The sequence below is a fragment of the Meleagris gallopavo genome, chromosome 2, assembly GCF_905368555.1.
Source record: "Meleagris gallopavo chromosome 2, MGAL_WU_HG_1.1, whole genome shotgun sequence".
NCBI classification, from domain to species: domain Eukaryota; kingdom Metazoa; phylum Chordata; class Aves; order Galliformes; family Phasianidae; genus Meleagris; species Meleagris gallopavo.
This window is the reverse complement of record NC_139405.1, coordinates 3287038-3357006: the sequence shown is the minus strand read 5'-3', so window position 1 is coordinate 3357006 and position 69969 is coordinate 3287038. Positions and strand designations below refer to the sequence as shown.

Below are 69969 nucleotides of genomic sequence, written 5' to 3'. Positions count from 1 at the left end.
ATAACTTTGGCCAAACAAGCTTTTATCTGACTCAGTAATCCCCCTTTTTTTTTTTCTCAGGACACCTGCTCGGGGCGGTGCTCTGCCTGGAAGTGCCCGCCCTCCCCGGGGGACCTCTCCCCCTAAAAATAACCCGTCCCTTCCCACAGCATCCCCGGCCCTTTTTGGGGGAGCACAGCCACAGCAGTGTCCCCGCAGCGTGTCCCAAGTGGCAGACTGCTAAATAAAGCGCATCCCAGGAACTGGTGGAAAGCTCCCCTCCAAATATTTCTCTCCCCTCGCTCTAATCTTTTCCTTTTTCTTTTCGCAGAGGAAACATTGCCCAGATCAACACACGCCCGAGGAGTGATTTTACACGGGTAGGACGGAGCTTGCTGCCTGCTGGAAAAACTTCCAATCAGCAGCATTCACAAGCTGGGTTTATTTTTCGCAGTTTTCTGAGTTGGGTTTTGTTTCGGTGCCAGAGTAAAGAGCTGGAGGTACATATTTCAGCCCAACCTGCAACACCCTCGTCATCGCCGGATTTGAGTGAGGAGAGGGCTGTGACCTACATTTGCAGCCCAGCCTGCATAGGGTTCCCCAAACCCCCCAGCATCGCCCCACTTCGCTTTATGGGCTTTATCACGGGGTCGACTCTCATCTATTGGGAACGCTGCCCCGAACGCCAACCCCAAGCATCCTCCAAAGCCTCAAAGCGGGGACACGGGGCTGGAACAAAATTACCCAGAGCTTTTAAAAGCTCTCCCACCTTCGTCTCCGCTCTTCCTCCGGGTAGGTGTCCCGGCGGCGGCAGAACAAGACGCCTACAGAGGGCTGCTGGAAGCTGTCGGGCCGGAATACACTGGGAGGCCTTTTTGCCTGGAAACTATTTCCTACCCGCAGGCTGCGGTGGCAGCAAGCATTCCTAGGCGGGTTGGCAGGCGGGCGGCGAGCCCCGGCCCGCGGCACGGCACTGATGTCCCCACCACAAAGCCCTTTTATGCTCGTGGGATTGGGGTTTGTTTTCTCCGAGGGGAGACGCGCGGCGTGCCGACGGTGAGCGGGGCGAAGCGTCGCCTCCCCTTGTTTCACGGGGCGAGCGCAGGGAAAAAAGAGAGGTTTGTTGCAAAGAGACCTGAGCCGAAGCTGTTGGGGAGCAAAAACAGCCCATTAAAGTCAGGGCTGCGGCTGTAAATCAATAGAGCTGCTGCTATTTCCATCTGCCAGGCGACGAGTGGGGCAGTGCCCACGTGTCCCCTGCCCACGTGTGCCACGCAGAGGGACGTGTCCCCTTGCCAGGGGATGTGGCAGCACGAGGTGAGACCCCCAGTGGCTGTGGGTCCTGATGGACCCGCATGGCAGCACTCTGAGCCAAACTGCCCCGTAGGGTCTGGATTTTTTTCCCGAAGCCCCAAAGAAGTGAATGAAGATCTGTGATTGATGGAGGAGATGCGATCGAAGAGCTGTGATTGAAGGGACGTGATTTTTGGTTTCCTTTTCCTATGAACACTCAGACGAGCCCACAAGTTGGAAGAGATCAGGAAGAAAGTTTGGCGGTCCCATTGCCTCGTGATTCAATCTGTGTGCAGGAGACAGAGCTCCCCTTGAACGGTGATGGGGACACGGGGCCGCCTGGCAGCTCATCAGCCCTGGCTCCGCGTGCAGGCAGCGCCGGGCCCTTATCTCCCAGATACACATCTGCTGGGTGCACAGCCTTGTCCATCCCTACGTGGATCCCCTCGGCTTTATGCTTTCTGCTTGCCTACAGGCATCCCGAAGGGTCACCCAAAAAAACCAAGTGACAACAGCGCAGCCCACCGCCGTCCCCTTCCCTCCAGGGCATTTCCCCTGCCCGGGGCGCTTCCCGCAGCACGCCTTGCTCACGTCCTCTGATTCGTGCGGTCTGCAGGCGAGCAGCCGGGATCCGGCCGCACAGCGGTGATGTGCAGGAGCCCCTCGCTGCTTGCCCACCCCCCGGTTTCCAAGCCGCGCAGGTGCCGGCAGCCCTCACATTAGCACCTCATCAGCTCCCCGGGGCCCAGCGCAAACACAGCCTGCCCGGCGAGGAAATGCCCGAGGCCTTGAGATGCGGGCGGCGGGAGGATGCTTCCTGCCTTCCTCGTCCTCGGGTGGGCAAACAGCACCTGGGCAGGCGGGCGGGTGTGCGGGGGGGCACGGATGTGGATTCAGGAAGCGGTCCCCCCCGAGCCCCCCGCCATGTACATGTTAATGGCACCCCGTGGCACCGGGCTATTAATTATTCCCATCGGCGGTACCCGCTGCCACGGGGGAGCTTCCCCTCCGCTTCCCACGCCGATGGGGCTTCTCCCCCCGGGAGGAAGCTCCCCGCTGTCGCTGTCGGGGGCCGGCATTGATTCGCGCTGTTGCTCGCTGTAAAGGTGAAAAGGAACAACGTCTTTAGAAATAAATAGAGGCCGGCTCGCCAGCTGAACTTATCAAGTCGGAGAGATGGCAGTCTCGGAAAGGAGAAAATAAACAAATTTGGCAGCCGACTCGCCGAGCAGCGCTCCGGTTATCTCCGAGTCGCAGCCCCGCTGCTCAGGAGCCGGGCGATAGCATCGCGAGGCACGCAGCTCTCAGCAGTGATGCGATCAGGAACAATCCCGAACCCGGCTCCGGGAAGATAAAACCCTTTTCTTGTCTCTGAGACGCTGAGATCTGTGCCCGCTCTGCAGGCATCCCCGGCTCTGGGCTCCTTGTTTGACTGAAATAATTTTATTTGAATACAATACGCTATTTCAACAGTTTTAAGTTGCATGTGATTATTTAAGATGGATTCAGTTTTAATTTAATCAGTTTAATGGGATTTTATGTTTTTAGGTATAGCACTTCCAAATTGTCTGATTAACTTTTCAGAATCAATACGCTTAACTGCAAAGCATACAATTACACAGGCAAATGATCTCCTCCGTGGCCAGAGCACGAGTGATCGTATGGCTTCGGTTTGGGTCACGGGGTGCTGATCTGATCCACTGAGACTGCCCATCCCCTGTGCCAGCCATGGTTGCAGGGCATGGAGGAAGCACGGATGTAGGGATGTGGGGATGCTGAAATGCCAGAATGCTGGGGTGTTGAGATTTGGGGATGCTGGGGTGATGGGATGTTGGGATGTGGGGTGTGGGATGCTGGGACATTGGGATGCTGGGACATTGGGACGCTGGGGTGTTGGGATGCTGGGGTGCTCAGATGCAGGGACACCGGGATGCTGGGATGTTGGGATGCTGAGGTGCTCAGATGTGGGGACACCAGGATGCTGGCTATTTGGGATACTGAGATGTTGGGATGCTGGGATGCTGGAACACCACTGGGATGCTGACCAACTGGGATGCTGAGATGCTGGGACACTGGCATGCTGACCAATTGGGACGCTGAGATGCTGGGATGTTGGCATGCTGAGATGTTGGGAAATGAGATGCTGGGATGTTGGAGCAGGGCTTCTAACTGCTCCTCTTTTCTTCACATGCCATTTTTTAAATTGCAACAGCAATTAATGCCCTAGATATCCAGGCTGGGCTTGCATCAATGGCAGCATCACCCCGGGAGATGACAGCCATCCCCTCGCCCCTCCCTGCCCCGTCCAGCCTCCATCTCCCAGTGTATTCCCCCATCCTTCCGCAACCCCCCACCTTTTGTCAAGTTGCATAATTTTTGAACTTGCATACTTGAAAAATTCTTTTAGAAATGTCAAGGTGACTGGCGTATTAAAAATGAGCCAGAGCAAACAGGAATGACATTATTTTAATTCTTTCGGTGCCAGGTCATTTTTTTTCTGTAATAACACAGCTCAGATAGCAGCCTCCCGCCCCTTGCATCATCTTCCCATTGCTTGCTTGTTGTTTCCATCTGCTAGATAAAAAGACAGGGGGAGGAAAAATACCCACTGCTGCCACAGAAAGCCCTTTCATGGAGATTTTCAAGGGATTTATAGCCCCCAAAGCCACCAAAATGCTCCAGGGTTCCGGAGCACCCCCTGCACACAACCCAGGCAGAGCAGCCAAGGTTAAAGGCAGGATTCTCAGCTCTTGGATGAAATGAATTAAAGTGCACCGGGGCTGCGGCCACGTTGAAAGCGAAGCAGCAGAGATGGAGCTGAGCGGCACTCGGGGGCTAAATCCGTGCTAACTCGTGGTGGGCAATAAACACACGGGCTGAGAGGAAAGAAAATATTTTTTGCAGTGTTTGTCTGCGCAAACAGCAGCTATTTGCAAATGGTTTTGAGGTGGTGGCGGCCTTCCTCTGCGAGTGCCAGAAACTGCAGAAAGCAGAGGGGTGTTTCCTCGGCCGGCGCAGAGCAAACGGTGAGATGTGAAGCAGGTGGCTGGGGTTGCACCGGCTGCTGGTGGGGGTGGGAGTGGGATGGGGGGGAGATGCAGCTGTTCTGCCCATGCAGAAGCAGCAGAGCAGCAGTCTGCAGCACAGGGAGGGTGGCACTGCAGTGCACAGCGATGCAGCAGTGCGTGGTGATGCAGCAGAGCGCAGGGATGCAGCAGCAGTGACTTGGGAGTGCACAGTGATGCAGCAGTGTGTGGGAATGCAGCAGTGCACAGTGGTGTAGCAGCACACGGAGATGCAGCAGTGTGCTGTGATACAAGCATGAAAGGATGAAGCAATGCATGGTGATGCAGCAGCACATGGTGATCCAATAGTGCACAATGGTGCAGCAGAACGCGACAATGCAGTAGTGCATGGTGATGCAACAGTGCACAGTGGTGCAGCAGCGCCCGGTGATGCAACAGTGCACAGTGATGCAGCAGGGCAAAGTGATGCAGCAGTGTACAGTGCAGTGACAATGCAGCAGTGCAAACGTATGCAGCAGTGCGTGGCGATGCAATGCAGCAGAGTGATGCAGCAGCGTGCGGCGATGCAAGCGTGCAGTGATGTGGGAGTACACAGTGATGCAGCAGTGTGTGGCAATGCAGCAGTGCACGGTGTTGCAGCAGTGCGTAGAGATTCAGCAGCATGCTTTGACACACGTGTGACATAATGCTGGCGGTGCGCAGTGATGTAGCAGTGCTCGGCGATACGGCGTTGCACAGTGATGCAGCAATGAACACTGCTGCAGCACACAACAATGCAGCAATGCACATTGATGCAGCAGTGCATGACAATGCAGCAGTGCACGTTGATGCAGCAGTGCGCTGTGATGCAGTAGTGCTCAGTGATGCTGGCAGCACGATGCGTGGCTGCAGCACCAGCAGCTCAGCTCAGACCATGGCTGAAGATGGGGGAGCTGTGGGCCAGCTGGGGGCAATCTGGGGGGCTGGAACCCGTTCCTGTGGCCAGCAGCTTCTGTCCCCACTGGGCCATGTGCTTTCTGCAGCTTGGGCAGAGCAGTTCTGCAAAGGGAGCTGCTCCAGTTTCGCTATTTATGGGCTCTATTCATCTGCCATCGGGTTTCGGTGGTGCCCAGTCATAAAAGTTGCCTGTGTTGGCAGCCAGGAAACGTAAGCTGGCTTTAGGAGACCATAGGAAATGGCAAAACCTCAGGCCCCAGCCCTCCAAAATAAGGTGCAGCTAAATTAATATGGTGTGAGTGAGTGGCTACATGATGTCACCTTAGGGCGAGCAGCGCCGCGGGATAAATGCATCTCTGTGCCGGCTGCGTGCCGCTCTGCCCAGGTTCTGTTTGTTTTTACCAAAGAGAGAAACCCTCCCACAGCAGCCATGGGCTTGACAAGAAGCCCCAGTCTCTCCCATAAGCAGGGCAGCAATGAGGTGCAGGGATTGCAGGCCCTATTTGGGTTCCACCTGCTTTCAGTGCTCCCCTCCCTTCTATTGGCTCTGCCCGTAGCTGAAAGGAGAAATTACAAACATGATCCCCATCATGAAAAGCTCCATGCTGTTGTACCATAGCACACTGATCAGACACCAGAGCTCTCGAGCACTAATTTGGCTGTTCCATTTGTGTATAGCATGACTCGCTGCAATTTCCATCAGCTATTCAAGCTCGTCCATTACCATGCCCACGATTAATCTAGCAGGATTTAGACAAATTCCGCCACGCTGTTTAAATATTAATTAAGCTCTCTCAACCGGTGCATTCTGCATATCCTCTCAAACAGCTTTCATCCCTCCAAAGCTGGGAGGCATTTTCCGAGGAGCTCCATGGCAAACAGGAGGCACAGCCTGGCACATCCCAGTGCCAGAGTGATCCGAGGTGCCTGGCAAAGCCATCTGCTCACTGCTTCCCTCCCCTTGTAATCCACACCTGTGGGCATGAGCCCTGCTGATCCACAGGTTTCCAGGGGCATAACCTCCCTGCTTAATGCCAGGCTATGTCCCTTCCCCACATGGTCAGGGTTGTTTTTCAGGGACCCTTATTCAGCATTGGACGGCCAACCCCAAATGTTCATGGCAAACCCTGGATATTGATGGCAAACAGCACAAGCTGATGGCAAACCCCTAAGATGGATGGCAAAATCTAGACATTGATGGCAATCCCTTTATATTGGTGGCAAACACCAAATATGGATGACAAGATCCAAACATTGATAGCAAACCTCTAATATTGATGGCAAACCCCAAGTATTGATGGCAAGTCCCTAATATGGATTGAAAATCCCTGATATTGATAGCAAACTCCAAATATTCCAAACAAGGAATATTGGTGACAGACCTGAAAAACTTATGTCAAGCCTCAAATATTGATAGCAAACCCCAAATACTGATGGCAAACCCTAAATACTAATGACAAGACCCAAATATTGATAGCTAATGCCATACATTGATGGCAAAACTCAAATACTGCTGGTAAGCCCCAGGTATTGATGACAAGTCCGAAACATGGATGGCAAATCCCTAATATTGATGGCAAGTCCCTAACACTGATGGCATGCCCCAAATAATAATGATAAGCCCCAAATATTGATGGCAAGTCCCAAATACTGATGGCAAGCCCCTAACACTGATGGCAAGCCCCTAACACTGATAGCATGCCCCAATACTCACAGCAAGCTCCAGATATCAATGGGAAACCCTGAATATATATATGACAACCCCCAGACATTGACGGCAAGCCCCAAATATTGATGGCAGATCCTTAATACTGATGGCAAAATCCAGACATGATAGCAATCCCTAAATACTGATGGCCATGCCCTGCAGCCCGCAGTGCCACGTCTGCCCATCCTCTGCAGGGATGTGCCCCGGCACGGGTCCTGTGTACTTTGGCCGCCACCCCACCGCAATCCAGTGGCCAGATATGTGCCACAACCCCATCACCGCAGCTCTGACTCCTCCAAACTGTGGGTATGGAAGGTCGGGGATGACCTCAGCAGGTTTGGGGACCCCCGGTTGCCCCCCACGCTGCGCACCCTACGCTGGCAGCCGCCCATCCCCGGGCGCGAGGCTCCAGAGAGCACAAACAGCAGCATTGAGCGGGGCTGTGAAATGTGGCAGTGTCTGTGCGGCACCGAGGGGCTGCCAGCGCCCAGGAGCTCCTGGGACAGCAGCCAGGGCAGGAATAAGTAACACCACTGTGATGCCCAACCTGAGTAAATAAATACCTGCTCGCTCCTGCTCACCACCTGAAACGCATCCAGCGCCGGCACGAGGTTGCCTGGATAAAGCCTAAGGGATGCGAGCATCACTGCTGCTTGCTTCTTCTTGCAAATGGAGGGGGTGACATGCAGAAGAGAAGGCGGGTTTGGAGGACTCTTAAAATATAAAAATACATACTCATAGAATATTTCTTTTCATTTCTTTCCTTTGCTCAGAATGGCTGCTTTCCTGAATGTTCTTTCCTTGCGAAGCACCTGAAGGCAAAGTCTTAAAAAGAGAGATGAGAGTTTGGGAATGCCAATCTCTGGCAGACAAAATAGCCATAATATACTGAAGAAGGCACTCCCACGGATGCTGATCGTTGCAGGAGAGTTGGAACAGAGGATCTTTAAGGGTCCTTTCCAACTCTAACAATACTATGATCTATGGTTTGATCATACCTTGGGGCACTTCCCTCAGCTGGCCCAAAGCCTCCAGCCAACAAGAAGTTTGGCCAAAGGAGGTCCTCAAGCCACAACCATCGAACTGCCCTTCGTGAAGCCAGGGCTTCAGCCCTGCAGAACAGTGGGATATGGGACAATGGGACATCAGTCGCCACAGCTGTGAGTCACAATACATGGAAAATCATAGAATTGTATCATAGAACCACAGAATGGCCTGCGTTGAAAAGGACCTCAATGCTCATCTAATTTCAACCCCCTGTTGTGTGCAGGGTCTCCAACCAGCAGCCCAGGCTGCCCAGAGCCACATCCAGCCTGGCCTTGAATGCCTCCAGGGATGGGGCATCCACAGCCTCCTTGGGCAACCTGTTCCAGTGCCTCACCACCCTCTGAGTGAAAAACTTCCTCCTAGTATCTAACTTAAACCTCCCCTGTTTCAGTTTAAGACCATTCCCCCTTGTCCTGTCACTATCCAAAATACTTGGAAAATATCGACGGGATGCTAAGTAGCTCTTTCCCTGTTTTGTTTGCAAGCCACACAGGGCCAGAAGCACATTTGCAAGCGCTCTGGACCGTGGAGAAGAGGGTAGGGCTGACGGCTGGGCAAGCGCTGGGTTTAGGACAGAGCTAACAGGAGAGGGCAGCAGAGATTTATTTATCCCTGGGACCTGCGTGCGTCGGACGGAGCCCTGGGAGGCAGCCAGCAGCGGCTCACCCGGCTCAGCGCCGTGCCAAAGGCTCGTCAGCAGGTGACAATGACCAGAAAATGGGTCGCTGCTGGTGCCAGACGAGGGGCTTAGCGACACAGACCTCCCTGGGGTTCGCCAAAGCCGGGGCAGCTCCTACTGGTTTTTGCTTGCGATGAAGCGTGTGCCTCTCAGCGACTCAAACGAGTGCGGGGTTTGCTAAAGCTGAGGCATGCCTGCCTTGAAACAACCCAAATGAAATTGTCGGTCACCAAATCTAAGGCGCAGTTGCATTTAAACGACTCACATAAGCTTGGGGTTTGCAAAGCCGGGCTGCCTGGAATGAAGGCAGCCTGCAGCCACACCTGGGTGGTTTGATGAGGAGGGGGGGGTCAGGGCAGCAGCACGGAGCCCTGCTGCCAGCGGGATGTGTCTGCACCACCGTGCTGCTCTCCTGAGCCGCATCTCAGCGACGGCCAGGAGCTGTTCTGATTCAGCTGAAACCGTTCAGGCTTTTTAATAACTCCAGATATTTGGGAGGGAGGGAGGGCTGCTGGATCCCAGGCGGTTGCTCTTCCTTTCCGCTGAGTGAGAGGAAGGTACTTTGCCCCGTTTAGCAAAGCAAGCACTTTTCAAGGCATTGAACCCTGGCTTTGTTTTGTTCCAGCTTGGCTGGGGCCGAGTGCGTGCGTGCTGTCAGAAGCCCTCAGCACAAGCGAGGCTTTTCTCAATTTCCTTCTCCTTTTTTGACACACTGCTCTCCTGGGGTTCAGATCTTCCTGTTGTGGGGCTGTACTGGGAGACAGTGCAGGGTACATGGGAGAGATGTTTGGGGTCACAAACAGAATTTTGCTGATAGAGGCAGACAGGCATCGCGGAGCCACGTGAACTTCGTTCTTGCAAGCTGGAGGGATGTTAGAATGCAGTCAAACTGTCCATCTGAATTAGTGGTTCAGAATCAGGTCAGAGAAATTGCTGCAGCTTATTTATTTCCTTTTAATCCAGAGCAAACCGAGTATGAAAAGAAAGAAACCCGACCCGCTGCTAAGGAAGATGTGGGAAGGATGAAGCGGATGTGTCTGACACCGCAGAATGGGGGGAGCTCTAGGAAATACTTCTGCCAACAGTTTACTCTCTTAGAAATGTGTGTGTTGGCCAACGGCAAGTGATGAGTGAAGAGTGGCTGTGCCTGATGGATCCGTGCTGCTGTGCAAGCCAGGTTTCAGTCCCAGCACCGTGCTGTGAGCCTGCAGCTGGGGGAGCACACAGCCACCAGTTCCTGCCCCACACACATACACCGTATTGAGGAATGCAGTTGGGATGCTGGGATGCTGGGATATTGGGATGCTGGGATGTTGAAATGTTGGGATGCTGGAATATTGGGATGCTAGGATATTGGGATTCTGAGATGGGATGTTGGAATGCTGGGATATTGGGATGCTTGTGTGTTGGAATGCTGGGGTGTTAGAATGCAAGGGTGTAGGGATATCGGGACTCTAGAATGTTGGGATATTGGGATGGTGGGATGATGGGGTGCTGGTATATTGGAATGCTGGCATGTTGGGATATCAAGATGTTGGGATGCTGGGAAATTGGGATGTTGGCATGTCATGGTGTTGGGATGCTGGGATGCTGGGATATTGGGATGCTGGGATACTGGGATGATGAAATATTGTGATGCTGGTCTGTTGGGATGTTGGGATGCTAGGATATTTGGATGCTGGTCTATTGGGATGTTGGGTTATTGGGATGCTTGTGTGTTGGAATGCTGGGATGTTAGAATGCGAGGGGGTAAGGATATTGGGAAGCTAGTATGATGAGATGTTGGGATGCTGGGATGCTAGGATGTTGGGATGCTGGGATATTGGAATGCTGGCATGTTGGGACACTATGATTTTGGGATATCAAGATGTTGGGATGCTGGAATGTTGGGATGTTGAGCTGCTGGGAAATTGGGATGTTGGGATGTCAAGATGTTGGTATGCTGGGATGCCAGTATGTTGGGATAGGATGCTGGGATTCTGGGATGCTGGGATATTGGGATGCTAGCATGTTGGGATGCTGGGATGCTAGTGTGTTTGGATGCTGAGATGTTGGGATGCTGGGATGTTGAGATGCTTGGAAATTGGGATGTTGGGATACTGGTACACTGAGATGTTGGGAAGCAGGGATACTGGAATGCTGGGGTGTTTGTATGCTGGGACATTGGGATGTCAAGATGTTGGGACGCTGGTGTGTTGGTATGCTGGGAAGTTGGATGTTGGGATGATGGGTAATTGGGGTGTTGGGATGTCAAGGTGTTGGGATGCTGATGTGTTAGAATGCTGGGGTATTGGGGAGCTGGAATGATGAGATATTGCAGTGCTGGGATATTAGGATACTGAGATTTCAGAATGCTGAGGAGTTGCTGTCACACCCTGTTCCCTGGTTTATTTTGCCCAGCAAGAAGACAGTGACAATAGTGCACTTCACTGACACAGATCAGGTTCACCAAAACAATTTATTAAATATATTCCAAGCAAGCCGTTGCACATATGATCTATAATCACATACATTCTAAGCAAACAATGTATTAGCCTATGACTAATCTGTATCCTGGAGCAGAGGGCAGGTAAATGAGAGTAGGTAAAGGTACAATAGGTTGGGCATGGTTATACAAATTCTGAGGAAGGTAAATTAGGGCAGGAAAGGTTATAGAGCCTTTCTCATCAATGCATCTGTCATGAGAAGGGGCCCAAGGTAGTGGAACTTGAAAGCTGGAGAGTCTCAGGATGGCTAAGAGGAGCTTCAAAAGCTCCAGTGTCATGACTTTAAAGCCCTTTTACATGTGGTTTGCCAGAACAAACAGAGGCAGGGGGTGATGAACTTTTACAAGGTATGCAGAGTAAGATATAGGCAGGGATGTGAAAAACACACAACTTTGCAGAAAGGCAGAGAAACTTCCATTGGCTCAGTTTGTTTTCAGTTCCCCAAACCGCGTGGGATTGTTTACATGTTAATCATCTCAAAGTTTTATGGTCTCTGTGTTTCTGCCGAGGAGACACTTTCTCTTTTCTCTGACAACTTCTGGTCATAGCTCAGGCCCTAGATATGAGTACCAGGCCTCACATTGCCAAGCATAAATAAGGTGAGAGGAGTGATGGAGGCATAGCTATGGCCTTACCCGACTGCACAGCTAGGGGCAAGCGTCATTGTCAGCCAGAGGATGGCTAACAAACCTATACCCATCCTCATTCTCCAGTGTTGCAAGACCTCTCCCCAAGCTGCTATGCTTGGGCCACAATCCACAGTTGCAACGCTGGAATGATGGGATACTGGGATCATGGGATATTGGGATGCTGGGACATAGAGAGGCTGAGATGCAGGGATGGTGAGATTTTGAGATGCTGGGTTGTTGGGATGGTGGGATGCTGGGGTGTTGAGATGTTGGGATGGTATGTTGTAGGACACTGAGATGTTGGGATGATGAGATGCTGAGATGCTCCTTGGTGAAGCAGTCTTCACTGAGTTCTTGGAATAGCAGGGCATGTGGAGGCAGCTGATTGCAGAGCATCTATTTAACGAGATCTCACAGGCATCCCTACATCTCCTGCAAGTCTGGGATGGAGGATTTATTGCTTGAAGTAAAAATTACAGCACATAACACTGACCTTGGCTGCCTGGGAGCAGGAGAGCACTCTCCATGTTTGCACTGGCGTTGGGTCTGAAGGGTGGGCTCAGCCGCACTGCTCGTGCACAACCACATCGCTCACGCACAAATCCATCACTTGTGCACAGCTCTGTCACCCTTGCAGAACCCGCACATCTCCGGGCATGTGCTTGGCTGCCTTTAGGATTGCAGACGAGACCCGTTTATGCATTTCTGACATGACGTGCCCGACCTGCTGTCATTCTGCGTCACCAGATGGCACTGCTGCTGTCGGTTGGAAGAAATGACCTGTGCCACACACGTGATGGTGGTGCAGATAAAAGCCGGGGAGCAAGCCCAGGGAGCAAACCTACCACATTAAGCAGCGCAGATAAAGCAGAACCAAAGAATTTTGAAGCGTATTTAACCCACGTTACATTATTTTCCCTGCCAGCCCCTACACAACCCCATGCAACACCACCAAGGTAGCAGCCCCTCACCACGGCACAGCAGCAATGCTGAGCAACCCAGAGAGCACCACATCCCAGCCTCCCCCCAGAGCACCCCTCCATCTCAGTGCCATTTCCTCAAGGCTTTGCAGGCCGTCTCCTTTGCATCAGCACAGGGAAATGCCAAAGGGGAAGCAGCGAGCCATCGTGCCAGGATTTGGCTGGCTCCAGCCTTTTGCACAGATTAATAGCAGACCGACCACGGGGAGACGCAATTTGGTCGTAATTTATGTTGTTTTAAGGGCCTAATAACTTCCAGCTGGTGATTTGTAAATGAACTGGCTCCTTGCAAAAAAAAAAAAAAAAAAAAAAAAGCTCTGAAATGAATCATTTGACACCAAAGCCCGAGTTGCTGAGCCAGGAGGTTAACACTTGCCTCGCAGCACGTCTTTCCAATGCAGGGTATAGAAGTTGCATGTCCACATCCCGCCCCTGGGTATGGCACCAGTCTGATGGACCTGGTTCCTTTCTGACACAGCACAGAGGTGGGGGCACAGCGAGCTGCCCGCCAGCCCTCCCCGCTCCCCATCTCGCTCCATTGTTCCACTGACAGCCCCAGTCCTGGAATTTCCTTTAAAGGTGCAGAACAATATCAGGAAAATCAGGTTTTCTTTTTCTTTTTTTTTTTTTTTTTTTTTTTCCTAAAAAGCCAGTGGGGCTCTGCCTTGGGGAACCACAGCCTCTATCAGGGATCTGTGTTCCACCACTTCCCTCCCCCCCTCCTCACGCTGACCCCATGGGCTCACCTTGACTGTTCCAGGCAGGATTTTGAGCCTCCCTCTCCTGTTTCCCAATATTTGACATAAGGATGGACCCCATCCAAAGCAACATGTGGAAAGATGATGTGATCGGAGCCAACCATCCCCACTGCTAATGTTGATGCTCAGAGCATCGCTGCTGATGCAGGAGGTGCTGTTAAAGCTCTTTGCAACCTCAAGGCTGTGCTGGACTGACCCAAATCCTCACCATCCTCCTCCTGTTACCCACTGTCTCCAGCCCAACCAGGCATCTTGGGTTCAATTCAATGTGAATTGAGTGACATGACTCAGTGGGCACAAATGTGATGGACTGATGGTTGGATTTGATGATCTTAGTGGTCTTTTCCAACCTTAACAATTCTATGATTTTATGAACATTTTGCTTCTAAAACCATCTCCCAGCTTCCAGCTGATTTGCAGCTGTTTCACTTGCAGTCATCTATGTGAACAAGGAGAGCCCCTTGAGCAATACAGCACCTGCTGTTGGCTCTGGTTTTAATTTCTGTGCTTTTAATGCCCCACAGAAGGAAAGAAATCCAGTCTGGAGAGGCTGAGGTTTCCCACAGGACCAGGACCTCACTCTGCTCCAGCTAAAGTAAATATATATAAAGGGAAGTTGGCAATACTGAGGGGGCCACAAAGGAGCGAGGACTTGTAGATACGGGAGGAAAGTTCTAACATAAAGATGTTTTGGAGTAATACCAAAAGTTCAACGTGATTTTCAGGCTGACCACTGAATGCACCCACTCTTTGCTTACAGCAGAGGGTCTGCGGCAAAGAGTTTCCCTAGCTTCAAGCTATGACTTCTGAAGTGAGGGGGGAGAATAAGACACAAGGTGTGACCTGCCCCATGCAAATCGATGTGCCACAGGGAGCTGCACTGCTGCCTGGCCCAGGGCTCCTTGGCAGAAGGAGAGGGCTGAGCTCTACTGCATGGATATCAGACACGGCAAAGTTTTCCCCTTTAGAAACCTCCAACACGTGTCCCTAGGCTGATTTCCGGAGATAACCCAGAGAAAAAAAAAAAAGAAAGAAAGAAAAAGAAAAAGAAAAAAAAAAAGACAGAAAGAAAAAAAGCATTATTTTCTTGCAGCAGGCCCTCGCAACATAGCAGCGAGCTCAGCACGATGCTATCAGCCTTCCCCAGCCCTCCACCCTCAGAAAACAAAGGCAGGATGTGCCATCTGTCATCCCCCTGTGCTGGGGTCGGGGACCCTCCTGGGCGCTCCCTGTGTGTTTCCGCGCCTCCGAGAGCATCTCGATGCACCCAAACATCACAGCCAGGGCTGGGCTGTGTGCCTGGAGGGACCCAAGGGCTTCTCCTGCTCCCCTCTTTCTCCTCCTCATTCTTTTGGGATTGAGATGCCATCTGCTCTAACTTTTGCTTAAGATCCCTTCCAACCTAATCCATTCCACACTCAATAATACATATACAACGCGTTCTACGCATTCTATTTTTAATTTATATTTAATAGATGTAAAAGGTGAGCACGGCGTTGGTTCATTCCATCCAGAAATGGGGAAAAACACAACCTTTTGGCTATTGTTTGAATCCCAAAGGAGGAAGCACAGGAGCTGGAGCCCCGGTACCACACGCACTGGAAGGTGTGGTGCTCTTTGCTGATCCTTGTTTTCAGCAACAAAGGATATGTGAGCTCTGCCAGGAAATCCCAAACCCTGGAGGAGCGGCTCACATCTCCCCGAACTCCATTGTTGCCTTTATGTTCCATGCTTTTTCGTACAAAGGCAATTTGTAGAAATGGCTGCGTGCTGCAGGAGAGTGAAAGGATGAATGATAATGTCCTGTCCCCCGGCAGCAGAGCTTGGCACAGCTTTGCACATTTTTGGAGGGTGACAACCAAACGGCATTCGGTTTCAAGCCTGATGCAAACGGATTTTTCGCATGGTTTGTACTTTGTTCAGGGCAGACTTGAAGCTTTTTTACAAGAGCCACTAGGCACTGGTGGGGGTTTTTAGGGCTCGCCACACCCTCGTGCAGCCTCGTGTCTCAATGTCACCGGTTTCCATTGGCTTCCCACCAGCTCCTTGCACAATTGATAACTGAAGAAAGCACGCATTTGCCTGGGGGACAGGGTGGGATGCACAATGCGATGGTTGCTCCTCCCTGTCATGCAATTGAATGCATCTTAAATCTCTTTTCCTTCTGTGCTTCACTATTCTGCTCCAGTGGTAACAATGTTATCTGATTTTCTGACTATTATATACTTTTTTTTTTTTTTTTAAATAATTTAAATTGTGGCTCTCTGCATGGATTGGCTTGTGAGGACATAGCCAGGGATGGCTTATCTCGTTATCTCACAACCTTATCTCTGAATTGGAGAGATATAGGCCTGGAGCAGGGACTGTTTGGTGGATAAGGAATTGGCTGGATGGTCACAGCCAGAGGGCTGAGGTCAATGTCTCCATGTCCAGGTGCAGGCAGTGAGGTATGGTGTCCCCCAGGGGTCCATCAGCGCTCTTCAACATCTTTATCAGAGACACAGACAGCGGATTCAAGTGTACCTTCAGCAAGTTTGCTGATGACACCAAGCTGAGTGGTGCAATGGGCACAGTGTAAGGAAGGGATGCCATCCAGAGGGACCTGGGCAGGCCTGAGGAGTGAGCCCACGAGGCCAAGAGCAAGATAATTTTCAACACCCCTTCCAACCTAAGCTATTCTATGATTCTGTGGCTTGTGCTTCCCTGAGATTCAAGGACAAATAAATCCCTTGCTGGCCCATGCTGTAGCAGAATCACATGCAAAGTCAACCATGAGTCTTCTTGGGCACACTGGGTACCTTTGGCCATTCCTTTTCCCAGGGCTCCAGCAGTAAGTTGCCACTAACTTATTATTTCATAACTTGTGTGCAACATTATTAGGATCACCGTTATTACTACAGCTTACCACGTCACTGCTGCAGCTGATGCAAGCAAGGACAAATCTCCTCAGCCCCTTGCCACAATTTGTATCCTGAAGGATCCACCCAAATTAATGACAACCAAATGAATGTACTGTTTGCAAGCAAGCTGCAGGTCCTGCCAGGAACCATAAATGCCATCTGGATGCCTGTGCTTCTGCAGAAAGAAAGGGCTCTGCTTGCTCCAGTTTCACATCTACACTAAGAGGAGATGGAAGTGTTGATTTTGTGTGCTGGCTTCCCTCAAGGAACAATGCCTCTGGGGGCTGATGCTGCACTTTATGGCAGGAATTGCACCTTGCTCTCAGTTTCTAGCAGCCTCTGGGTACCTGCATGCAAAAAAAGTGAAAAGAAGTATGCTGGCAATGAAACTGGAAAGAGAATCAGATTAGAAACCAGATGTAAGTCGGTGATAATGATGTAATCAGCCATGGGGACCGTTAGCTGAAGGAAATGATACATACCTTATCATGAGAAGCGTGTGCATCAACGCTGAGCCATGGAAATTGGCCTAATTCAAGGCAATCATGTTGTTACAGCCTGCGTGCACTGCTGCTGGGTGCATCCATGCTGCATCTCCAGGCCCACTCCGGGCTTTGGGTGTTGGGAACCCTCTCTGCACATTTTTCACATCTCATTGAACATTCATTTTGACCGGAGAAGTACAAGATGAGTTCACTTGGGGCTCGCCTGGAAGGATTATTTTGTTTTATTTTCTTTGTTTGTCTTGGCTGCTCACTCAAGGGTTCCGTCTGCCCCGTGCTTGCAGGGGAAGCCAAACCCTGGAAGAATTGGTTGCCATTCTTGTGCTGAATTTGGAGAACTGCTGTGAGCATCATGGAGACCTGAGCCCAATTCTTCTGTGCCCTGCGGGTGGGTTAGCCCGCTCAGTGCCAGCCTGCTCCCTTTTTGCCCGTGCTGTTTGAACAGGAGCACAGGCCAGCATTGGCCATTTCCCCCTCTTTTGGCCGCATTTCAAGATGGATATTCAGTTGCAGCCAGAAAAAAAGACACTGAGTGCCTTTTGTTGGGAGGTCTGGCAGGGCAGGGGGCAAGCTTGGCTTTACAAATATTTAGCTAGCAGCAACTGGAGGGAATATGCCAAGAGTGAGCTTAGGAAAGTGTGTGGTGCTGCATTTACAAGGCTCTAAGTCAATAGGGTGCAGACTGTTGGGTGGGTGCTCAGCATCCAAAAGCCACGTGCAGGCTGAGGCTGCCTGCTCTCCCCATATATCAGATACACATTGGATGTATGCACCCACCAGGAGCTTGATCTGTGTGTTATAGGATCATTAAGGTTGGAAAAGACTTCTAAGATCAACTACTCCGACATCAACACATCCCCACCATGCCCACTGATTATGTTCCTCAGTGTCCTCACCCCAGCCCTCAATCCGTGCCAGCTCCTTCTGTGCTTCTCCACAGCCAGGACATTCAACCGGGATGTCCCAGCCAAAAAATGTTGCCAGCTGCATGATTAATGATGGTCATATATTTAAGCACCAAGAAGACATAGGCACCTGCGTTCCCATGCACACTGAGCCTGTTCTCAGTAACATAATATGTGCATTTATCTATATTGCTGCAGTCCAAACTCCTTCCATATAAAAATTCAGCCAGCTGGTTGCCGGCTGCATCCCAGCAAAACTCCCACAGGCACTGCCCAGTGAGCAGGGAGCAGACTTGCAGACAAGGGAGAGAACCATAAAATCATCGAATCATGAAGGTGAAAAAGACCGCTAAGATCACCTGGTCCAACCATAGCCCATACCTACCGTGCCCACTGCCCACGTCCCTCAGTGCCACATCCCCACGGCTCTGGGACACCTCCAGGTGACCCCACCGCTCCCTGGGCAGCTGTGGCAGTACAGAATCACTTCTGGAGAAGGAATCGTTCCTAACAGCCAACCCGAACCTCCCCTGGCACAACGTGAGGCCATCCCCTCTCGTCCTATGGCCGTTCCCTGGGAGCAGAGGCCGACCCCGCCTCACACGGCCTCCTTTCGGGTCCTCCTTACAGCCCTTCTTGTAAATGGGCATCACATTACCAAGTCCTTTGCTCCCAGAGTGCGTTGGGTTGGATTTGTTAAATGAAAAACTCACGGGGATGCACACGCGTGCTGTGGGGTCCGTGCTGCTTTGGGGGTCCCACCCTACAAACAGATCCCATCCATTTCAGGGCCAGCAGCACCCAGCCTCACTGGGGCAGCTATTGCAGCCCTCACCCAACCCCACACATCCCCTTGTTACTTCTTGCACAGGGAAACTAGCGCAGGGATAGAGAAGCGTGAAGGATGCGGGAACGAGCGCGGGGAGGGGGGGCGGGCCGTCGCCGTCACCAGGGCAACAGGCCTCCATCGCCTCCCAGCCGTGGGGTCCCTGCTCGGCTCAAGGCGTGGGGCTCGAGCCCCCCCAGCACAGCGCCAGGCTGCAGCATCCCCGCCTCCACAATGGCCATGGCCGGAGCGGGAGGAATCCCGCGCACTTAGAGGAGAAAGAAGGGGGAAGGGTATGTCGGATGCTTTGTTTTCAATGGGAGTGCAGCGAGCAGAAATTAGGCTTTTTTTTTTTTTTTTTTAATATATTGATGTGTCATTTTATTTATTTATTTGTTTTTAAGATGGGAAAGCTTATTTCCGTGGCACAGGTGATGCGGGCCGGCGAGGCTCGGCTACATGCAAATCCAGAGAGCGCGGTCTGCCTTTCGCTTTAAAAGGTTCGGATCCCTCCGGTCATCTGATCCAGGTCAGCGGGACTTTCCTCAGCATCAGCCCTGCAGCCCCTCGGCCGGGAGCCCCCCGGCTGTGCATCCCCACAGGACTGGGAGGTAAAATCTCTCCGGATCGCTCTCGCGTTCCGCTTGTTTCCCACCGCGGGGGTGAAGGAAACCATTGGGATTTGCAGGGGTTCCATCAGGCAGCACCGATTCCTGATGCCGCCACGGTGCCTCCCACCCCCGCTCCCTCCCCACGGCTCCTGAGACCCCCGGGGCCTTGGTGAGGACAGCGGTGTGGGGCCCTCCCCTTCTGGCAGAGGCCGGCACTGGTCCCCCATGGGCTACCCTGAAGCATGAGCACCAACGCTGAGCACTTCCCACCGTGGACCGCCTCTGCGGTGCCCCCCAATGCCAGCGCAGCCTGGATGGAAGGGCCGTCGGCGCGGGGCGGGCGGGTGGGCGAGCTGGCAGGCATGGTGGTGATCCAGTGCATCTACGCCCTGGTGTGCCTGCTGGGGCTGCTGGGCAACTCGCTGGTCATCTTTGTCATCCTGCGCTACACCAAGATGAAAACGGCCACCAACATCTACCTGCTCAACTTGGCCATCGCCGATGAGCTCTTCATGCTCAGCATCCCCTTCGTGGCCACCTCGGCCGCTCTGCACCACTGGCCGTTCGGCCGGGCGCTGTGCCGCACCGTGCTGGGCGTCGATGGCCTCAACATGTTCACCAGCGTCTTCTGCCTGACGGTGCTCAGCCTGGACCGCTACATTGCCGTGGTGCATCCGCTGCGGGCGGCCACCTATCGCCGTCCACGGGTGGCCAAGATGGTCAACGGGGCCGTCTGGCTCCTCTCCTTGCTGGTAGCCTCACCCATCCCCATCTTCGCTGGCACTGCAGTCACCCGTGATGGCCAAGCGGTGGCTTGCAATCTGCTATGGCCTAGCCCAGCCTGGTCGGCGGCCTTTGTGGTGTACACCACCCTGCTGGGCTTCCTGCTGCCAGTGCTGGCCATGGGGCTGTGCTACCTGCTGATCGTGGGCAAGATGCGGGCCGTGGCGCAGCGGGTGGGCTGGCAGCAGCGCCGGCGCTCCGAGGGCAAGCTGACACGGCTGGTGCTGATGGTGGTGGCTATGTTTGTCATCTGCTGGATGCCGTTCTACGTGGTGCAGTTGGTCAACCTTCTGCTGCCCGGCCGCCTCGATGCCACCGTCAACAACGCCTGCCTCATCCTCAGCTACTCCAACAGCTGCGCCAACCCCATCCTCTACGGGTTCCTCTCGGAAAACTTCCGGCACTCCTTCCATGGTGTGCTGCGGCGCTGCCTCGATGCCAGCCTCTGCTGCTGCCCACCCGAGGCGCGGGCTGTTGGCGATGAGGAGGACGAGGAAGAGGAAGAGCCCCTGGATTACCGCGCCGTGCCACGAAATGACCCCAAGGGCAAGGGCTGCATGTGCCCACCGCTGCCCTGCCAGCAGGAGCCCGTGCGCCCCGAACCCTGCTGCAAGCCCGGCACCCTCCTGGCAAAGACCACCACCTTCTAAGGTGCCCTCTGCAGCCCTGTAAATAAGGTGCTGGGTGAGGAGGGCCACACTGCCCTCCCTTTGGGAACAGAATGCTTTTCCGATGACTTTGCCCCCATTTCTGCTGGGGTGTCCCCCTGGCATTCTCCACTCCTCGACCGCGCTGTGCAGCCTGATGAAATAAAAAGCCATAACGCTGGCCCGTGACACAGCTCCCAGCCTTGGCTGAGTGATTATTACCACCAGGGAGCCCCCAGGCTAATGGCTGGGTTCCACCCCAGGGAGGATGCAGGATGGGAGGGCCGATGGGAGAGGGCCGATGGGAGAGGCAATGGGCACAGAGGGGACCCACGTGCTGCCCCCGGGGACATGAGGTCACCAGCACGGCACGGCCCAGTCTCTGCTTCTGCATGGGACCCTGCCAGGGTTCCACTAGCATTTCCCACCATTTGATCCGTGTCCAGGCAAAAAAAAGGCCGTGAAAAAAGCCACCTGCCAAATGGAACTGCAGCTTTGAGTCCTTAGCAGGTGCCCACCCTGAGTCTCTCCCCTCATCTTACAGAGAAAGGAAAAACTTTCCACAAGGGTCTACAAATAAAAAAAATCCCACATGCCCTCCCCAAATCCCCAGGCAGAAGGACCAAACCGATGCTTTCCAGCAGGAAGACTGTGCTGCAGAGAAGCTTCGCCCTCAAGGGCACTTTGAGCACAGTTGTGGGAACTGATGAGCAGCGCTGGAGCTGCACCGAGCAGCGTTAAATCAGCCATTTTCAGCTTGTTTGGGTTGAGCGTCGTCCTTTTCGTGTTATTCCCCTTCTCCACTATTTCTGGCTCATTCGTTCTATTTTAATGCTGCTAGTGAAGGGCATGCTTTCAGCACAGCTCTCTGCTAACCAACAGCTCTGCTTTGCTTCTGGGGAGCCTCCGAGCCCCAGCAAGGGGCTGAGAGATGCCTGCGGGGTGGCGGGGGGGGTCAGGCTGCAAGGAGGGCAGGAAGAACAGCTCGTTCCCAGGTTTCTATAAATCAGACAGTAAAAGCTTTATTGGTCTGCACACAACATCACGAGGTGATCGCGCGTGGCATAGGGTATATTTCCAATAAATAAATAAGTATTTACACATGTGCTGGGTGTATAAAACAGTGGGTTCAACAATTTACATGAGGAAAGCGACAGCTGGGGCAGCGTTCATTACAGGGCCTGCTGCATTGCTCAGTGCCCGAGGGGCACAGACATCCCCCAGCTCCGAGCCCAAAATCCCATCCAGAAAGCTTGACACTGAGGCAGCTGGCCCTGCTCGGGCACAGACTCTCAGCACTGACAACCCCAGGGGTTGTTTCAGAGATCTCCCCCATTCCAACTCTTTCTCCACCCCCCCACCATCCCCCCCCCATTTATCCTCCAGCCCGCACCTGCAAAGCAAGCAGCAAGTCTGGAACACAAACATCACCAGGAACTTTTGCTGTCAACTTCCACACAAATTAAACTCGCCCTGGATGAAAAATTAAAAAGGGGAAAAAAAAAAAGAAAAAACACAATAGGAAAAAAGGCACAATGTCACCAGCGCTGAAAATGCCCTTCCTACAGATGACCCCAGTGCTCTTGGAATACCCATTTCACCCCCAAACAGGTCCCAAGTGGTGGGAGGGGAGAGAAATCAGCATTTTAGCCCCACCACGGTGATGCTCTGCGGGGTCCCTGCATTGCTGGCAATCTGAAGTCTGTATGCAACAGGCAAGGTGGGCAAAACGAGAAGTCGATGCAATGAACTGCTTTCCTCGCTTTCTCTTTACAAAACCAGAGGGGTTACAACCAAACGTTACCCAGTTCCATCCGCCTCCCGCTCGCTGCCAGGCTCCCTACACTTTCTGGCTGGCAGAGACCTGCTGGAGCCCCATCTCTTTCTCGCGGGGGCTGCCACACTTGTACTCCATCGAGCTGGGGGGATGGCAGCGCTTCCTCGCCAGGTGGTAGCCGACGGCCAGCAGCACCAGCGCCGCGCACAGCACGCCCATCGCGATGCCCACCAGTGCCCCAGGGTGCAGGTGCTCTGCTTTGGGTGGGACGTGGCTGGGGACGGGCAGGGAGGGGCCAGAATCTCCTGAGAACTCATCCACGTTGTTGTCCTCTGGGATGGGTTGGCAGTGGTTGATGTTAAAGGGAACGTAGCCGGGCTTGCAGTGGCACACGTAGCTGCCGAGCGTGTTGGTGCAGTTGTGCTCACAGTAATTATTCTCGCACTCATCAATGTCAACGCAGAGCATGACACCGTTGGGCAGTTGGTCCGTCACAAAGCCTTCAGGACAAAAACAGGAGAGGTTGCTGAAGTCACACTCGGCCAGGCATCTGCCGTCCTCGCACTGCCGCACGCACTGGGTGGGATTCTTAGTGTCGACAACGTAGCCGCTGTGACAGCTGCAGCGGTAACTGCCGGGCACGTCCTCACACATGTGGTCGCAGGGCCCGGTGCTGCAGTTGGGGACGGGCATGCAGTGCCCTTCCACCATCTCGTAGCCACGATAGCAGCGACACTCGAAGCCGCCCTCGGTGTTGTGGCAGACCTGCTCGCACACCTCCGGTATCTTGACGCAGTCGTCCACGTCCTGGCAGGTGCTGCCGTCGGGGCCCAGCTGGTAGCCCTCGGCGCACATGCAGCGGAAGCTCTCCCCGTAGGGCACGCAGTGCTGATCGCAGGGAGCACCGTCGCACGGCGGCAGGCAGCCGCGCCCGTCGGGGCCGAGCTTCTTGCCGGCGGGGCAGACGCAGCGCGGAGCCCCGTCGAACTCCTCGCAGCTTCCCTCGCAGCCGCCGTTGGCCAGTAGGCAGGGCCAGGCTCCGGGCTCGGAACGGCCCCAGCGCGTTCTCCCGTCCGAGGCCGCAGTCTCGCAGAGCAGCTGGAGCCCCATCGGCGAGACGACCGCGGTGGAGCCGGGCGGCAGGGCCATAAAGTCACCGCCGGCGGCGCCGAAGGGGGTGCGGTAGGCGAAGGACGCGCCGTCGGTGAGCGGCAGGCGCGAGCAGCTGTCGGGGTAGTTGAACTCGCATAGGAAGCCGTCGGCCGGCTCCTCGCAGCGCCGCTCCTCCCAGCTCAGCTGCTGGGACACCGCCACGCAGAGCTGCCCGCAACGCCGCCCCGACGGCGCCCAGTTGTCGTAGTCGGTGCGGGTGTCGCCGGTCACCCACTGGAAGCCGCGCAGCCGCCGCGCCGGCTCGGTGCACAGGGTGGGCAGCCGCAGCCCCAGCCACAGCCGCCCGCTGCGGTTCTGCAGCAGCAGCTCGATCACATCCTCAGCCACCGTGGAGCGCACGGTCATCAGGTGGCCGCCGTGACGCCGGCAGGCCGCGCTGGCCTCCGCGAAGGGCCCCGGCTTCCAGAAGACGGCGAAGCAGTCGTGCTCCAGGCACTGCGCCCCCGACGGGGCGGGCGGCTCCGGCTCGCCGAGTCCCAGCCGCAACCCCAGCACCAGTCCGGCCAGCAGCAGCGGCAGCGGGAGCCGCCGCATGGCGGGCGGCCGGCGCGGCGAATCTCTGTCATGCCGCCGACCGGGGCGGCAGCTTTATAGAGCTCCGGCCGCAGGAAGGAAGCGCCTCCGGGGACGGGCCGCCGCCGGGCCGGGAGGGATTGCGGCGGGGGCGGCTCCGGCGCGGAGGAAATCCCCGAGAGTCGGGAGGTGTCGCTGGGCCGGGCCCGGCCGGGCGGGACCGCGGCGGGGAGGGGGCGAGGCGGCCGCCCCTTCGGGGATGCGGGAGGGAAAAGGGAGGGGGGAGAGGTGAGGAGGGGGGAGTTGTGGGGAGAGTAGAAGAGGCGGGGAGAGGGGAGGGGAGAGAGAACAGTAAAAGAGTGGAGATTGATTTAAAAAAAAAAAAAAAAGAAGAAGAAAAATGAGAAAGTAAGTAAAAATAAGAAAAGATAGGATGGAAGGAAAGGAAAAAACGAGAAGGGGGAAAAAAAGGAAAGATGAGGAGAAGGGAAAAGGGGAGGGGGAAGCACGGGAGAGGAGAGGGAAGGAAGAGAGGAGAGGAGAGGAGAGGAGAGGAGAGGAGAGGAGAGGAGAGGAGAGGAGAGGAGAGGAGAGGAGAGGAGAGGAGAGGAGAGGAGAGGAGAGGAGAGGAGAGGAGAGGAGAGGAGAGGAGGGGAGAGGAGAGGAGAGGAGAGATGGGGACATCACAAGAACGAGAACAGAAGGCAATCGCGGGAGAGCTGAGGCTGCCGCAGGACCCTCTGTGACGGGCAGGGGACAGCGGTGGCGGCACGGGAGGGCAGTGGGTCAGGGGCCGCTTCGTGCCCAAGAGTGGAGGCCGTGGGGGGGCCCGGAGCAGCCCGGCAGCCCAAGCGCGGGGCAGCGGCTCACAGCGGGACTCCTCGGCCCGGCCGTGCGATCCCGGCCGCCGGCGGCAGGTGGCAGCGCCGGGAGGACGGACGGCGCCCGGATCGCTTTTTGAGAAGAAACCGAGGTTTTTGTGCGAAAGGGGAAAGAAAATCCGTAAGCTCTCCGGGGTTTCGCAGCTTTTTGTTAGCGAGGGACTCGGGACGACGCTTCCTTGCACTTGTGGGGCTCGGTGTCAGCAGGGATGAGCGGCAATCCCTTGCGGGCTTCCTTTGCAATTTGCAAGGCTGAGGGATTTGGGGTGAGAGGGCAGAAGAACATCCGCCGTGCTCTGCATGGCAGCAGCTATGCACGGAACGGGGCTTGGAATTAAAGCAAGTCATGTGGGCTCGAAATTAAAAACAATCACGTGGATCTCCAGGGGAAGGAGCGCGAGGCCGCCTCCTGCTCATGGTTTTATGACAGCTTGGCCCCATCCGTGCTTTTATCCTTGCGGGATCCACCTCTCCTATCAGAACATGGCCGAGAGCAAAATAAAAATGAAAAGCAAACATCTAAAGCTTTGCCACTCAAGGAAAAGGGCATTTGACCCTTCTTTTCAATTTAGAGAGGGATGTTTTTTACTTGGAAGGCTCAGCCGCAGCAATTAGCCCTCGGGATCCCCTGCAGAGAAACAAATCCGTGCTGCTTCGCTCCGCTCCTTGAGAGGAGGTGACTTTATTACACCCTCCAGCCTGACGTGCCCTCTCCCATTGCTCCTGGGAGGCTGCTGGCATTGGGAGAAAGGGAAAGATGGGGAATAATGGTAACGATGATCATGAATGATAATCAATACTATGGATAATCGCTCCCCTGGCTTTGCTGCCCCAGGGCTGCCCTTCATCCCTGCCCTCTCTCCTGCTGCCCTGCATCATCCCTCTTCCCATGTGACATGTGTCCCCTGCTCTGGCTTCATGGAAAGTTATTCCTTAGGAAAGGAAGGACGAGTTACTCATACAGCAGTGACTTTCTAAAGGAGCTCTGGCCGCTGCCAGAAGGAGAGCTGTCACCAACGCTTGGTAACGCCCATCTTTCTTGGCTTTAAAAAAGCAAAATAGCTAAAAAAAAAAAAAAAAAGCAAAAAAAGTGTTTTTTTTTTCCCCCAGTTTTCATTTTAATAGCTTTTTTTTTTTTTTTTTCCCACTTCTTCTGCCTCGATTTTCCTTCCCCCTTCTGTTTAGTTTTGTTTTCAGAAGCAAAACAGCAGAACAGTGGGGAAGGTCGGGGGAAGCAACGGGAAAAGCAAGAAGACGGAATACAATCAGTGACAAATAAAAACCCGTGTGTTTTGTTTTTATAAAGATATTGTAGAAACATAAATTTCACTTCAGGGCTGCGTGCTGACCAATATTTTGACATTTTCCAAGAAAAACTTCCAACCATCCCAAAACAAAGCTTTCCCAGAAGGGTGAGGTATGGGACCTCCATGCAGGCGTCCTTGCCCTTGTCTTGCTGGTAGCAGGAGAAATGTGAGGCAGGAGACATGGGATTAATCATGGTTTGACAATGCCTTTCTATTCTATGATCTTTCCCCTTGGTGCCCCAAACCATCCCAGGCGTTTGCTCATACAGCCTTGACAGGCTGAGTCACAGCTCAAGAAATGCCTTTCTTGCTGACATACCACTATTCCTCGATAAGAGTTGATTAACCACAGTGCCTTGCAACTTACAGTTATTGCAAGGCTCCTACAGGCTGTCTGTTGTGATAACAGAACGGGGAGTTTTCATGTTAGTCTGGTCTGAGTCAGCCCAAATGCCACCGTCACCCCACTGCCAAGGGAATGCTGATAGTGGACATTTGCAATGGGTTTTCTGAGCTGTGATTACGGGGCTGTGCGTCATGGATTTTCTTTCATGTGTTGGATTTGGGGAATGGGACTCCTAATACCGGGATGCTGACAGAGCACTCCTTTTTAATATTCAAGTTATGTCAAAAATGAGAGAAGAATTAAAAGCGGACTGCTGGGAGTGCACACCCTTCTGCTGGGGAACCTGGGGACACAGGAGACCCCAAAATGAGGTTAGTTGTCCTCTGTGCCACCTCTCTGACCAATCTGATGGTCCTCGGTGATGGAGTGATGGCACTGGGGGACAAAGGAAGGGCAACTGATGTGACTACCTGGACTTGTGCAAGGCCTTTGACAACAGTTGTTGGAGTGGGTGCAGAGGAGGGCACAGAAATGCTCAGAGGGCTGCAGCACCTCACCTAAGAAGGGAGGTTGAGGGAGGTGGGCTTGTTCAGCATGGAGAAGAGAAGAATCCGAGGAGACCTCATTGCTGCCTTCCTGTACCTGGAGGGAGCTTATGAGCAGGAGGGGGGAATGACTTTTTACATGGTCTGATAGTGGCAGGACGAGGGGGAATGGCTTTAAACTAAAAGAGGGAGATTTAGGTTAGATGTTAGGAAGAAATGCTTCACTCAGAGGGCAGTGAGGCCCTGGCAGTGCTGCTCAGAGCTGTGGGTGCCCCATCCCTGGAGGTGCCCAAGGCCAGGTTGGATGGGCCCTGGGCAGCCTGAGCTGGAGGGGGGCAGCCAGCCCATGGCAGGGGTTGGGGCTGTGGGGCTTTGAGGTCCTTTCCAACCCAAGGCATTCTGTGAGATATTTTTTAATATCTCCCCACCCTAAGGAAATCTGGGGGAATTAACTGATACCTTCTGTAAACGATGGTTGACACATGGCTCAATTTATAGAGGACAGAAGGGTTTTTGAGTTCCACTGTGCTTAGCTGGACGAAGCTTGCCAGCCCCAGCTTGAGGAAACCCTGAGAGTTTTGCTTACACAAGCACAGTAAGCTCTGAACTCCATGAGCTTTCTGTTGAGCCTTGCACCATCCCCAGCGCTCACACAGCAGCTGGAGTCACTCAAGGAGCACGGTGAGCCCTCAGGAAAACCCCATCTCTCCTCTGTCACATTGTCAGCAGCGGATCTGCTTGGCAAGGCATCAACCTCACTTACCAGCCTTGAAAGAGCTTCAGGGAGCTAAATGCCAGGAAATATTTACAAAAAATAAAGATAAAAAAGAGAAAATGAGCAGCCACTTAAAGCATTTGTTTTTGCAGCGTCTGACTTTACAGGATTTGAAGCAAGGCACGTGGTATTTTTGCAGATTATATGTTAATACTACTCAATATCTTTTCTCTAAATTCTACTGGCAGAGTCTGTTTCCTTGCAGCACCTTTCTCACAAACGGGAAAAAACAGATGTGGGTTGGGCGGCTGAACTACTGCACTGCTATCCTAGGTCATTGCAGGTTTGGGTTGGTGATTTGATTTGAGTATAGGCATAAAACAATCACTAGAGACATGTTCCATTAAGATTTTATTGGTTTTTGATCAGAAAAGCAACATACAGTGCTGTTTAGCATGTAAGAACTTTCTTCTTTCAGTTGAAGGCAGCCAACAGCTGTGGTGCTGTGCCACTGTTCTGGGGATCACAAAGCACAACTCAGTACTGACGTGCAGTTTTTACATAGGGTGAGGAATGTCTGGATTCTTGGGCCATAATACTAAACAGTAAACAGTTGAAAAAAAACACTTCAAAACATTTGGGATGTGCTGGCTGGCCAGTCCTGCCATCCTGACAGTGAGATGGTTATAGGACCTGCTCGGTGTGTGCAGACAGAGCGATGATGAGCATTCCCTCTCTCCTGACTGTAAGCCAGGGGTACTGAGCTGTCTGATCCCATTCTGTTTGCTTTAGCCCAAGGTTTTCACCCTGGGCTCTGGATAACTGATGAGGACACACTGAAATGTCCCTGCTGCTTTCATGGAGGAAAGAAAGGGAGATAGGATTATCCAAGTGGAACAGCACCAGACTGGAGGAAGCAACATCAGGAAATATTCTGCTTGGAAGAGCCACACTGAACCTAAGCACGTATTAGTGCCTTCCTGCCATAGGATCTGCTACATTGGTGCAGTATGTGCACCAGAACATACCAATTGGGCAACAGAAATCAAGATTGCATGTTTTATAGAGGGGCTCGGGAATGAACAACTCCCAGGTTTTTGCCTGCTCTGAGCCTGCGCTTTTGCTTCTTTTTCCCTTTCTCAGAGTGGAATCGCTGCTCTGTGTAGAACAATTAAATGATACCATAATAGGAAAACCGTGGCAGAAAAGCTCCTGAGACTATTACTGTTTTGAAAACACCTCGGCTTTTGATCCAGCAAACCCAGCAGCCCTGAACTGGAGGGCACATCACTGTGACTGCTCCTTCCCCATACAGACCCTGAGTTAGTGCAGACCGACTATGCAGGCTTCATGCTATGTATGTAGGTTATCCCACTGATTTGGGTGGGATTATTCATCTGCTTAATTTATTCATGTATTCAGAAAGCTCTGCTGGCTTGTTGTCATAACAAAGACACGCTATGAATTTTCTGCAGGACTTCCAAGAACGCCACTGCTGCATTTGCTGCTGCTCCAAACCACTGCGTGGAGAAAAGGAAGCACGAGCAGAACATTAAAAAAACATTTCTATCAGCTAGGAGCTACACTTTCCTGTTTTGTTTTGTTTTACAATGGAGGAATGAAGAAGAAAGAACAGCAGGAAAGGGGTTTCTTCCACATGCGGAAGAACAGGATGCAGGTCAATGCCCACAGCAAAATCCTTTGTGTTCAGTTCCCATTTCTGTTGCAATTAAGCCTCAAGTATACAATAAAATCAGCAGAATCTTCAGGAAACTGATGTACCCTTCAAATGAATGCAGGCCGTGAGCTGCCTCCTTGCTGCTAGGGTGAAAGGTGCTTGCCTGCATTGGGACAATCAGGATGCAGCACTGCTGGGAGTGCTCCCGTTTCTCTGTCAGCCAGCAGCTCCATCTCTTGCTGCTTCCCAGCAATACAAATCCAGAGGGAGATGTGTCTTCCCTCTTCTTTGCAGGACTGAGACTGAGGTGGGGGAGAAACTTCGCCCTGAGAGAGCATTTGCTTTGAAGGGCGTTTAGAGGTTTTATACAGTAGTTAGTGAACATACAACATCAAGTTACAGGGGTGGATGGAGAAAGCATTCAGCCCAGACCCCACACATGCTTAACTCAAACAGCTCTGAAGCCCCACCACCCCTCTAGCTCCTGCTTCGCTGGAGGGTCTTTCTGCTGCTGGACTTCTAAAATGCTTATTCTGTGGTTTCTGTAATGACATCTTCTAAAAAGCAACAACAACAAAAGTATCAACAATGAAAACCAGCTGCTTGTGGCTGCAGCTAATGGCTCTTGTCACAGTGAAACACTTCAAAATGTGAAGCCTGTTTCACTGAGAACAAGAGGAACATGGGGGTTGAACGGCAGACTGCAGAATGCAGTGTAGGTAAGGAGAGGGGCACAGTCATAAACTTATATATTTTTTTGAATGACAAGGGATTGGTGGTGGGGGAGCAGGGAAGTTGCTGCTTTGGAAGCTCCACAATTTAAATTTGAGAAGGGGAGACCGAATGACAGATGAGATTAATAGTTTTCTCTTAGGAAGCCAAATCAGTATTCTCCTTTGCTCCAATTTCCAAGTCCGGTGAGGTTTTGCAGAGCTGAGGAGCAGTGCAGGCAGGGAACCCCTACACCATTCTATCTCAGGCTCTCTGCTCCTTCCCCATTAACCCTTCACATCGGGAAGCAGAGGTTTATAGATTTCAGCTAACACTCCCAGTATGATTTGGGCTGCCTTCATATCCACGCACCCAACACTTGCACCTGCCTTGGAGTTGGGATCGGATCCTGCTGCTTTGCCCAAAGCTCCAAGACAGGCTCTCAGACACGAAGGCATGCAAAATCATCTCGGAAAGAACATCACCCACCCCACTTCACTTTGGATTTCCTTTGCTTGCAGCCCCACAGCGTGGGCACTGTTACCTGAGCTCACTGCCTGCCCTGCTGCGGCTCTCGGGCTGCTCGGGCACCCAGCAGTAGTTGTCCGCCGCGCTTTTGGCTTTTGGTTTCTCCTGCCTGGCCGCCCTCTTTCTGCAGGCCACCAGGGCCAGGGCGAAGGCCAGCAGCAGCAGGATGGCCACCAGGCTGCCCAGGATGTAGTAGAGGAGCAGCCGGGGGCCATCAGCGCCATGCTCGGGGCTGTGCTCTGACCCCACCACCGTGGGGGCTGGTGGTGTCAACCCACCGGGAACGGCTGCAGGGCTGGGGGTGCCCAGGGTCCACGCGGTGCTGGCGGTCCGGAGGATGGCAGTGGTCCCCACGGTGCCTGCCAGCTGCTCTCCTCTGGTGGGCGCAGCGAGGCAGCCGTGCCCATCGTCCTGCAGGAGGAAGCCAGGCGGGCAGGTGCACTTGAAGCTGCCGGGGAAGTTGTGGCAGGACCCAGAACAGGGGTCTCGCAGGCACTCGTCCACGTCCAGGCAGGCATCGCTGCCAGGCTGCTGCTGGTAGCCGATGTTGCAGATGCAGCGGAAGGAGCCAGGGATGTTGAGGCAGAGCTGCGGGCAGGCGTCGGGCCGGGCGCACTCATCCTCATCACGGCAGTCGTGGCCATCAGGCCCTGCAGTCTGGTAGCTGGGCTGGCAGGAGCAGTAGAAGCTGCCGGCCGTGTTGTGGCACTCGTGCTTGCAGGGCCCCTCCAGGCACTCATCCACATCCTCGCAGTGGAGGCCATCAGGTGCCAGGACGTAGCCAGCCTCGCAGATGCACTCGAAGCCTCCAGGCCGGGGCTGGCAGGCCCCCTGGCAGGGGTTGGGGTGGCAGGCATCCTCAGGCAGACAGGAGGCCGTGTCGGGGCCCAGCACGTAACCAGGATGGCAAGCACAGTATGACGGCTGCCCAGGTGCCCCCAGGCACAGCTGCTGGCAGCCCCCGTTGTTGTAGGTGCAGGTGTTGGGGCAGAGGGGCCCGGGAGGATGCCAGACAAAGCTGTCCCCCTCCAGCTGCCCCTTGCATACTGAGAAGGCCGGGTTCGCAGCCCCCTCGCAGACCACCTCTGCCAGCGTGCCAAAGGGAGCGGCTGCCAGCGCTGGGCTGCTCACCCTGAAGGGAGTCTCGTAGCTGACCCGGCCGGGCCCCCCGAGCCGCAGGGGCCCGCACATCCCCCGAAAGCTGAACTTGCAGAGGAAGGCGGGCAGCGTGGCCCGGCACGGCCGGTCAACCCATCCTGGAGGCCCGTGGGGGCCGGCGGGCCGCAGGGCGACGCAGCGGGTGCTGAGGCAGGTGACGTGGGGCTCGGCCAGCCACGCTGAGTAGTTGCCGGGCTCCCCGCCGGCCGCCCAGGCGAAGCCCCGCAGCGGCTCCTGGGACTGCACGCAGTGGCCGCGCTCCAGCCGCAGCCCGATCCACGCCGAGGCGGCCGCGCTGGCTGCCAGCAGCTGCTCCAGTCGCTCGGCCTCGGCCCGGCTGCTTGCTGGAGCCAGGTTGCCTCCGTCGTGCTGGCAGCGCTCTTGTGCGGCGCTCCAGCCCAGCTCGGCCCGGTGCAGCGTGTAGCAGGCGGTGTCGGCGCAGAGCACCTCGGCGTCCTCGCCCCGTGCCACCGCCGTCACCAGCAGCAGCAGCTGCAGCGGCAGCAGCAGGGCCATGGCCATCCCGCCGGCTGGACGGATGGACGGACACTGCCTCACATCCCCTCGGACCGCCGAGCTCACCCCACGCGCATCCTGTGCTGCCGGGGCTCCTATTTATCACCGGAGGCTACTGCTTCCTGTAGCGTGGTTGCGTGTTGGTCACGGGCGGGATGTTTGCCTCTGTTTCTTCCCTTCTCCCCAGGCGAGGCAGGCTGCTGCTTCCCATTTCAGGCGTTTCGCTGCAGAAGTGCTTTTCTTTATTTTGGCCGGCGCTGTTTTTCTGGATGAGAAAGCAGCCTGCATCCTGGTTTTTTTTTTGGTTTGGAGGGCTAGCTCTGCTCGCTCACCCGCTAGATGACTTTTCAAATCCCTAATAGGGCCTTGTAGCTTTCAAGCATGTATTGCTGAAAGTGGGCAAAAAAACAAACACGACAAGCCGTGGGATCCCTCGCCATCCGCCTATGAAAAAGACAGAATATTTGGCACCGTGTCTAGTGCACAGAAACTGCATTTTCAGAGCACTTTTCCCCTCTTGGTGCGCTTTAAATAGCTGGACGAGCCCTGGAATAGGAGCTGGGTCGTGAGAACCTCCATGCTGCCAGAACGGAGCCGAGCCCATTGAAGCACCACTGCAGCCTCAGTCCCATCCCAATATCCCCTCACCTGACCCCGATCCCAGTGCAGGACAGTCTGCTGGGTTACACTGGTGTCAGTGGCTCCACAGGAGGCTGTCAGTTCCAGGGCAAAGATGTGAACGCAGTGCTCTGTGATGTTTAAACAAACACATAGCAGCTATTTATTTATTTATTTATTTATTTCCTACTAACTGTCCTTCTAAAGCCGATTCCTGCCAGTTAGAGGAGTGTTTGCAGAGAGGTCAAGTTGGTGACAGCATTACAGGCTGAGTAATAGCCTGTCCCGCAGAGCTGCAGAAAAGGCTCTCCTGATACAATGCTCCTTTTGCTTTCCATTTGCTGTTTGGAGGTCTCTGGATGGAGATGAATGGGCTGGAGAGGCTTGATGACACCAAGCAACGTGGGACAGCTCATCTGCCCAATCATATAAATGTCTGGTATGCCAGAGGGTGGAAGAACAAAAGAACCAAGTGCTAATGTGGAGCACAGCATCTTGGCACACCAAGGGGCTGCCATGGGATGTGAGGAAAGTGGTGTGATAAGCAGAGCTGGGATGAGGAACAGCTGCAGTCGTGGATGTCCTCATGCCTGCCACATCTACCCAGGGGCTGGGGCACTGCACCTGCCTCTGTTGGGGCTAAAGAGCTGTGGGGTCTGAGCTACCTGGGCTCCATCTCTATTTACACCCTAAATATGAAAGTCTCCAAAACCTAAAAACTACAGATTTTGTTCTCATTCCCCAGACTTGCTCACGTACCACATCTCTGCAGGAGACCTGGGCACTGGGTACCCATGCTGGCTTCCAGACCTTGGCACACCTAAAGCTGCCACAACCTTCAGCCCAACAGAGAGGACAGGAGATGCAATCCTATTGCCGCATCCCATGAAACCCACTATGGGGATGAAACCCCAGCTATGGGATGGTGTTATCTGTCTGCTCTGAGCAAAGGAGAAGTGTTGCTTATGGAAAGCACAGCTAGCATTTGCAAGCCATGGAGCATTCTGGTTGAGTAACCAAACTCCAGCATTGGCTTGGAAGGAGGAACTTTGATGCCATCTAGAATTATTTTTATTCAAAATTTCCTACTGGAAGAAATGGGAAGAATTCCCTTTTTATATGTTACAAAATAACAGTGCTCAACACAAAAGCATTTCCTTTCTGTTACCCCGGAACATATCTTTCCTTTTGTAAAAACACTGCCAGTGTTTTCTCTTTCCAGCTGACACAGCCCAACAAACTGAGCACTCAGTCTACCATGTATTTCAGTCAACTCATACAAGCATTTTTGTCAAAGTTCCACGGCCAAAAATGGCCTGTTCTCAGCCCCAGCTCCTTTGAAGCCTTTCCAGTGGGTGTTATGGACAAAACCAACAGTACTTAGATCTGCAATGAGAAGTGATGTGTAAGAAGTTGCCCCAGCTGCTTGATCAGTTGCTGGTGATATTTTTCCTTATGTTGTGCACGAGTTCTAACGGGCTCTAAGATATGGCAGTCAGTGTCCCTGTGCAATGGATAAGATCAAGGCTGTAGCATCAGATCCTTTCCTTCCATTTGCAAGAATACAGGTAATAATTTTTTCCACTGGCTTTTTATTTTTATATAAATGTTTGGCTTTTCCTGCTAAAGCTGTTTACAGGCTGGTTGCAATTTGGACAGGAAGCTCCTCCCCCCTTCCCTGCACTTTTTAGTGAGATCTTCATCTACAAGGCTTATGTTAATATTTTTGCCCACAGGTTTGACAAGAGAGTAAGTTTTGGTAACTTTAAAACACATCATGCTTTTATTGCTTTTATTAAATACATCACACTTATTAAGTTTGTTCTCAGTTGGGTTGATGTTCCTATTTAAAAAGCAAGAAAAGTCCTGGTTCTAAATTAAAGGGGTTTGGTTTCTCAACCCCCCACGGTTGAACAAGTCTATAAACCCCTGTCTGGGCTGCTAATCAAAACCAAATTATCTTCTCAAGACCAGAAATCCTGCCCAAAGGCACGCTGCAAATGAAAATAATGAAGGACTTGGTTAAAAAACATTACTCAGAGGCCAAAGAAGGAAATGTATACAGTCTGCCTGACATCATCCCCAAGTGTTTGTGCAGAAGGCTCAAGGCTAGGACAAGGGACAATGGCTCTGGGGGCGGGGGGACACCTGCACAAATAGCTGCTGAGAAGAATAGGAGGAACTGGGTTTCCTCTGGGACCCCAGGGACGAGCAAGAGCGGGGCCTCACCATCCTGGTGCCATGGGGATGGACACTGTAAGTCAGTGCAAGAGGCTGGGGTGAGACGTGGTGAGGTGCAGCTGGACTGGCTCCCGTTGATGGTTTAGAATACCATTTATATAGCCTCCTCTGAGGCTTGCAATAACACCTGATTGGATTAGCGTGCTGTAAGGACAGGAACCTCCACGTCAGATCTTTATCGTCTGCTTTTAAAGTCAGAAAATTCTTACTAACTGGAATGTTTTCCAGTTGAACATTTCTGAGGGTGGTGCCTAGTGGCTGGAATTAGCAGGGCTGCAACAAAAATGACCAACAGGAAAAGGGATACTGCTTCATTTAGATTCTAACTATCATCTGAATTACATTTATGGCAATAGTGGGTATGCTGGCTCGCATGCCTGGCAGGCAGGTGAAGAAGAACAGTGATTTTTTATAAGGTTCTCATAGAAGGGACAGTTCCCAAAATCGGTTGTCTTCTGATTGTTTAACGGCTGTTTATGAGGGTGGGTAGTGATAGGACAAGGGGGAATGGTCTTAAACTGAGACAGGGGAGGTTTAGGTTAGATATTAGGAAGTTTTTCACACAGAGGGTGGTGAGGCACTGGAACAGGTTGCCCAAGGAGGCTGTGGATGCCCCATCCCTGCAGGCATTCAAGGCCAGGCTGGATGTGGCTCTGGGCAGCCTGGTCTGCTGGTTGGTGACCTGCACACAGCAGGGGGTTGGAACTGGATGAGCATCGTGGTCCTTTTCAACCCAGGCCATTCTGTGATTCTATGATTCCATTCTATGATTGCTTATATGGTGGTCTATCTGTCAGTTGCACATCATCTTTCTGCTGAAATGTTAACATCTGGTGATTTCAGACCCCAACCCATGGAGCTGTGGGCCCCTCTCCCTGCCTTCCCTCTGCTAGCTCCTCCCAGACAGCAGCACCAGGAGCCGACACACACAATGCAATGAATCAGCCAGGCTGCCAACAGCACTGGGGTTATTTAAAAAAGCTGGGAAGGAAGTAGAGAAGCAAGCAACTTTGTACACAAGGGGGAAAAGACAACAACAACAAATAAAAAACACTTCCAAAACTCAGAGTGTAGCAGGACGGATCAGTGACTGCCCAGCAAGGTTTGCAAACAGGCGTGAGCGCACACATGTTATGATATCACATGCACAAGCATGCCTATTTGTATACATATTTATGAATATTATTATTTTTTCATTTTGAGGAAAATGTTTGTTCACTTTTCTATTTTTATCAACAAGTGTTTACAAGGAAGTTTTTAAGAAAAGCTAAGGAAAACGTACCATAATCTGTGGTGGTAACTGAGTTATTTTCCTAAGCCCTTCTTCCAGTACTGTGAGACTGCAGAGCCCCAGGACCATGGCCACCCTCAGAGGGACCCTGATGCACATAGGTAGGTGCATATCTGGTGATGCAAACACAAAAGCTGCAGGATCAGGATGCCCCAAAAAGCAAGGGCTGTGAACACACCGCTATCAGCAGTCCACATGAAAGTTAGCCCTATAAGAGGAGTGCTTCCTGCTGCCACCAGCCTCCATCTGCTCAGCCAAGAAGAAACAGAGCATGGCATCGCACCTTGCTCTGAGCTTCTCTTAGTCCTCCGTTTGCTTTTGTGCTACAGGCAGTGCTTTCCATGCAGTGCTGAGACAGGGAGTGTTTGAGCTGGGGTGGGGATGCTCCAAACCTAAACACACGTGTCAGCAGGAAAATGGCTTGGCAACATTTCAGTGGATGGAGAGCATGGGGTTGGCTCCCATGTCCTGCAAAGCTCATGGGATTTTCCACAGCCTGCTGGCTTGGAATGAAGCTGCTCATGGGCCAAGAGGACTGTAGAGGTGAGGAAAATGCAGCTGTCTTGCAGCGTGTTCTCTGACTGAGGACTGCTGTGCCAAAGAGAAGAAGGGTTCTCTTCCTGCTTTGGTAAACAAAGAAAGGGTAACTGAAGTCATCTACCTGGACTTGTGCAAGGCTTTTGACGTGGTCCCACACCACATCCTTATCTCTAAGTTGGCGAGAGATGGATCTGAAGGCTGGACTACCCAGTGGATAAAGAGTGGGATGGTCACAGCCAGTTGTGGTCAATGTCTCTACGTCCAGGTGGATGCTGGTCATGGGTGAAGCCCCCCAAGAATCTGTCTTGGGACCAGTGAGTTTTGTGGGTTTATCTTTCTGGGCTTACTTTCTACAGGCAGTGCCTGCACAATTTGAGTTTCCCAGCAAGGAGCCCTCCTCTGGCCAGCCATGCCCTTCTCACTAATGAACCCAGGGGAAATGATGCTTTTCCTAACAACTCGAGACATCTCCAGTCCTGCCAAGCAGAAAGCTCTCCTCCCACCGGCAGTCCGAGTGAGGAGCTGTTTGTTGTCTCCCTGGGAATAATGAGGAGTGGAGTGGGAAGAAAATCACGCGGTGAGGACACGGTGCAGGGAAGATCCAAACTTGCAAACTGTCCCCTTTCCACTCATTACACTCATTTATTTTCCTGGGGGTGTTTCCTGTGTAAATTGTGTATCTGCTTTTATTGTGGAACGGCGAATTGCTCTGAAATGATGTTTTTACGGGTTTGTTCCCCAATTCAGATTGCTCAGGAGGCAAATCATTCCTGGAGCTGGGTTCCTTACTGCTCTGTCCCTTCTGACATGCTCCTGAGTGACCCTATATCCACAAGAACTAATGACAACGTTGTGCATTTCTCTGTATTAATGGGCAGCAGCTTTTCAGTTGCCTCCTCAGCCTTTCCATCGTCCTGTTGCTGAACATTTAAAGAAAGACCCAAGAAGTCAGGGGAACTCTTTGACATCATCTCAGAGCAGAGGTTAGCTCTGTGCATCTGTTTGCAATGCACACTCCTAGCTTGCACACTCCCTGTCATATGTTTGGGATTAACGGAGGAGAAAGAAAACTTTTCCCTGCTCCAAGGCAGCACCAGGATCTGCCAGAGCTCAATACCTCGCTGACCCCAGGGCATTTCACCACCCTCCATCAGCACTGCATGCCCTCTGCTTTAGCCTAAAATTCAGGTAACGCTGGGGAACGGCTGTGGGCAATGGTCCAGACCCTGCCCAGCAGGGTAGGGCAGAGATCTTGCAGCACGTAGTGCTGATCCTGAGCAATTTGCCTAGAAAAAAACTTAATTAACTCTTTATCAGCTGGGACTCCACTTGGGGGAAAACCAAAACATATTAAAAAAAAAATAATAATCCACCCACAATAAACGCAGAAATGCTTCTATCCTGTTTTCATGCAGATGGTTTTTGGAAGGCTGGATCTGCTGCAGCCTCAGAAAGCATCCAGCAGTGAGACCACCCGTGAGCCTCGTGGCTGCAGCATCGCTGGGAAGCATGAACATCATTAGAGGGGGTGGATGTAATTACTCTCACTGGACAGACATTCACCTTCTGAAGGCTTCTGCTTGTTTTCCAATTAGTTTAACAGGAAGGGGGCTGTTCAAAGAAGGGCATAAAGGTCCAGTTGCTATGCTCAGCAACCCATAGCAAGACCACCAAGACAAAGGTGCGATGCACATCAGCTTGGTGTAGAGCCAATCACTTCCCCGTTCCCTTCCTTCCCCATTTCCTTGGCTCTCCATCAGCAAAGGGAGAAGAAAAAGGGGAGGGGGGGGGGGGAATGGAAGGGGGAGAAAAAAGCTTTATTTGGAGAGGTGGGAGCAGTGAGAAGGCTTGGGATCGCTCTCCACTTGTTACGCCGTTCGAAGTCGCTCATGCTGAGAGTTTCATCCTTTGGCATTTTCACCCTTTTCTAGGAAAAGCACTGCAAAATCCCAGTGTAACTGTAGGGCAGAGGAGAGGCAATTGATGATGTTTTTTTTGATGGAGTAAGCAAAGTTATCTGGATGAAAGGAAATGAGTGGTGAGTTCCCACCCAAGTACCGCCTCATTTCTGAGCACTGGCGCTGCATGCCTCCCTTCCTCCTTTTCATTGCTTGTAGAGGAGGGGGGGAGATCTGCCCCATGCCTGGCTCCCAAGGTTGTTCTCCCCCCGGTCTGAATGCAGGCTGCTGGATTCTCGACCATCCTTTCTTATTGGGCAGCCACCAGAAGGCTTGGGATGGAGAATAAGTCACATCATGCAACGACAGTGACAGCTGGAAAAATAGGAATCATTAAAATAATAATAATAATAATAAAAAGAAAGTGTTGTTAAGAGTTCCCAGCCTACAAAAGCAATGTCTGCAGCGTGTTCAGGAAGGACCTGAGCAAACAGCCAAGCTGGTTGTGAAGTTGGGGAAAAAAACAGATGAGAAAACATCTTTAACACACTTTAATGCCTTTTTTTCCTTTTGTTGGCATAGCTGGGAGTTTCCCCTGTCGATAGTAAGCATCACCCTGCGGTCTCTCATGCCTGGGGAGTGACCACGGTGGAATGCTGGGAGCAGTGTTTCCAAAATTTTACATTGCATTTCAAAATAGCAGCAGGTGAACCTTGGCTTACATAACGCTGAATGCCTGTGTGTTAGCTTTCATCTCAAACTGCCCCAGAACTGGGGAGAAATGTTTTCACCGATGGTGCTGTTCTTTTTTTCTGAAGCTTTTGCACCTTTTTTGTTCCTCTTGAAATTTGAAAACTTCAGCACAACTCCCAGTTACATCTTCAAAGCTGAGGTTTCCCTTGCTAAAGTGAAGCTTCTTTCAGAGCTTTCAAATACCTTTCTCCAGTGCAGACTTTAGCACTTCTGTCCCTCCAAGGACATCAGCAGTCACCCAGACCAGCATGTTCCACAGCCTCTTGCCCTCAGAGCTTCCTCCAGCTGCTCATTCCTCTTCACCTTCAAGGTGCACAACCAAGCCCTCAAGCCTTGGAGAACCTTTCCAGTTGCTGAATTTGCAATGGATTGGGAGGAAAACCACCATCCATTAGCACTTCCTTTTTTCTTTCCATCCCAGAGATGAGGCAAAATTGCCTATTTTTTTAGTTGCTCAAGTTGCTGCCTGCAGGAAGGCTGTGTTGGCATGGTGAGAGGCAATTGCAGTGTTTTGGGGAATAGGCAAGGACTTGTTTCTCTTGGTATTTACTGATCAGAAGGATTCTTTCCCACGGGTAACTCATCCCTGTTAGGTGAGGATGTCAGGACATAGACAGTGGCATCCAAGGTGAAGATTTTGGGGCCTCTCACTGAGTCTGGGACACTCTCACATCTAGGACACCCACATGCGTGCACGAGTGAAGGTGCCTCCAAATTTCTGTGGTTTCCTTACTGGAGCAAAGCCATGGGATTGGTGAGGTTTGTATTAAACATGAATTTCCTCCTCTTATGGAATGTTTATTCCCAATGCACAATTTTCTGCCTGCTTTCATTCATCCTCCTGCAAGAGTTTGTATATCTGTGATCTTCCCCTAAATTTCCTGCCTGAGGTTTGCAGCCTGGGACCTCCAAGCAGGAAACACAGAAATGAGGAAAAAATCAAAGGTGGCCCAAAATGGCTTAAATTGAACACAACATGGCTGTGCAGCAGCATCCCACGCCCCACAGCTGCTGGCCTCACACACGTGCAAGATGGTCCTGAGGAACAGGCGGGGTCTGAGTGGCAGGTACTGGAAGGAAAAGGAGGCCAAAATCCTCCGAGGGGCTGCATCTGCTGAATCTCACTCAGTTAATGCATAACAACACTCGACTACATGCAACTCAGCTCACCCCGATGCTCGCAAAGGGAAAGGAGATTGCATTTATTACAAAGCCAGAATTATCTCCTTTGCACAGCTTTCATATGGAGGATGTGTCAGGAGCCAGCTGCTGCGTGCTGCTGGAGTTTCATTTCTGGTGTCATCAAAGCCAACGTAAACAAGCGGGTTATCTTCAGCTAGCATTACTCAGTATAAGCCTCATATTGTAATCATGTATAAACAAAGTCAAGGCAAAGGCAAAGACAAGCACCATCCGTGCTAGGTGGCCACTTCTTTGGATGATCTGTTTGCACCGAGTTGAGTTTGGGGTCAGGCTGGAGGAAGCAGAGCTCATAAGCCTGGATGCTGAGGTTTTGATCTGAAGTATTGCACTTAAAATAAACAACTAAGAGAGAACGTTAACCAAAAAAAAAAAAAAAAGAAAGAAAGAAAAGCCGTGAGCTTGTTGTGATTCAGTAGTCCCTTGACCAAGGAGGTGATGCCAAGCAAGTCTTCTCTTCACATATGGAGATGATGGGTCTCAGCCCCAAACCAGTGAGGAAGGCTTTGCTCCACACCATGTCTTCTTTAAGAATGACATAAAGTATAAGCAAACTATGGCTTTGAAGGATGATTGTGGCAGAAATTGGCAGCGACCAGGCCCATTGACATGCAAATATTCACGAAATATGTGTGAGAGTGGTTGTCAATGGACATCAGTGATGAGTGGTGTCTCTCAGAGTCAGTACTGCTCTTCAACATCTTCAATGACATCAATAGTGGGATTGAGTGTGCCCTCAGCAGTCTGTGGACGACGCCAAGCTGTGTGGTACTGTTGACAACCCCAAGGGATGGGATGCCATCAGAGAGACCTAGACAGGCTGAGCAGTGGGCCCAGGTGAACCTCTTCAGGTTCAACAAAGCTGAGTGCAAGGTCTGCCCCTGGGTCGCAGCAACCCCCACTATCAGTACAAGCTGGGGATGTGAGGATGGAGCACAGCCCTGCCAAAAAGGACCTGGGGTACTGATGGATGGCAGCTGGCCATGAGCCATCACTGTGCCCTCACAGCCCAGAGAACCAACCACATCCTGGGCTGCATCAAAAGAAGTGTGGCCAGCAGGGTGAGGGAGGGGATCTGCCCCTCTGCTCTGTGCTGTGAGACCTCACCTGGAGCACTGCGTCCAGATGGAGAGTGCTCAGTACAGGCGAGACGTGGACCTGTTGGAGTGTGTGCAGAGGAGGGCTGCAAAAATGAGCCCAGGGCTGAGAGAGCTGGGCTGTGCAGCCTGGAGAAGGGAAGGTTCTGGGAGACCTGAGAGTGGTCTTCAATATCTGAAGAGCCTGTAAGAAGGAAGGGGACAGACTCTTTAGCAGGATCTGTTGTGATAAGACAAGGGGAAATGGTTTCTAACTAAAAAGGAGAGATTTAGATTGGACGTAACGAAGAAGTCTTTTACACTAAGGGAAGTGTAAAACTAAGGTTGCCCAGAGAGGTGGTGCATATCCCGTAGGTGAGCACATGAGGTCGGATGGGGATCTTGCTCAGCACCTCCCTGTCAGAACAATAGCATGTATTTATCTGCAATGTGTCTCCACCTCAATCTGAAGAACTCCAAGAACTAGAGGAAGCAGCTTAATGTCCGAGAAAAAAGGAAACCAAGATCTCAAACAAAGGGAAAAGTTTATTAAGGTGTTACCGAAGGCAGCCTGTCCTGGAAATGATGGTCAGCATTGTTAAGCTTGATGGAAAGGCGTGTCGTACAATAAGAACCACATGTGCAGGCAGTGCTCGGGTTTGCAAGGCATTTTCATTGCTCTGGCACCATTTCTTCAGGCTTTGTCTCTGAGAAACGTGCTTGGAAGGGGAGCATCGTGGTCCCCGGAGGGAGGTGGCACAGGAAAAGCTGAACACACCCTCCTTGCACACGGTGACTCATATGAAGCGTCCCAACTGAAAGTCACAGGGGCAGAAGTGTCCCCTTCCTGGGGCTACCATGCTCCAGTGCCCAACGCCCCATTCTCCTCCCAGCTCCTCAGCTTCACCTCTGTGGCACCAGTGAGAGAGTGGCAAAGCAATCAGCAGTCAGCTGCATCTCTGCTGCTATGGTTAAATCACTGCTCGTCATGTTGTGAGCCGACAGCATCTGCAGATTGAACCCTTTAACTCATCTTTATATAATGGGGCAGCACGGTGGACCTTGGAGAGCTTTTTGGGAAATAGGGCTCCTGCAGGCCCTCAGCATTACGCTGCCTTTCCCCAGCCATGGGGTACACCCCAATTTTCCCAGTGCTCAGCAGAGGGGCCACGCAGGAAGGCAAAGCACTCCGCACCACAAAGCACTGTTTCCTGCAGGGAGGCACCCTGCAATACAGGAAAGCATCAGCAGTTTTCTACTGCTATCGCGCACTCAGGGCAGCCCTGCTGCTGTATCCACTGTGTGCCCCCTTATGGCCCCACACAGCAAAATAGCACATCAGATAAAAATAAGAAGCAAACATAAATCTCCTCTCTGGAAAGCCAGCGGGGCTCAGAGGGAAGAATACTGGTGTCGAGAACCTAGCATGCTACTCCCCAGAGTTGTAGAAAAGTGTCTGGCACTGCTGCTCCTAAACCTCACTGCCGAGCACTGAGACGTCAAAGAAAATTCAAAATTCAGAGATTCTTCCAGCATTATCTCCCATAAATCTATTCATATAACTGTGCACATCTCCCATACAGCCCATCTCTGCCACACTGGAGCTTTGTCCATGTTTTGTGAGCTGAGTTTATCTCAATCCAGCAATTTGAGGGTGTGCCATTCTGATAATCTTGTTCCAAAAACTCACTTGATCCATTTGATAAGGACCCTTAGGGCTGTTGTGGCTCTCAGATCAGTATGAGGTTGATAATTACATGTTTTCTGGTTATCTTTGGGGAAATACTGACTGTCTGCAATGCGTCATCACAATATGTGGATGCTGGAAATGCCAGTCCTCAGGGCAGGGGTACAGGGTAAGGAAATCTCAAGCAGGAGCTGCAGCTCAGCAGCCAGACTTTTCTTCTTCTATCTCTATGTCCTTTGCACAGCTTAGTTTTAGCCTGTATTTTAGTGATTTACCAATGGGTGACAAATCCACATGTGCTGGAGCTGTGGCTGCCGTGGGATTGCATTAGTACCATTCACATGCGAAATCTTTGCCATTTCACAGGGGTGCCTTCAGCTCAATAACACCTAATCCCAGTGAATTCTCACTCTATAGCCTGATCCTAACGGGACTGGGCTCGGTGCCCCTGCACTGCCGCTGCGCTTCAGCTGAGGGCAGCGGTGGGAGCGTCAGATAAGCATCTGGATCCTGCCATTGTTATCCCAAAAGGAGCAGCAGGAGGAGAGAGGTGGGAAGCGAGCTGTGGACCTCAGCAGCCAGGGCGCTGAGCTGGCCACTTTGTTCCTCTCTATGGGAGGAGCAAAATTCCACAGCCTTAAATCATTCAGTTCGCACAGGATCAAATAATAACACCAGAAGTCATTCAGGTGTGAAGATGCTCACAGCCGAACCCCCCCCCACCCGTCCTTCTGGCCACCTGCATGCCCCAGCCCCAGCCAAGCCCAGATGGAGGCAAGTACAGCCTTCCCACTGACCTCACTCCCCAAACATTCTTTCCCCCTGTTTTCGCAGGAAGGAAAGGAGTGGGGAATTAAGGATGGGATGCACAGAAGGATTTAGGAAAAAATCAGCTCACAGCGTGCTGAGCCTGCGCCCAAAGGCTTGCCTGCAGCTATGGGATGCCTGGGGATCAGCTCCCCCCAGTGACAACCTTATGGCCTTTTTTCCACTTAAAATTGCCCTTTGCACTGAGGCTCCCAGTTCCCATGTGCCCATCCTGATAAAGCTGATTCATCTCTGTTAAACACCTCCCGGGTGGTTTGGTGTCATTTTCAGAAAATTACTGTGAGATGCTGAAAATACTCACTGAGAGAAGCTGTTTCCAAAAAAAAAAAAAAGAAAAAAAAAAATTCAAGCAAGACCCCAGATCACAACAAGGTCATGGAAAAGCTACACACAGGCACAGGGCCACGGTATTTCTTGGCATCTCCTGACACATCCATGGCGCACCTCTAATCATCAGCTCCACTCCTGCGCAGCATCCTATGGGGGAAGGAGCAGCAGAGAACAGATGGTTTTGCTTCACCAGGAGGTACCTGCAAGGTGAGGAACCCAAGAATGAGACTGCAGCATGCGAAGCCCGCGGTCCCGTGAGAACATTCCCTGAGATGCAGTGGGAGCAGCTGACGTCGTGCCAGAAAATGTGTGTTGTGGTCCTCGCTCCATTGCCATGGCAACGAAGTGCAGAGCTCTGCTCTGACATCAGCAGCGAGGTCATCGGCATCTCGCCTCCTCCCTTTGGTGCTGCTTTCAGCAGGGCTAAAAGCTGTCCCGTGAGAAGGGGCTCGGGGACAATGACATGTGGTGGATGAGAGGGCAGCATGGGGTTGACCCTGGGATGTCTGAGCTGTGACAGCAATCCAGTGCTGGCATTCATCCCCTCTTTGCCTGAGCGTTGTCCCTGTGTGCCCCCTGCCCCACGGTCTACAGGGGACAGGAGGCACCTGCTGCGTCCCAGCTGCTCCTGTGGATGCCTGGTGTCCTTTCACCAACACAAGCCCCTGCTTCCAGAGCTCACGTGAGAAAAATGAAGTTATTTTTGGCCATGTGTGAAAACGGCTTTAAACTGGCAAACCAGATGGAAAAAATCATGAAATTAGACCATGTTCCAGGACTCCTTAAAGGCCATGGTGATGGCAAACACATCTCCGGGGAGTTCATCAGCCCCGGCACTGGGTGGAGAAGCTGGCTCAAATCCTGCCGGCTGTGTGCAGCACTGCCCTGGTGAGCGCTGGAACAGCTCACAAGCAACTTCAAGGAAATGTCATGAGCTGGATGATATTTTCTTACTGAGACAGAGGAAGCAAAATGAGAAATCATGAGAAGGCAGAGCCAGAAATCATCTGTCTACGGTGATGTACATCAGGCAGGGTTGGGATCTGCTGGTGCTGGCTGCTGTACGGGGCAGCACGTCCCCACCTGTGCCACCAACCCAGAAATGAAAGGAGACAAAACGACTTCCCCAAGGTTACAGAGCCTTGAACAGAGCAGGGGCAACACCTGCTGTGCTCCTGCAAAGCTCCCCTTCTCCCAAAGGTCCCTGCTCCCTGTGGGTCCCGGCAGCTCGTGCTGCCGCAGCGACATTTTGGTGCAAGCAAGCAGGTGCTGTGGCCAAAGCGCAATTATTGCTCACATTCCCCGGAATGAAAGGCATTCTTTACTGCCATCTGCAGACACAATGTTTGCACAAATTAAAATCTGTGACAGTGAGGATGCCTGAGATTTCCCAGTGTCACTGATTTTCCCTCATATTGGCAGCCCCGTAGGCAAACCTTTTGGGAACATTTCAGCAAAATTCCTTGACCTCTTTCCCAAAACGAGCTAAGGAAAATGATATAATGGGAAGCACAGAGGCTGACTGGGAAAACTCAGCAGGGACATGGGCGCACACGGCCAGCATGAGTTGTCAGTGTGCCCTTCCTCTCCCAGCCCTCTGAAAGCAATACAATTGCATACAAAGCTTGCCACTCTGCTCTCAAATATATTTCTCTAAAACCACAGCATGTGGGAAGCAGATAGAGCCCAAGGATGATGCTGAGGGCTGGGGTGCTTGCATGAAGTCCCTGAGCCAAAGCCAAAGGGTGCAGTCAAGATAGGGTTCTGCATCACATTATCAACTTCGGCAACATTATCTAACAAGCAGCAATAGAGAAAAGAAGCAATTTTGGTGCTAAGTTGCAATGCACAATCTGAGAAAAGAAAAAAAGAAAAAGACAAGAAAACCAAAGCAGAAGCCTCAGCTGGCAGCACTGTTGTGTTCAGCCCCAGCAGTGCTGGAATTTAGCTGTGCTTTCCTTGCAGCAACAGAACAGGCAGGCATTCCCCAGCAGCAGGGTCAGGGTGCATTTAAGGCAGCCCGGGCACTCACACACAGATGGACACTAAAGATGCATTGAAAGGTCTTCATTGCAGGGGAATTTAAGTCAGACTTGCCTCCCTATGCATTTAGATCCCTGTGCACGGCAGCATCACTTGCACACTCGTGTGACGTGAGCACTTGTTACCCAGCCACTGTGATCTGAGTTGAGTTCACCTTGTGGTGTACAGCTCTCGGGGTCAAGAAAGGGATATGCACACTGATTATGTAGAATAATAAAATACAACTGAAAAAGCCCTTCAGCAGATGATGTTCTGGGATTCTAATTAAAGTGAAGTAAAACTCTGTAAACTCGAACGCCCTCAAGGGAACACTTAACTTTCTCCACTCTGGCACTTCTATAGCTCTTGAATTTGCATGTTCCTGGAGTTCTGTAATCCTTCAAGATCCTTAAGTGAAAGCAGATGCTTTTAACAATGTGCTCATGGCCTGAGCAGAAGTCACCACTGCTTTGTTCAAAGGTGTGAGATGTAGGGAAACTTTTTTCTCTTTATATATATTATATATATATATATATACATATCAGTTATTTGCCTGGAAACACATCTATCTATTTCATTTGCACATTTGTAGAGCAGGAGGTCCTGGTTGGTGCTGCCAGCAAGGAAAACTGGCTGCCAGATGATGCCACACAGCTGTTGGAAATGGTGTCAGAGCTGGCAAACAGCTGTGACCTTGGGGTAAACCTGTACAGGCCTCATCTTCTTCCTCTGTCTGGAGGCAATGGAACCAAAGGTGCCCAGGAAGCAAGGCAAGGCCAGGTCTGCTGGGCACCAGCCCCATGGCACCGCCAGACCGATGAGCAGAATGAGTTCCCCGTTCTTTTCCTTTGCTGCCCTTCACTGTGACTCTCTAAGGTAAATAATTTAGTATTTCTCACTTGCATATGGAGCCTCCAGGGCTGGGAGAGGGCAAGGGCGGCTTGGTGAAAGAAAAACTCCTTGGTAGGATTCCAAAAATAACCAGTTTGCTAGCAGGACAAAACTTCTGTTCTTCGTTTAATGACCGAGCTGGGAACAAACACTGATAGATAAAAAGGGATTAATTGTGTTTTTAATGAGCTCAACATTCCACTTGAAAAGAGCAATGCTTGCTGCGGACCACGTGGAGATGAAAATGTCCCATCATCCTGCAGGATGCAGTTCAAGGGAACTAAGGGAGGTGGAATAAAAGGGAAAGGTGGGGAAGAAAACTGCATTGGGCAGCAAAGCCAAGTTAGGGAGGTATTGTAGCTAGACTAGATGCATCACGTGCCTCCAATTAATCTGCTATCTAATAACCTAATGGGAAGCATAAAGTCAGTATTATTTAAATAGTCTATTGGACTATTTAAATAGTCCAAAGCTTTTGTGTCTCTATTTCTTTTTGATAGCTGATAGATAATTGTGAGGGTTCCTCGTAGGATCAGAGGTGATGCTGCAAATTACAGACCTTCTGAAGTTAGTATGGACAGATAATGTGATAAAATGTTGCAAACAAAAATAGAGGCTGGGGAAGCACTGCAGTTTGTTATCCACGTATCTGGAGGCAGGTTCCAGCCCTGCCCATTGCTGGCAAATGTGAGGTGCTTCACCAGCTGCCACTGCAGGGAGCAGCAATTTGCTGCCAAGCATCCCCGTGCCCTTCTCCATGCTGCTGCTGTAATTTGCTTCCAAACCATCTCTCTGCAACGAGAAGCAAGATGAGAACGCATTTATCCAGAGCTTTACAACTGGGAAGAGCCTTATCTGAGTCTGACAGAAAATGCTGCTGATCTCCAGTTGCCACTGCAAGATGATGGCTGATTTATCTGATCCAGCTGCATCTCACGTCACCAAAAATTGGTATTTTGGAACTGCACTGTAACGGTGTGTAGGCAGCTGAAGCCCTACCTGGTGCAGCTTTCCCAAAGCAGCAAATGTAGAGGTGATGTTGGGGTACAAATTCCCTGAGCGTGGGCTGCAGACACTGCTGTCACCTACCACTACCAATGTGTTGGCAGTGTACAGCCTTCAAGCAGCTTTCTCCCATCATCGTGCCTTCCCAATGTTCTCTCTCCCTTCCCCTTCTGCAGTGTTTTTGCTTGTTTATCTGTAATTCAAATCACGTGGATCAGGTTTCTTGGATGAAATCCCAGAGCTCTGCATGTGGCTCCTTGTGCTGACGTTAACCCAGATTTCTGGCCAAAGGAACAAGCCCGCTGCAAGAAGTCTGTGCCACGGGATCCCAGCAGCTATAAGCAGGGATTGTCCTCCTGCGGTGCACCCACACGTAAATTCATTCCAGCGTGCTTTGACCATTGGCTCTAACCAATTCTTGGGACATTTTGTTGCCCCACAACTACACCTAGCAATATAAGAAAGGCAGCATCCATGCTGAAAAACCACAGGCGCGCTGTGTGTGAAACCGCTCGACAACAGAATCAGGAATGCATCCAAAGGAACGGGTTCAGGAAGGCTCCCCATGACACGCGCTGTGCAGCTGGGGATGCAACCTTCCCAAACACACAATGACTAATCCTCCAAAAATATTTTGCCAGGTGTTTATTTCTCCAGGCAGCTGCATTTGGTGTTTACTCATCACGCAAAACCACCACGCCCAATCTGGTGATTGAAAGGCCATTTCTCAGCCCAAGTAGGGAGCAAGCGATCGCTGCTGGAGGTATGGGAACGCCCGAGGCAAAAAGTTCAGCTCCTTGAACATGGTTGGGTCCAGACATCAGTTCTGGCCCTTCAGAGAAATCAGATGCAAACCTAAATTCTCCGCTATTGCCAAAGAATTTGGATTGATAGACCTTTCCCAGGCTGAGACTGTTCTTCTGGGCCTGCCTTCTCACCTGTATTAAGGTCAGTAGCACAGCTCCTGGGGATCCACATTGACGCAGAGCAGGAATTGCGGTGCCAGAGCCAACCTGCAGGCACCAGGTGAGTTTGGAGACAAGCAAGGCAACATAAAGGGATCAATTAAAAATTCAGCTGTCACTGCAAAAGAGCCCTTGCCCATCCCATTTGGAGACCAATTTCCTTCTGTCCCACCAGTTCTGACTCTCCAGAAGCCTCTCATGGGGCCCTTTTGTTTGGCTTTTTGTGTTTCTTTCTTGAAAAATCCCATCAGTCGACCGTTAGGATCAGGTGAAGTTTGTCTGGCATCACCTTTGTCAAGTCAGCAGCTATGTTAATGATGTCTTGGTCAAAATAAAGGATAACATTAGCAGCATGAGGCTGGGACTGCAAATCTGGCAAGAAATTGCAATTTTCTTGGCGTTAAGAATAACTTTGATTTTCTGCTTTATTTCTTTTGGCTTGGAGCAAGGTGCTAATATTAATTTACTCTAAAATCCATTTGGCCCTACGCAGGAGAGGAAAGGAAAAAAGTAAACTGTTTTCTCCCCCTTTGCTGATTACATTTTTTATTAATATTTAAGTGCCTGTAACTAAACAGGAGGCAGTTCGTTTCCAACAGGGGAAAGAACCAGCATCCTGTAGCTATCAGCAGTGTCTGCTGGCCAGAGACTAAACATCATCCACCTGCTTTGTAGTCTCTTGACAGACCTCTCTCACCGAGCCCCAGACTCAGCAAACTATTTAAATATAGGCTTGACTGGAAACAGGAAGAGTTATGGAGTTAAAAAAAGGTTCGCATACAGAAGGAAAACTTGGCTGAGGTCTCCAGAGCTGCATCAGACCTTCAGTGCTTCCTAGAGCAGGATAGGAAATCATGGGCTCGCAAAGGCAATTGCTGGGGGAGATGCCTGTAGTTTATTACGGGTTAAAATATCTTGCTTCTCTCAAAGTTACCGGGCGAAGCAGAAGGTCACAATGTGCCAACAGCTTAAATATGTGTAATAAACAAGAGCATGTAAGGGATGAACTGCGTGGGGGATTTATTTGGTAACATAGCAAACCATTTGCTGAGGCACCTCTTACATCTTGTTTCCCATCTGCCTAGCACATCACTTGTCAAGAGCGTGGTGTCAGGATTGCAGTGAATTAACCCAAAAGCAGCCCCTCCAAAGCCGTGGGAATATATCGTGTCGCAGGGGCCTGAACGCAGGGGTGAGCTGCAAAGTAAAAGTAGATGGAAAAAGCACTGCTTCCCATAATTCACAGGTTCAACGATTTCCAAAGCCAGGAGGAACTGTTAGTCCATCTCACCTGCTGTCCTGTTTATCACTGACCGTGCTGTGTCACCCTGAGAGAGGTTCCTTGTGGCTATCTGCAGCCTCTCTGCTGCAAGGGCATTAACAATCAGCCAGAGCTAAAGAAGCCATTATTTCCTCTTGGTTTGCTCTAGCACACAACCTCTCCCCAGCAAGACCCTGCCTTGCTGAGCAGTGCATTCTGTTTCCCTTTAGTATTGTAATACCTCGTTTTCAAGGAAAAAAAAAAGAATTTTTGTCAATCCATACGCTTATCAAGTGACACCAAGATCTTGGAATTTTTTTCCAGAACATACCTAGCTCCAGCTTCTTGTGACTTAAAGCAAAAGCAGTGTAAGAGGGAGTATATACGGCATCTTTGATTTGCAGCAAAATCATATGTCAGAACGTATTACGGAGAATTGCATTTGAGGCTAACCAGTGTGTACCACTGACACAGAGACCAAAAGTCTGCTGTTTGTTTCTCATTAGGACTTTGTCTGGAATTTGCGTTTGTAGACTATGCTGAAAGCTCTGTCTCCATTTTGGGGACAACACTAAGGTTTGCTGAGTGGTGGCTTGGCTCCCGTTCAGTACAGCTTCAGCTTCATCAGCTCCAAACTTGGGAAAAATGCATTTTGAAGCCCTCTCCTCCTCAAAGGCTCTGGCGGACACGTGCTTGGATTCCTCTCAATGTCACAGTCATCTGAACAGCATGGGATGAACTTGTCTCCCAAGGAAACTGTTCAAAACGGATTTTTTTTTGCCCTTTCCAGTATAATCTGATTCATGGCTCCTTAACCACTTAACTCCTTTTTTTCCTCTCTCTCTGGCAAAGGGGCAGCTCAGCACTGATCCTGCTGACAGCTCATCCCTTAAGGACACCCTTCATGGACCTGCTCCATCCCCACACCCTGCTTGCAAAGGGGCTGGTGTTGAGTCCCAGCAAGACACAGGGTTAACTTCAGATGGCCTGGGCACTGCAGTCCTTTCATCTTGCATTCCAGGAGGCTGGGACTGTATCAGTGAGAGATCAGTTGTGCATTTCAGAATGCTGCAAATGACAAGCTGCACTGCCGGGCTCTTCCTGAAGTCTGCAGCATCCTCTGGCGGAGCCACAAGGAAAGGATTGCTGCCCAGAGGAGAGGTGCAGTGAGGTTTTGTCTTGCATTGCCAGGGCAGGGTTTGGGGCTTCTCAAAATGTGCCCCAGTGTAAGCCATCCACAAGCACAGCTTTTAGAACAGGTCTTCTTTGGAAGAGCTGTAAGAACAGATGTTTTCTGGGAGGCTTCACACAAGCCCCAGATTTCAGGAATCACTTTGCATGACCACTCCAGCAGGTCTCGCTGTGTCAGGAGCCTGTTTTCCCTTTGTGCACTTACTCTTGGGCACAGGAGCTTTCCTGTGGGCTTCAGAGAGGAAGGAACAGGTCAGCAATTAGCCTGGGATTTGGAGCACTGCATTTCCATTCCTCACTTTTCTTATCAAAGACCTCGGTGCCCAAAAGCAGGACTGGCATTCACAGCGGAGTGACCTGGCTGGCAGAAAAACTTGGGTCAGATCTGGTTCCCAACGTTTCCTCTTTTCCTGGTCTTATTCACCATGATCAAAGCCCAAGGCATTCACTCCCAGGCAAAGGAAATAGATAAAATCTGGCTTCCCAGGCTGCAGCTCTCTTCTGGACTTTGCAGTATTCTGGCTTAGAGGATGAAATTAGTTGTTGTGTCCTGTTGTATTGCAGCACCCCTGCATTGAGATCAGTCATTCCAGGAACAGGGCACTCAGGTTCAGCATCTTTCTCAGCCTGAGAGGATTCAGACACCTCCCTCCCAACTCTCAGCTGGTTTCATCCCTCCCGTTGAAACGCTCAGAAAAGAGTTCCTGATTTAGAGAGAGAGCAAATAAGCCACTTGCCCTCTCTCTTTCCTTCCAGAAAATAGGATACTTTTTAGAGATGAGGGAGACAGGGCTTGAGATTTTGCCCTAAGAAGCCATGGAGTAACTCATGAACAACATTCAAAGTGCATTTGAGCACCCAGGACATGTGGAGAGCCAAGTTCCTCTTCTCTGACCTCAGAAATACACTACTGGCAGTAGGAAATCCAGCCTGCCCTGCTTCCTGAAGGCCCTCAGCATGCAAAAGCAATGTTTGGAGAATTCCTCCAAAGGGGACCCACAAGGACTGACATGCAGCATGACCCCATACAACAGCGCTGCCAACTTTTTGCAGCAATTCACTCAAGTCTTGTGAAAGCAAGACTAAATTGGACAGGAGTCTGGCACTTCATCTTCCCTCCCAACTCCTCTGGGTGAGAACTGTTGAACAGACCAGGTTTCAGATAAAGTAAAAGCAAACACCATTCCCCTGTGCTAAGATATAGGAATATTATCCTGACATTTTAGCATGGATCACTCATATTGCTGCTCATTCTTTCTGCTCCTAGAGCTGTATCTTGACAATAGAAACATTCTCCGAATACAAACAAAATAATCAGTGATGAAAACCAAATTCGCAGTGGAAGCGCACACTCCTCAGTGGGAAATCCATCAGACGAGATTTGCCTCTTGGCCTATACAAGCCTAAGTCAGTTGAATTTCCACCGGTTATTTTTATTCTAAATATTTTTATTCTTTCTTTCCAACAGTAGTCTTGTTGCCACATAACTGTGTGAATGTTTTCTAATATTTGGCCAGTAGCCTGCTAATTACAGGATCCAGGTTCAAATTTGTGTAATAAAAGCACAGAAAATAAAGGTAAACAGCATGATAAGTCCCAGTGATGCTGGCCTCATAGCGAGATCATAAATTGCAGAATTTGTTTTACTACAAGGAATTACAATCACCATCCAACATTCTTGCAAGCTAAAGATTAAAACTTCCACTTGAGCTCACATAATAGTTTCCACAAGGAATTTATCTGCGATTTGTACTGGAAACAAGACCTGTGTGTTTTAAGTAGTTGGCAGCCCACAGAGTGAACCTGTCACATCCATCAGCTATTTAAAATCAATTCACATGATAAAGGACAGCTTGTGGAGTGCCTTTCCAGCTGACCACGTTGGGTTATGGACAAGAAGCAGTCTTGTCTTGTGGGAACAATGGCTGCAGGAGATGTAAGCCCCCTCCGAAGACCAGGTTTACCCCACAAAAGCCTATGTCCTTAAATTAGATGTACAGTCACTATAAATCTAATCGCTAGAAGTAATCAACCAATATCCATACTGAGAGATGTGGAGGCCTGGATCTAGCTGTTGGAGAAAACTACATTGTGAGATAAGACATTTATTGATGCTGAGGAACAACAATGTGAGGAGCCATTGCAACATAAGCAATTTAACTATACCCTATCTGAGATTTCTGAGTAAAAACAGGAATTCTTAGGACACAGAACTACTCGACAAAGACACATTAGCGTGGCATCTTCTGCAGCCTGTCTAAGGCTGTGTTCTCTATAACTCAGTGAGATGCATAGATGGGTCCTCCTCCAGCCCTGCTGGTGCCCAGACAGTATCAGGCAACCCAGAGCCCTTTGCAAGCCCATGGGCCATTTCAAAATCAACCACAAAGACCATTCTCTTAGTCACCGGTTTTCAGTTTCAGGTGGTTTCCCTGTTTAATGGCTCTGGCACTAATAGATTTCAATGGCAGATGCAAGTCTTTGGGATGCATTTTGAGCAAGAACCGTGAAACACTTCATTTTGCAGATAGGAAAACAGACTGGTTTTAAGTCAACTGGATGTTTTTTTCTGTGTTTTGAAAGTAGTTGAGCAAAACTTTCTTACATTAATGCATTTTTTCAACCAGCTCTTCCTAGAGAAGACATTAGAAAAACAAAGTCCTCACAGAAGCTGTTAATTTTATTGTCATCCAGCCTGGCAATGCAGAGAGACAGTAAAGCCCCAGAAACAGGCAAACAAAGTCCTGGCTTCCAGCTTGGATCTGTTTGCAGATCTGAGGCCCTGCAACCCGATCTTCTGGAAGATATCAGCAAATCCGGCTCGCTTTCTCATGGGAAAAAAAAAGCATTTTCACACAACTTGCACAAACGCACTGCCCTGAGATCTGAGATTTTCTTTTTGAGGGTCAAAAAACATCTTACAGCTGTGTATTTCCTCACCTCCCTGTCGTCTCCCCCTAGTAAGAGAAATCATCTATATGACTCTCGCAAAGCAGCCTGTCTCCAGACCAACAGAACCCCTCTCTGGGTAACATCATGGCTGCATTGCTGCAGGCAAGCAGCTCTGGGGCATAGGACAGGGCTGGCCTGGGGGCTGCGGGCATGCGGGAGGGCCGCCCGCCGTGCCTCTCCTCAGCGGGCAGCTGAGCCTGCAGCACGGGTTCTTCGCCCAGAAAGCCTGGCTTGGTTTTGTTTTTGTTATCCTTCCAACCTTTCCTCTCTCTGCCCAGCAGCCCTTTCCCTCACTGTAAGAACAGAGGCCAAAAACGGGCCTCGGAAGCGAGCAGTAGCGGGCAAACCCCCGCACCCAAGATGGCCGCCCGCTCCCTCACTCAAGATGGCAGAAAGGCTGAGCGGCTGCGGGGACGAAGCCGAGGGTGGCCATGTTGTTTTCGGGCAGGCGGGCAGGACCATTGCGGCGGAGCAGCGGGAGAAAGGTGGTTTCTCCCAGAGGCGGTGCGAGAGGAGCGCGGCAGCCGCGACCCACGCGTGGGGCACGGTAGGGTAAGGGCTGCGACCAGCCCGGCCGGGACCGAGGGGTCGGTGAGGGCAATTGGACGCACAGCCCGCCAGGGACTGCCGCGAGGGAGGGCCGAGAGCTGGCTGGGCCGCGGGCCGGGCTCGACGCCTCGTGAGGGAGCGTGGTGGAGGCGAGGCCCGGGCGCTGCGGCGAGGCTTGGGGTGTCCCGAGGCGTCCCAACCCCACGGTCTGGGCGGGTGGCCTCGATTTTCTCACAGAAAGAGCGATTTGAATTCATTTCTGGCTGTGACAGGTGTGGTGTGGGTGTTGTCGCTGCTCTGACAGCTTGCTAGACCCGGTGTGGGAATTGATTTTCCAGGTGATTAATGCAGGTGAGTAATTCCAGCACTTATTTATGCCCTCTTCATGTGCTTTTTCACTTACGGTAGTTAATTATCTTCCTGTCATTCACATTTTGTCATCACAGTCACTCTCAGAATGCTATCTGACAAAAAAAAAAAAAAAAGACAAGAAGTCTACCCACCTTCATCTTACTCAGGAAAGTTTTAGCCAAGGTATCCAGAAGTAAAACTCTCTCATGTGCTCTCATGCTGTACCAGCACTTCACAGAGGTATTTGGGCAGCTTCCGCAGAGAGAAGCTGGTCAAAGGAGTCTCATTTTCTTCTGCCAGTAGGTAAAGGGGTTCCTATATGCAAACAGCTGTCAAGATCGTAAATGATCCCTCCCGGGGAAGATAAGTTAGGGAATAAGTTCCTCTTCACTTCCCTAATTAGAAATTTAGAATTCCACTTAAAAGATTTGGGGAGACTCAAACAACCAAAGATTATGTGTATTTTGCAAAAAACAAAGCATGAAATAAATTGAGCGACATGCTTATTGAAAACTGTGGCTTCAGACCTTTCTTGTATTTTTTTTTTCCCCACAGACAGATGGAGATACTGTTACTGTCTTCACTTCAGATGAGCTATACAGTATCACATCAGTTAAAACCCTGGCCCATAAAAATTTCCAAGTAGAGGTAAACAGTGAAAGCCAAGAAACAATTCTGTTTTAGAAACACTTACTGTTGCTCTTACCAGCCCATTTTTCCTGTTTTCATTTAACTAGAGAGATACTGTTGAATGCATCATTGTAGCATTAAAAAGAAGAGGGGCACCTAACAAAACATTAATCTCTTCTTGTGAATTAGAAGCCACTACTAGGCTTTGGTTTTGAAAACAGCTGGACTTATTCCAGTGGCATTATTAGGTACTGTGATAGAATAGAAATATGCTTTGGCTTTTGTAGTGGTTCTTTAATTCTCTGGAAGTCTTGCATCCATCCAAATTCTTTGAGTCCCCAGAAGTCAGTGTCTGAAGCTAGCAACTTGCTGCCTGATCTCAGAAGTAGCCCCAAGGTAAAGCAGAATGATATTCGTTAGGGCTGTTAGCTTCTCTTGCCTTCTCATTTTTGCTACTGGTTTTGTGAACCATGAGCAGTTTTGTGTTCTGCCACTCTGCAGGGTTAAGGTTACATATATAAGGCATACGTAAGTCCTGCAGGAAAGAGAAGTGCCAATTGTTCTGAGATTTGGGCTGGCTAAAGCAAAAGGGACTGGGGAAGCTTGCTTTAGTGATGTGGCTAGGAGCCAAAGTTTGGATTATGAACACCGAGATGTTTTGTGTTCATATGTGAAGGGACCAGATTAAGCCTTATATTAATAATTATGTTACTGTTATTTTTTCTATTTGATTGTTGGCTGTTATTTCAAGCCAACATTAACTCAAAATACATGGAATGCATCCCTCTCTGATTAAATAAGGGAATGATTTACCACAGTCCTGTCACCCTTGTTCTTATTGCTTTGGGTGGGATAAATTTTCTCTTGTCAATAAGCTTTAATGACATGTAAACTGTAGAGGCTTTCTTAATCCAGTGGGGATAAGAAGCTGTTCCCTTACCCCACAAAGGAAAGCAACATATTTAAAACTCTCTACTGACAAGTTTTCAGGAAAAGAAAAAATAATAAGAAAGCAACTTAGACAGTGTTTCAATACAACTGCGGCGTTGCATTCTAATCTCTATCTCATGAAAGTAAAACGTGAGAAAACAAATTGTTCAACACTACTTGAGAAAACTCAAGTTTCCTGTCCAAGCAGTAACAAAAAGCAGACTCGTTTTCTTCCGAAGAAGCAAAAAGGTGGGAATTGATTTATTTGTGGTATTTTTTTCATTAGAAAGACATTTCAGTAAACAGTTCCCAGGCTGATTTAATCTAGAACCAGATGAACTGACGAGATCATGTTGGAACAAACCTCTCTGTTTGGCTCTGTATCAGATATAAGTGTTAGCTGAGTTCACATGTGAGCGTGTACTGAGAATTTATCTCAGATGGGGATCTTAAAAAGGAGGAGGAGAAAATTAGCACATGCTCTGCTCATTGATTTCCTTAAGCTTTACTGATCACTGAGCTTCTCAGTACTGTCAGCTCTGCTCGGACATGAGGAATGATGTTGTGCTGGAGAACACTGAGAAGGGCAAGTCAGGGAACAGATTAGGTGGTAGCTTTTTGAGTTTTGGGCTAAGTATAGGCATTACCCTCTGGATCTGCACTTCTTCCTGCAGCTTGCAAGCACTCCCTGTTTCTTTTGCAGCGAAAATATTTAGTAGTAATAGTATTTCAGCAGGTTGCAAAAATCGTGGTCAACACAAGGTGCAAAACAGTGCTCAGTGCATTCACTAAGACTGTCCTCACTGTTCAGAATTCGTAAGGCAGAGAAAATGTTAATTAGATGTTTGGAGGAATCTGGATATAAGTAGTCCTTTTCTGATACAATTTAGTTGATGCTATTTTGCGCATCCCTGCACAATTTCCAGTTTGAGTGGTCCCTTTAACACCTGTTTTGTCTTTACTCATTCTTTTGGCTACTTCTCCAAAGTATTTCTCTTTTAGTAATGTTTGTTTGTTTTCTTTGAGTAAGCATCTTTGAAGTGGCAGACAGGGGAGGTGGCAAGTTCTGCACCAGCTGAGCAGGAAGGCTGAGATCCCAAGCAGTCCCACTTATTTGGGTGGGATTTCTCAACAAGAGCTCATAGGAGGGAGGACTCGGGATCAAACTCCTAACTGAGACAGTTATTGAGGTTTTGCATAACTCACACTTACAGACATTTAGTGTCTAGTAGAAATCTCCCTTGTTTCCTAAGAACATTACAATACACATTCCCGTGACTCTTAATGGCACCTGAAACCTGTAAGTGCAGTTTTAAAATGTTATTTGGGATGTCACAAGTTACGAAGCACGCCTTACAGATTAGAAGATGATTATCCTCTGCGGTGCTTGCTGCAGTAGCTTGTAATAGGAAGTATTCTCAAAGCTATCTCTTAAGCTTGCTATTCAAAGCTGTTCTCTCTAGGCTTTGTATTGTATTCAACTTCCTAGTGCCGTATGTTGAAGACACATTCGTCTTCTTAATCAGACAGTTTATATCTGCCAGGGATGTATTTAATGTAATGTCAAACATAATTCAGATGAGGAGTGAAAGCAAGCACAGCAAGCCAACCCTAAGCAGAGTCTTTCAGCAACAGCAAGCTACTTTGTCTGTTTATTTTGGCCTAACGTTCCTCCCTTGGTGACAGATCTGTTGCAAATGTGCTAAATAACAGGCATTTAGAAACTATGTTGTATCAGGAATATAAGCTTAGAATATCGGATTGTATCAGATCACATATTATAGGAGCATCTAAAGGTTTCAGTATGGGTGTCAGCAATGCTGCTGTGCTTTATGGGCGAGGGTAAATGAGACTTCTTGTTCCAGAGTTATAGGTGTCGTATATGGGTTGAGATAGGAAAGCCAGAGTGCTCTCAGGCATGAGGTTTACTGTAATGATGCGTAGCATCTGTCCCTAGAGCTGATGGGAAAGTTCAAATTGTTCTTTGTGAAATCACCAAGATGTCAGAAAACTTCTGACCTTGCTGTTTGATGACAGAGAAGGAGCAAGCTGTTTGGAAATATTTTCCAAATAAAATACTACTGCCTCCTCAGAGGAAAAAGAAAAGTATATATTTCCAGATACATAATTTGTCCCTGTACATTTTCTGCATTTCTTTAAGTGCCTGAGTACAATATAAGCTTACTAATTCTCATTTTTAACCACCAGGTCTGATTGCTTATTTGAAGGGGAGTGAAACAGAATCAAAATTGATTGAGGTCCAGAGATTTCTGCCCTGCTTTGGATGAGGGGCTGCCTGTCACAGTGAGTAGAGCCTGGTGTGGGATTGTCAAAACACTGGTTTTTGCTTTACCACCAGCCTGGAAACAACTGGAAGTAACCTGCTATACTTTGGTTCCCCCATTGATACAACAGGCATGGGGAAGGTTGCTTAGTTTTACTGTGAATCGCTGTGACCTCTGATGTTGAAAAGTGCTTATATGAAGTGTCATGTTATTATGTTACTCACAGTTTGTTACTGTTACCATCTGTACTCCAGAATATTGGCTCTGAAGGATTATACTAGAGAGTAAATCTAAATCTGTGACTGCAATAAACCGTAATCTGTGTTTGCTGATGACAGTTGCATTGACAGAAGTAACCTTGAGGGCTTTAGTACATCTTGTAAATTGGGAATTGGGACACAGCACTTCACTGAGCTTTTTACATAAGTGACTAATATTGTATGTGAATGAAGAGGTAATTCGTGGAAGAACAAGCATTCAAACATCTGTGTATTTTTCTGGCAGGATGGAGAAGAAGAAAATTCTAATGAAATCCAAGGTTGCAGCTCCTAATCTCCTGAGGGCACTTCATTCTCTGTATCAGTTTGGTCATCTCTGTGACGTGACAGTGCACACGCAGCATCTAGGAATTCAAGAGGAGTTTCTGGTTCACAAAGCTGTCTTGGCAGCTTCCAGCAACTATTTTAAGGGGCTTTTCCTGCATGATGAGATGCTGGACACCAAGAATTGCACAGTGACTCTGCAAGACATTTACACAGAAGAGTTCACCTCCTTTCTGGAATTCGTCTATACTGCAGAAGTAGAGATTGAAGCAGGAAAACTGCAACGAATGAAAGAAATAGCAGAAAGGCTTGAGTGCAAGGACTTGCTCGACATTTGTGAAGAAGTGAGAGCAGAGGGAAAGAAGGGTTTAGATTTGAGCCTCCATCTGAAAGGTCAGCTGTGTGAAAATGGTGTGCCACAGTGGCCTCGCATCCAGCAAGAGGAGGACTGCAAACTGAGTAGCTGTTCCCAAGCAGTGGCAGTACCCATGCAGAGGAAACTCTGGGAGAGGCAAAAGCGTAACAAGTTGCTGGCTGGTTATGAACTCATTGGAGGCCAACCAGCAAATCTGGAGCAAGAGGGCACTGCTTTTCCACAAGAAAAATCTAGGACAGCAAAGCTACCCAAATGTGACAGAACAGATAACAGAGGCAGACTTGGCATGGATGTCATTAGTCTGGAGCAGAGGAATACTCATTCTCCCGTGAGTCAGACTGGGTCAAAGGAAGCCTGTGTAGTAGTTAGGGATATGCTGTCTGAGCAGTGGGAAGGTGGAAACAGTTTAATTTCTGATCTTAGCAGTAAAACCAAGCGTAGGAGATCACTGCGGCGTGTGGCAAAAGTCTTGCCAGAGATTGCATGTGAGAAGTGCAATGAATCATTCCACGTTATCAAGCAGTACCAGTTGCATATGGAGCTCAAGCATGGTGTTAATCTGTCTGTCAAGTACAGCTGCAACATGTGCGAGCAGCTCTTCTCCAGCCACCAGAACCTGAAGCAGCATTGCCTCACTGTTCACAGTGCTGAACGGGGCTTCTCTTGCATGTTTTGTGACAAGAGGTTTAAGCATCAGAAGGACAGAAATGATCATATCCAGAGGGTGCACGAGAAGCAGAGGGATCCGCAGGCATGCCCGTACTGCGACAAGGTCATCAGCTCCAAGTGTGGCCTGACAGTTCACATCCGAACACACACAGGAGAGAAACCTTATAAATGTGAGCGCTGCCCTGCCAGCTTTGCTCAGAGGTCTGCTTACAAGACTCATGTAAGGTACAGCATTCTGTGTTTGTGTGTATGAGTTCTCACTTGTTTGTGAGCGGCAGGGTAGAAGCATTTCTGAAGTCCTAAAAGCTTCACTTGGAGAATTCCTTGGACTTGATCTGACGGGTGTTGAAATCTGCACGGATTTTTTTCAGGTTACTTCATCAAGTTCTTAGTCTGAATTGAGGTTTCCCAAACTGGGAATTCAGGCAAGCATTTCCTGTTGAATCAAAGAGGTCTTGTGCAGAAAGCTCAGACTTTGATATTAAAATTGGAATCCCAAAAGAATCGACATCTGTTTAAAACGCATGTGAAAATATCTTTCCTCTTTCTTGAAATATACGTCAGTGCTTTCTTGATTCTTAATAATACATCCAATAAATGCTAATAATAATAATTCACTCTAAAAGGAAGATTTAGAGTTCTAAATTATATAAAAATACCATCAAGTCAATTAAGAATGTGGTGAAATGGAGAAAGCAGGGAGAGGGCAGTAGCTACACCAGGTAACTGTAGACATATAAAATATTGGAAGTTGTTCTGTGTTGTTCTTCTGCACTTCTGCTCTGTGCTTTTCAGAGGACAACCAAGTTGGCACTGTGCTTTATATTTTGAATTATGTTTAATAGTGAGGGCAATACAGATTGTGTGCGTTAATCTCTGAGAAAAAATGTTGTGTTTAAACATATTAGCATTTTAGACATAGGCTAGGATTGGTAGACTCTTTCCTTGTGGGCACACTTTCTGCTAACTCGTGTTGAATCTTGATTTCAGGGAAACTGGCCATAGGGCCTGCTCTTCTCCAAGGCAGGAGGGCTGTTACAACCTGGGCTTGTTATTTATTGATTTTTAATAATCAAAGGTCCGCGAGGAGGACATCGAGCTGTATTTGAGTAAGAAAATGCATCTGTTGATTCTCACGTTTCTGTGTTTGTAAGCCAAGTCCATAAGGGGCCTGTAAAAGCTGTTCAGTGCATTCATGTGCTCTAAGGTTCTCTGCTGTACTGATGTTATTTCTGGCAGATGTGTGTTTGATTTGCTTTTAAAACCTTTGCAGTTAATTTTCCACACCCTGACTAGCGATAAGGAGAATTAACAGTTGCAATTGACAACTTGCAAGGGGTTCTGTTCCGTTTTTCATATATTTAATCTGTATTTCCCTTGGTTTAAGTCCTTCATTTCTTACACTGTCCACTGTTGTCTTGGAGTAAAATATACAGTCCATCTTTTGGTTGTGGCCAGGTGACAAGTATGTATACCTCAGAGACTCTGTCCTTGATGGGCTCAGATATTTTAGTTTTCTTTAACTGCCTGGTCTAGCTCCATGCAAAATTTCCCTGGTTGGCACTGTAATTATGCTGTATGTTCTTTAAATGGTGTGAAGAACAGCTAAAAGGAGAGAGCTCCTTTAAGATAAACATGCCTGAATTGAAACAATTGAACCTATTAAAGTTGTTCCCCATGTTTGTTTGTTTTAACAGAAAAATCCATGAATCTGGGCAAGAGAGGAAACTTATGCCAGTTTACTGGATGGTAGTTCCACCTACTCACAGACCAAATGCAGCGAGCTGTGACAAAGATAGCGATAGGGAGATATGGGATGGGATGCCAGAGGCTGTGCTAGAAAGGGGTGCAATGCACAAAGAGTCTGCAAGTCGTGAGGAAGAGCCTGCAAGGCCAGCTGTTACACAGGCAGACTGTAGTGAACTGCAAGAAGAACGGAAGGAGAAACGTGCAGAAGCTCAAAGAGGAATGGAAACACTGAGTGAAGAAGGGAATGAAGCTGAAGGTGGGAAAAGTGTGAAGGGAGAGGAAGAGGGAGATTTTGAAGCAGAGTATTCAGATGTTGAAGATACTAGAGATAATGATGAAGCCTTTACTGAGGAAGATGATGAGGATGATGAGTGCTCCAATGAAAAAGCTGCTGAAGAACGTGAATCAGCTGAAGAATTTAAAGTAAAGAAGGTAAATAAAAGTGGGGTGAATAAGAAATCCACCTATGTAATAAGATGCAATAAGTGTAACGAGCAGTTTGTTTCCCGGAAAAAGTATGTGGATCACTGCAGAGATATCCACCAGTGCTTGCCTGGGAAAGTTTATCAGTGTGACATCTGCAGCAAGTCGTTTGCTAGTTACAACAGCTGGAAGGAGCACCGAGCATGCGTCCACACTGATGAAAGGCAGTTTGCCTGCAGCCTTTGCAGTGCTACTTTTAAAAGAAAGAGAGATGTGAGGACACATTATGTGCGGAAGCATGAAGGCAGAGTCAAACGCCCTCTCTGCTCTGTCTGTGGGAAGATCCTCAGCTCCCGAACAGCGCTAGTGTTTCACATGCGGACACATACAGGAGAAAAACCTTATGAATGTGGCATTTGTCATTCAAAATTTGCTCAGCCATCACAGCTTAAGATCCATACCAGGTCAGCCTACGGTACTGCTTCTCCCGTTATCGTTTCCCGCATGCCCCATGTACTTCAGCACTTCTTTTTCCTCTCATCTCCCAGTTCTGAGTCATTCTCCTTGGTGTCTTTATGACAGGAGTGCTGGGATGTGATGTGATACGTGATCTCTGTGATTAATTCTTCTGTGTAAAGGCTTTGTCTGCAGCTGGTCATTGCATAAGTTTTGGTTGGGATTTTGAAACAGGTGCTCTGTCCAAACCTACAAGCAAAAGCTAGTCATTTGAAACAGACTTCAAAATAAGATGATGGCCCTCACTGATGAGAAATAGGCTGAAAAATGAGCAAAGGACTCCAGAGTTCAAGATGAAAAGACCTTCCTGTGTGACTCTGAGCAAGTCATTTGGTGTGGGATTCCATTTCTTCTACACAATACAAAAGCTGGACTCCTCATTTGGGCTCCCTCTGTAGTCAGCAGAGCTAGATGGATGAATTGCTCTCTAGTGGTATCTGTGTTAAATGCTTCCTCCCCAAGAGACAGTGAATCATGCCATGGAATGTCCCATCTTTCCTAACAGTGAGCCTAGCAGATAGTTTGTAGGTCTAGAGGGCTAAACTAGGAGAGAGAAATTCCATCCTTCTAGACTGTAGACCCAGATGATGGGGTCAGTAGGTCTTTTCTGTCTATTGAGTGTTCTTACAATGATTTTAAAAATTGTGAGGTATGCTGATTCTGGAGCAGTAAAACGTTTGAATATCTGTGTCAGCAGAGCCAACACTGTTTTGTCACAGTGGCTTGTGGGATTTGTGTTGGGTAACTGGCTGTCTCATATGTGCAGCATTTTTCCTGACAACTCAGAGTTAGGTGTGATTTTCCAAATTGTGCTGTTTGGGTTGGAATAAGGAAGGATCAAATGTTAAGATCAGACATCAGGATCCCTGCCTCAGACTTCTTTGATTTGAGCTAGTTTAAAGTCGGGTGTCTGGCATGTGTTTGGAAACACTGCTTGCCTGACTTTCTTCAGTGCCTTTTGGCTTTTGCAGGCCAGGGGATGTAGGGCTGAGGAGTTATGGAAGCTGAGAATGTGGCCTACACTGTCTCAAGATCTGCTGCTGGCATTGTGCTGGAGGCAATTTGCATGTGAACTGCAGCAGCATGTCATCTTTCCTGCTTTCTCCCTTCCAGTGTTGCACTATAAACATAACCTGTTAAAAAAAAAAAAAAAAAAAAGAGAGAGATATACTTTTTAAAGTACAAGAGCTATGTTATTAATAGTCTTTTGTGTGTTTTGCTTCATTTAGATCCCATACAGGGGAAAAACCATATGTTTGTGAGGACTGTGGTGCTTGCTTTGCTGATAAAGGCAAACTCACTGGCCACAAAAGGACACACACAGGTAAGCATTAAATACTTCTGTTCCTTCCATCGCCTCCCATTGCTGCCTGATAAGAATTAGTGGGGATTTGGAAGTGAACACTTCTTTTTCTAACTCACAGAAGGGTTCCAGGAGGGAACTACCAGAGATAGAGAGATACTTGAAAAGTCACTTTGAAGCACAAAAATGGATGAGTAGGGGTGATTCTGGAGTCTTGTGGAATGAAATTATGATAAAGGGTTAAGTGAGAGAGTAAGGTCACATGTACAGAGAATATACAGAGAACCAAGGGACGAAGATACGTGGAAATCAAATAACCAAAAGATAAAAATTATGAAGTTATGAAGTATGGTAGTTCCAGGAAAAAAAAAAACAAAAACATTTGAGCAAATGAAAGGCATCAGGAAGATGGTGCCCTGGTCAATCTAATTTAGTACTTGATGTAATGGTTGGCAACTCTGCCTGTGGCGAGGGGTTTGGAAGTTGGTGATCCTTGAGGTCCCTTCTAATCCAAGCCATTTTGTGATTCTATGAAGATAAACATAGAGAAGGGAATTTTTCCCAACTCAGAGTCAGAAAGGAGTTGTGGGTAGGTGAAAGCTTCTGCAAGAATTCAGAGTGCCTTTTCCTCCTTACACAGGTGAGCGTCTCTTTAAGTGTGATGTGTGTGGAAAACATTTTGCCACCAATGAATATTTAAAATGCCATAAACGATGCCACATGGGTGCTAAGCCGTACAAGTGCGAGGTTTGTGGGAAGACGTTTGGATTGAGAGCCTCACTAGCTCAGCACAGTAATGTCCACGCAGGTAATGAAACAAACAAATTGGGGCTGAGAAAATAAACTGCACTGGAAGTTGAGATCTGAAATATTTTACAGTTTGGATGGTGACATGTTATTCCAAAACCACTTTTATAAGCTCCTTGAGTTAGGTGGTGAGGAGACGCAGGGCTGCTACTGATCCTGACTTGTTAAATGGGGCAAGGTACCATCTTATATCAAGTGACACTTGTCCAGAAGAGTGAGGTGTATTGTGTGCTGCTGGAGGACGTTGGAGTGACTGTTATTAGTGCTGCTATTCCCCTTGCAAGATCAGGGTGCTGTTCTTGGGCTTTCCATCACAGCCAGGGAAGACTTGAGAACATTTATCACCTAACCTTAGAAGCCAGGGCCCCAAGCACATTCCTCCTAGATACACAGCTTTATCCCGACGTTCGTCTTTTCAAACTTCCATACGCTTTTTGTCAGCTGAAACTGGAGCCAAAAGAAACTGCCTTCAAAGCCACTGATTGCTGTTCTTTGCCGTTTAGAGACCCGTCCGTATTTCTGTGAACAGTGTGGAAAAACATTCACCCAGCAGGGCGCTCTCCGGCGCCATCAGCGTATTCACACTGGGGAGAAGCCCTACAAGTGCAGAGCATGTGAGAGAAGTTTCACAGACATGTCCACCCTGCGGAGACACGTGTCGGTATGCCAACCCCATGTAGCTTACACACAGGAGGGAGACTGATTTTTTTTTTTTATGTGGGCAGATGAGACATAAGAGGGAATGGTTTTAAACTAAAAGAGGGGAGATTTAGATATTAGAATGATTTTTTTTTTTACTCGGATGGTGAGGCCCTGGCATAGGCTGCCCAGAGAAACTGTGGATGCCCCATCTTAGCCACGTTTGATGAAGCCTTGGACAACCTGATCTAGGAGGGCAACCAGCCCATAGCAGGGGCATTGGAACTAGATGGGCTTTCTGTCCAACCCGAGTAATTCCAGGATTCTGTGAACCCTCAAACCCTTGTGGGAGTCAGGCTGTGCTGGTGAGTCTTAGCTACTGAGAGAAGTTTCATGGCCTACTGGAGGTTCACAACGTTGCTTGAGTTCTGGTCTTTATTTTTAAAAACTGTGGAAGAATAAAGGTAAGGGTTAGGAAATGGACATAGCATGTACATGGCTTTTAAAAATGTATTTCTGCAGTGTGCAGAATTTTCTCCTATCTAGCAGCACAGCAGCTCCCACTGCTGGCTGCCAAATCAGTCATCTTCCAAATAGCTGTATTGTCTTCAAAAGGAAAATGTGATCTTAAGAGAAATAAGGAGGGACAGTGGTTATTTAATATACTTATATTAAGTATCTTAATTATTTCAATAACTAATTTTTTTTAAAAGGAGAAGTATTCTAGGTTGTACTACTACACTCGCAGTGTTTTAAGCCTCTAGCATGATGGTTTATAACATCCCCATGAGTATGGTTTTACACATTTCTGGAGTTGTGATGCACTGAAAAAATTGACTGCCAAAATTGTCCATGTTCAGAGACCTCTATACCCTCAGAGTGACTGCTGAGGGAGAGCATAAGGTGTTTTTTTTATAAGTGTAATGTTTGCCTACGTGCTAAACATCCAGTTTCTTTTGGAAGCGCTCTCTGGCAGAAAATCAGTGCAGAGTTGGCAAAAACAGCTCTGTTCTCATGCTGCAAATCCAGCTTTTGCTGCGCACACATTAGCACATTTAGCACAGTGAGCAAACCTCACTGCTGTGCGATGTCACACTGAATTCAGTGTTTGGCAGCGGCTGCTGGAAGATCTCACATGTCGTTGTCCTCCCTTTTTTCTTTAGATTCATGACCGAAACGCTCACTGGAGAAGCTTCTTAATAGATCTCACAACCAAAAAAAACCACAACTGGTCCAAAATAGAGACATTCTCGGGAGCCTGTATGGGCGAAGACTCGGTACCAGAAATTTGGTCAGTTGACCGAGGTAAACTTTATAAACCAGAGAGCGTCGTTCTTAAACAAGTACAGCATGTGCCACCTAGCGTTAGCAGCACAGAAGGCACCGACCGCCCCGTCCTGTGCCTGTAACGCCCGTGTCACCGGGAAGCCGTGCGGGCAGGAAGGCTTCACGAGGCGTGCTGCAGGTATTTGGGCCGGGTAGGTTTTAGCTCTGCGTACAGCTTCATTTTTATTTTTATTTATTTATTTATTTATTTTTTACCAAGTTGTGGTTGCATCACACGGTGTCTCTTTAGGAAAGTGTATGCGGATGTGTGTCTCTTTAGGAAAGCGTATGCGGATGTATGTTTGCGCAGATGCTGTGCTGTCACTGTGCTCACTGCGGGTTTTTAAATAAAGATGTGCTCTCTCAGCGGTGATGTGAACAGATAAATCAAGGACGGGCGCATTAACGGCTGTAGGCCGGCGCAGGAGCGCGGTTGCCTAGCAACGCCGGCGCGCTTTGTGACGTCATTTCCGTTGCGACGGCGCCGAGGGGCGGAGCCAGCTCGGCAGCGCTTCCGGCCGCCGCCCGCAGCCCGGGCCGTGAGGAGCGGCGCGGCCGGGCCGGGCCCGAGCCCTAAGCGCTGCCCCGCGCCGCGGCTGAGGTGAGCGCCGGGCCTTCGGGAGGGGCTCCGCGTTTGGGGGCGGCTCCGCAACCGCCGCGGTGCTGCTTCCCGGCTCCTCGTGGGCGCGGGCGGTCCGTGAGCTGAACAGGCCTGGGAGGCGGCGGAGCCGTCGCCCCGCGGGCAGGGCTCGCTCACTGCAGTGCTCTGGGTCCGTGCGGGGCGCGTGGTGCGTGCGTCGGTAGTGCGTGGGGCCTCGGGAAGTGGCACGATAAGCAGCTTGAAAAAAACCGTATATCTCGTATCGGGGTAAGAAAGTTAAGTTCCGATAGCGTCGGTTGTTTCAGATAAAACGCTGAACGAGGCTTTGTTTAACGGCTCTGCAATGCAGAGTGCCCGTGGGAGGAGGAAATGCCTGGGTAAATAGAAGAGGAAACGTTTTTAGATTCCACCGTCCGTGGCTATTAAGAAGTCAGCCTTTCGTTAAAAACAATGCCTGAAGCACGGTGTTGGGGCTCGTTTGTAAGAGCGGGCCTTTGGGGTGCCTGTTATGTTCAGGGTTGGCACAGGCAGATGAGAGAATTCTGCTTTCCGTCTTAGTATAACAGGGTCTGGGTGTAATTTATGTAAGGTGGCAACCAAGTTTTTCAAATAGTTGATGTGACTATTTCAACCTTAAATGCATCAAGCTAAAGGTTCAAAGCTAGGAAATGTGAAGGGTTTGGTTCTGAGGACAAGGATGGAGATTTGGGTGCTAGGTGAGCACATGTTCCCTCATCTGCCACTTACCTGTTGTATGATAGTAGGGAAACCTTTTCATTTTCTACTTTTTTTTTTTTGCCATTTTACTGGCTGTTAATGATCTCCTGCGTGTTCTGTAGCTCTGTATTTTACAGCACTAGGCCTTCTTGAAAACACTGTCTCCAAACTGTTTTAGCAGAATATTATATTGAGCTGTGAGTCTGTTTTTTGTTTCATATGCACCAAAATTTGACTTTGTAGCAATACAGCAGAGAAAAGTG

The 69969-nt window shown here is 49.8% G+C and overlaps 4 protein-coding genes across 5 annotated transcripts; 2 read left to right on the top strand and 2 right to left on the bottom strand.

Annotated features, from left to right (window-relative positions):
- The first annotated feature begins 19439 nt into the window (after window positions 1–19439).
- Window positions 19440–20941, top strand: SSTR4 (somatostatin receptor 4). The gene has a single exon (XM_010706328.3). The coding sequence runs from the start codon at window positions 19509–19511 to the stop codon at window positions 20697–20699; it is 1191 nt and encodes a 396-aa protein (XP_010704630.1). The 5' UTR covers window positions 19440–19508; the 3' UTR covers window positions 20700–20941.
- A 751-nt stretch (window positions 20942–21692) lies between these two features.
- On the bottom strand, window positions 21693–24304 carry THBD (thrombomodulin). The gene has a single exon (XM_010706382.3). The coding sequence runs from the start codon at window positions 24178–24180 to the stop codon at window positions 22537–22539; it is 1644 nt and encodes a 547-aa protein (XP_010704684.3). The 5' UTR covers window positions 24181–24304; the 3' UTR covers window positions 21693–22536.
- Window positions 24305–28351: 4047 nt separating this feature from the next.
- On the bottom strand, window positions 28352–32940 carry CD93 (CD93 molecule). The gene has a single exon (XM_010706383.2). It carries the CDS (start codon window positions 32548–32550, stop codon window positions 30883–30885), a length of 1668 nt encoding a protein of 555 aa, XP_010704685.2. The 5' UTR covers window positions 32551–32940; the 3' UTR covers window positions 28352–30882.
- A 22531-nt stretch (window positions 32941–55471) lies between these two features.
- On the top strand, window positions 55472–68471 carry LOC100545925 (uncharacterized). Of its 2 annotated transcripts, XM_085218645.1 has the most exons (10): window positions 55472–55840; window positions 56115–56193; window positions 56749–56841; window positions 59962–60057; window positions 60543–61850; window positions 63323–64261; window positions 65543–65637; window positions 66257–66424; window positions 66927–67084; window positions 68226–68471. In XM_085218645.1, the coding sequence occupies exons 4-10, from the start codon at window positions 60038–60040 to the stop codon at window positions 68469–68471; spliced, it is 2934 nt and encodes a 977-aa protein (XP_085074771.1). In that variant the 5' UTR covers window positions 55472–55840; window positions 56115–56193; window positions 56749–56841; window positions 59962–60037. The 2 variants fall into 2 exon arrangements, with proteins under 2 accessions (XP_085074771.1, XP_019468024.1); XM_019612479.3 differs by lacking the exon at window positions 56749–56841.
- The last annotated feature ends 1498 nt before the right edge of the window (window positions 68472–69969 follow it).

What these genes read in the sequence shown, in the direction of transcription:
- THBD (XM_010706382.3), bottom strand. Translation starts at nt 24,180, where the DNA reads ATGCGGCGGCTCCCGCTGCCGCTGCTGCTGGCCGGACTGGTGCTGGGG.
- SSTR4 (XM_010706328.3), top strand. Translation starts at nt 19,509, where the DNA reads ATGAGCACCAACGCTGAGCACTTCCCACCGTGGACCGCCTCTGCGGTG.
- CD93 (XM_010706383.2), bottom strand. Translation starts at nt 32,550, where the DNA reads ATGGCCATGGCCCTGCTGCTGCCGCTGCAGCTGCTGCTGCTGGTGACG.
- LOC100545925 (XM_019612479.3), top strand. Translation starts at nt 60,038, where the DNA reads ATGAGGGGCTGCCTGTCACA. An exon ending in CCACAAAAGGACACACACAG is followed by an intron (nt 65,638 to 66,256) that starts GTAAGCATTAAA and finishes CTCCTTACACAG; the next exon opens with GTGAGCGTCTCTTTAAGTGT. An exon ending in GCACAGTAATGTCCACGCAG is followed by an intron (nt 66,425 to 66,926) that starts GTAATGAAACAA and finishes TTTGCCGTTTAG; the next exon opens with AGACCCGTCCGTATTTCTGT.